The sequence below is a fragment of the Spinacia oleracea genome, chromosome 3, assembly GCF_020520425.1.
Source record: "Spinacia oleracea cultivar Varoflay chromosome 3, BTI_SOV_V1, whole genome shotgun sequence".
NCBI lineage: Eukaryota > Viridiplantae > Streptophyta > Magnoliopsida > Caryophyllales > Amaranthaceae > Spinacia > Spinacia oleracea.
In genome coordinates, this window is record NC_079489.1 from 112,548,935 (window position 1) to 112,621,023 (window position 72,089).

The following is a 72,089-nucleotide window of genomic DNA, read 5'->3' on the forward strand; positions in this document are numbered from 1 at the left end:
ACTTGATTGTCTGAACAAATAAAGTTATTTATCAAATGAGAATTTAAAGGTAGATTGTCACATAAAACATTAATTAAAACAAGAGAAGGAAGAAACAAGAAGTAAAGAAAATATACCTTCACTGGTACATTGTGATGTGTGGTATCAACATCGAATACATGAAATCTGATAGTGACAAAGAAGAAGAAAATATATGAATCAAACTAAATTTGTGTGAGGTCCTTGTGGTGAATGATCATAGAAGCTTGTATAAAGTGTAAAAGAAGGTGCTTACACCAGTGACTGAACAGTCTCAAAATGGTAAGCAACAGATATTTTCCCAATCCAGACAGGGTTCAAATCGTTTAAGATAACCTCTGTACGACCAATTTCCTCAAGAGTCCCATTTCGCTTCTTCATGTAAACTACAGCCATCGGATCACTCTGCATTGAACCAAAGTAACAAGTTCTTCCAAAGAGAGCAGCTTGTGCTATCAGTTTTTGGAAAATCTCATTAGTGACACAAGATCAGACTATTGCCAATTAATGTGGGAAACTGTACCTTTGACATGACATCGAGATTAATTAGCTTCGAAGCAGAAAGGGATAACTGCATAACAGAATTGCAATGCGTTTAGTACGTCCTCACAGAAAATAATAACAAGAGTTAGAACACCAAGTCAATAAATTGCTAAAATAATTGCCAGTTGTGGTACGTTGTCAATGTACATAACATCTATCTAGTAACATTTCCATTGTTTTACTATTCCCCTGTTTACAACAAAACATTTGAAGAAAATAACAAGTTCAGATGTCATGGTTTGCAACTTAAGGTTGCTCACATTTTCTGCAAACACCAAGAAGACTAGTTTAGAGCTCTTGCATATTCCGAGCTAGCACTAGCTCGAATTTGTGTAACCATGATGCAAGGAAGTTATACTCTCTGACTCAAGTGTTATAGTGTTGAGAAATCCTTCTTCTATTTAGGAATAGGCCTAATTAACCAAGCCTGAAAGTTCCTTCATACATCCAAGTAACCAACACTGATTCACAGCCCCAACATAAAACAATAAAAACTATTTAACTGACCTGTCAATACTACTAACTACTAAGGAAGTGGAAATTCGAGTGCATTGTCCTTCTATAAGCTAGGACTAAATAATATGTACAAGATAACTATCAAAACAAGAAAAATCAAAGTATCATCTACCTTTTGTAAATTAAGGTATCTTACTAAGTAAATTGCACATACAAAACTAAAGTAGACTAGTTCACAGTTCTGGTAGAATGAAATAATTAACCAACTGTAAAACCTCCACTCAATCCTAAACCAGACAAACACAACTTCAAGAAAATATTGACATAGATCAAATGAAAGCACCTGGAATTAATTCGAAAAGCGGAAGGTAACAGTTTCCGAAGAAACTCCATGTGAAATTCTCTCTCGTAATATTTTCTACCTAATCAACTACCCTAATCCAGGCAATAGCTAATCAATACTAATTATTGACTCAATTAGGTTGAACCATTAAAAAATCAAGCCCTACAGAAATCAACACATTTCATAGCCAGCAACAATGAAAACGAAAATAATCAAAACTGAGTCAATTTAAAAAAAAATGCAAACATTATGCTCTTCTAAACCAGCAAAATCAGACAATAAGAACTCAACAAAAGATAAACGAATTGAAAATCTTGCAACACACAAACAAAAAAAAAAAAATTGAACAAACCCTAATTCTGAAAACGCAAATCAAGAGGGACAGGGAAGAAAGTTACTTGCCGCGGCGAGGATTGACGGAGAACAGATTTCGCAAACCGGCCGAGCAAAGTAGCTAAGTTTTTCGAGCAGGGAATGACTTCACCTGTGGCTTTCGGAGCAGGAATAACTTCTACGGTGGTTTTTCGAGCAGGAACTACCGGTGAGGAGGCAAGGAAATAGACCCTTGCTTGAGTACCACCGACTACGGGCGACGACGACGGGTCGACGGCGACTGGGAGAACCACCGGCGACGGGCAAGACGCGGGGAAATATTAGGGAAGAAGAAGGGAGTACTGAGCGCCCGCGGGATATGAATTTTTTTGGGTCTTCAAGTTTGAGATAGAAATGTATGGTATGAATTAATTAAGTTGCAGCGAAAAAGATTACAATAGGCTATTGCAGGGGGCTTTTACCATGTACGCTGCAAAATAAAAGGGCTATTGCAGGGGGCTTTTATTATGTACGCTGCAAAAAACTCTTTTGAAGGGGGCAATTAATTTGTACGCTGCAATAACCCTTTAAAGAGTTTGACCCGCGTTGACTTACTAGTTATTGAAGCGTATTAATACATGTACGCTGCGACAAGGGGGCTGCGACAAGGGTTTTTTCTACTAGTGACCCTAGTTTTCTGAACCCCAGATTATTTTCATACAGATTCAAACTCAAATTCAGATTCATCAATCAATTAAACAAAGAAATTAACTACATGAACCATATGCATAAGTAAATCAACTAATTTAATTTATTACAAACCACATTTACCATAATATTTAAACAACAAATCCAACAAGGTTTTCAATAATTGCATAAATTTAACAAATCAAACAAGATTATACCTCATTTGCGCTTGTTCTTTCCTCAAAATCAATCAATGTATTTTTTTTGCAGCAGATGGGAACCCCAACTCCAATCTTCTGAAACCTCCTTGACCTGCTAACTTTAGAACGAACAGAATATTGAGCAATTGAAACACGGGAACAGCCCCATGACTTCTAGGGTTTTTTTCCGGTATAGGTGAGAGGAGAGAGAAAAAGAAGTGTGTGTGGTCGTCTGGGTATGCCCTCACGTCCACCACTGAGTGTGGTGTTTGCCGGTCCGTAGAGGAGATCTGAGGGAAGAAGAAGAAGGGGGAAGGTCAATTTGAACAGGCTTTGAAAATTTTCAGATTGAAAATATTCTAAGTTCAGCCCTAGGGCGACTGACGAGGAGGCGAGAAAAGAGGACCCACTGGCGACTGGCGAGAACCACCGACGAGGAAGCTACATTGATTGCGACGCAGGAAAGCTGAGGGAAGAAGAAGGGAGTTGAGCTCGGGAGGCGGGAGTATGAAATTTTTGGTCTAGAGTTTTGAGATTATTTTGGTCTAAATTGAACTAACCTGCTAAACCTGGTTGGGTTGCAGCGAAAAACTTTTACAATGTGTTATTGCAGGGGGCTTTTACAATGTACGCTGCAACAGTAACGGGCTATTGCAGGGGGCTTTTATAACGTACGCTGCAACAAACCTTTTTGCAGGGAACAATTAATTTGTACGCTGCAACAACCCTTTAAAGGGTTTGACCCGCGTTGACCGACTGCTTGTTGAAGCGTATTAATACATGTACGCTGCAACAAGGGGGCTGCAACAGGGGTTTTTTCTACTAGTGTCTACCCAAGTAAACGAAGGAAAAGAATTGAGTCAACCAATATAAATCATAAAATTCTACGATGTCTACCCTTTCCAATCCTTATGCTCTTAGACGCCTTCGCTCTGGGGCCCCTGTTCAGCTCATTTAACCCATCCATGTTCTCATTGCCATAACCCAAGAAACCATTACCTCGACTCTTGTTCTTGAACTTGTTGTCAACCGCAAACCACGCACGGCCTTAACTCGTGCGTCATACCCATTATTTCCAAAACCTTCTCTTACACCACCATTAGTATAATGGCCATAAAACTTATTTGGATACATCCTTGAGTCGTCCCCATACTACTCATTGGCCTTGATTGATGTAAACTCATGACACTAGCTTGAGGCTGCAAATTGTGAGTCCTAGCAGATATAATCCTCGTGCTTACCTATACGAATTATCCTATCTCATTCAACCCATCTATCAAACCGTCTTGAGTCACGAATAAAAAAGAAGACAAATGAAAAGTACAAAAAATAAATAAATAATAAAAAGCAAACTTTGCAAAGCGCGTTTAAAAGTTCGTCTAAAAAGAAAAAGAAGCATTTAGCGCACCAAAAAAGATCCTCCCAGAAGTCATTTTCAGCGCCCATAGCTGGGCGCCGAAATCTTTAGCGCCCCAGCCTGGGCGCTGAATCTCTCTGCTTGCTAAAATTTTGTCCAGAAGTGCTCGTCATTTTATCCGCACATGCACGGAAAATAACAAACACTTGGAGGGGTACAACACGTATTCAGGCATACGTACCACCAAAGAAATACATGTACTCAATCAAAAAAAATCTAAAACAAATTTTTGGCTTACGGCAAGGCAGCAGATTAAAATAATAATGAACTTCACTTATCTCATCCTATTTCAAACATTACGGTTCCACCTCAGAACATACTTGTTTAAAATCGGCATTCTATGAAACCATTTTCTAGGCTAAGAACTGCGCAAGACCTGATTCCAAATTAAATCTATTTAAGGCGGATACGTAGGCAATCCATGATTCGGTCCAACCAATTTGCAAAAATGTTAAAGCCTATAGAAAAACAAGAATAAAAAATAGAAGTCCCTTATTGAAATTTAATTACTTGCAACCCAAGTCGAAAGAAAAATTTAAGTCAAAGGAAGAATCCAAGTCACCAAGATGCCAAAATTAATGAGCACACATCGAAAAATAATAAAGGCACGTACCCTTGCCAGAAGGAGCACTCACACTCCTAGACACTTAGCCAAGACTCAAAAGATCGCTCTGCCTCAATTGAATGGGGGCTAGCGCAAGCGTCCATGACCTTTAAAGTACTCGACTTGACCCTCCCTAAAGCGAACTAACTCACTTAAAGACTTTCTTTCACCACTTGACATAGTCGTTCGCTTAAAGACCTTCTTTCACCACTAGACACAGTCATGATCGCCAACAAGTAGTAAGGGCAGTAAGCTTGCAATAAAGAGGATTGTTCTACGGCATCGCCCCATCGTTCCTTCGAACTCAGGGCACCCGTTCATGGTAATTCAAATGTTTGCTAACCCCCTTTGAAAAAAATAAAAAATGGTACATTGTCAATAGGACTTGGCACTTAACCAAGGCTCACCCTACTCAGGAATATGACATGGGCATCTAAAATCGAAATCTGAAAGCATCATTAATGGGAAGACATAACAGCAACTGGGGGCTAAAAAGTGAAATGAAAGAGCTAGGGAAAGAACTAAGTATACCTTGACCTTTTGTGCAGACATACACCAAGTAAATCTAAGTCAATTTGAAAACGGTTTATATTCCCGCAATTCTGGAAAAGATGGCCCTAAAACCCTAAAGCACATGCCAAACGGGCACAAGTATATCTTGACGCCTGCACCCTGGCTTCCAGCAAATCCTTAGACAGCATTCCAAAAATCGTAACAGTATTTTGATTCACTCATGTAATCCTGTACGAACCCTTCTATAAGTCAACCTACTTAGGACACCTCGGATTGTACACAGTAGGACTCGGATTTTAAATAATTTTCAAATGATTTTTAAAGACTTCTTCGGACAAATAAAGTGTCGTTGGTTTAAGCTTAGTATGCGTCCATCTCAACGTTGCAAGTGAGTCAAAAAGATTTTTAAATATGATTATGGGTAAAGAAAGGCACCTAGCTTTTAGTCAAGGCACACTTCAACATGTGACTACCTTGACCATGGCAATGTCACACAATACGACATTTACAAGAGAAGTAGCAAATCACTACTCGAACATACCCCGCACTAAACGAGTCATGTTCAAACTATTCATGATCCGTGTCACCATGAATGCATAAAAACGTATGCAAAGCATTATAGCACCAAGCCAATCCCGTAGCTACAATTGGGGGCTTGAGAAAAACACTCTAAAAATGCTCGAAATGACGATTTTATCGCAAATTCTCGACGCTAATGCTATACATATGTCATAGGGGCTCAATCCTAAGCTTTAATCGTGCAAAACGAACCTTAGAATGGCTAAAACCCCTCCCAAATTCTAAAGCAATACTTAGAATATATAAAGTCACCCCACTAACAAGGGTAACTGAAAATCGCAAGTCACCAAAACTCCGATCAAACCACTGCACATAACGCTCGCCCTATAAAGCGCCCGTTACACAGTCTACATCGTTCCAAAGCAAAAGAGAAAGAAAAAAATAAAAAAAAAAACTGTCAAAGTTCTGCCCAGAAATCATTTTCAACGCCCAGAGCTGGGCGCCGATATCTTTAACGCCCCAGCCTGGGCGCTGAATATCTCTGCTTGCTAAATCTTGCCCTGATATAAAAACAAGAAAGAAACACCTATGAATCCTCGCATCGAACGAAGTAATAAGCCGTGCAAACCCACGCAGAAGGTGCTACACTTATTCGAGCACCTGAACAAGGCATGATGAAATACTCCAATGCAAATGATATCCCCACACCTAGAAGAATGTTCTAAGACACGCCGTTAGGCCACACAAGCCTACGTCGCACCATAAGTTCAACCGTCCCACGGTACAAGTCTAAAAGAAGAGTAAGGCATGTTGCACTAATGTAGGCACGACCAAGAGCACGTGTAAAAGAGGCAAAGACTACTTATCGCCCAAATTCAAAATGCAAGCCACACGACTTCTACATTAAGGATTAAAGGTAGCAAAATATTACCTACCACGGAAGGGATAGCTCGCACCTACACGAGCGGAACCCCAAGGCATCTTTCTCGAAAGAACCTACAAAAATCGTACGCCAAAAGGAAGCATCCCAACATGCATACTTGGGAGCTCCAAGCTACGAAACAACGATAGCAAAATAAAAAAAATCTCGAAGCAAATGTTTGAACAATCGAAACGGCACGATGTTTGAGCCCACTTCATGAATGGGCCTGAACCCTATCAAGCTTCTAAGCAAACTATTCAAAATCAGTCGTTGCTAAAAAAAATGAAACAATTAAAGCAATCTGATTAATGGACCGCACACAACGGCCATTCTATGAACGCTCGTTCGCACATACAAATCATCATTCACGAACACGTTCAAAAAAATATAAGAGCGATCAAAGTCTTACACCTCAAGGTATGTTCCTTGGGCCATATAGACTCGCCCAACTATCGCAATCACTGTACGCCTTAAGAGCAACAGTTCCTTAAAATAATTGCCCCAAAGCAACAAGCACCGTAGTCCACCAATCGGCTACGGCTTCTCAAGAAAATCATCACGTTCTAAAAACAAAGAAAAAAACAAAAGAAGAGAGAATACATAGAACTTCCAAGTGAAATAAGCGAATGAACAAGAGGCCAACTATGTCATCAAGAAACCTCGCCAGAAATTATTTTCAGCGCCCAGCGCTGGGCGCCGAAATCTTTAACGCCCAGGCTTGGGCGCCGAAAATGTTCACAGACCCAAAAAAAACAGCTCTGACTTCTATAGGGCCCTGCCATATTCATTCGACTTTAAAATTGCCGAAAATCGCACCTCACGGCTTTTTTAAAAGTAGCACGCCACTACAAAGATCGCTCGCACTTACGAGCGCAATCCCAAACACGATCAAGGACATTACGAAATGCGTATCCCTAAGGAACCTCTTCAACAAGAAATGACCGTCAAGCACGAATTCTTGGGGGCTCGAAAGAAAATATAGAGTATACAAAGTTAAAAACAATATTCCCAGACTTCGCTATACGAAGTCCCGTGTTTGGATGTCTCAAAAAATAAAAAATATACCGGTTTACGACCTCAAGACAAAGGTCGCCGTTGATACCTATACATAGTCCCCTAATCAAGGACCCAGGTAGTGGCAAAATTGAGCCGTAAGGACTAACTCAAAACCATAAAGGATGATGACCACAAGACAATGGTCCATCTAAGCATGTTGTCAACCCACATTCAGGTTGCAACTAAATCCGAGCATCCCTCGAAAGAATTCGCTCCTGCAAGAATAAATGAAAAGAAATTCTCAAAAGAAATCACAAGAAAAGAAATGAAATAGGGACTTGCCCACCTCAATCGGGCAAGATCGCGGCACACGAATCCCAAATCGAAAAGACGAATTCAGGTTCGCTCACCTCCAGCGAGCGGGGCGTCCACCCTTAGCGGACAGGGCTCGCCCACCTTCAGCGGGCGGGGTCTGCGTCACTAGCCGCGCAGGTCCTCAGCTTTCGAAAAATAAAGTCTTCAAATTTAAAATAGGCTCGCCCTCTTCAGCCGGCGGGGTCTACGTCACAAACCACGTAGGTCCTTATTTTCAAAAAGCACAAACAAATTTCAAAACAAATTCGTCCACTTCTATCGGACGGGGTGTCCACCCTTAGCGGACGGGCTCGCCATCTTTAGCCGGCGGGGTCTACGCCACAAACCGCGTAGGTCCTTATTTTCAAATTTCAAAAACAGATTCGTCCACTTCTATCGGACGGGGTGTCCACCCTTAGCGGACAAGGTTCGCCATCTTTAGCCGGCGGGGTCTACGTCACAAACCGCGTAGGTCCTTATTTTCAAATTTCTAAAACAGATTCGTCCACTTCTATCGGACGGGGTGTCCACCCTTAGCGGACAGGCTCGCCATCTTTAGCCGGCGGGGTCTGCGCCATTAAACCGCGCAGATCCTTAGTCGCTGCAGCGATAACTTTTGCTGGATTTTCCTTCGTTTTACGTCCTATAAAAACAAGGGTGCTGGATTTTCCTTCGTTTTACGTCCTATAAAAACAAGGGTGCTGAATTTTCCTTCGTTTTACGTCGTATAAAAACAAGGGGGTTTTCTCGTTTAGCTAGGCCTGAAAATGAGAATCTTTAAAAAACATTTTTTACCTCGTGATTGGGCTTGGCCAGGCCCAATTACACTTTATAGCTTTGATTTTGAAAACATCTGTAGCTACTCCCAATGACAAAGTGAGGGAGTTTCTACGCACCTTTAGATCCTTCCAATGACAAAGTGAGGAAGTTTCTATGCTATCAGTTGACAAGTCCCAATGACACGTGAGGGATATGTCGACACTACAAGTGATGACCCTTAAGTCAAATGTTATCACTCGGGGGCTCGTGAGACCCTCGCAAAACAGGCCACAATACACCACGACTTGTGTGACGCACTCCGTCTAATACTTTGACCATCGTCTTACTCCAAGACTCAGTCAAAGTGGGGGCTAACTGTAGACACCTACTTTTGTCCCCATTCCCGCAAGGGAAAGGTTCGCTGATGAAAGCGTAAATCTCCACTTGACAACGCATCTCCTATGAAATAAACGAATCTCAAATCCCCTTTTTATTTCACCCGAAACCTGCTATTTATGGAAACCTGCTAAAAATAGTAGCTGCCGTAAAAGGTAGCTTCCAAAAGTGGCAAATCATAAAAGATAGAAACATGTCAGAATTATGAGTTGCATTCCAACATAAATCCTAAATGAGATAGAAAACTGCGAGAATCCTATTCCTAATATGATTCGGAAATAAGAGTTACGTATTAATTGAAATCCTAACGAGCCTAGAGTTCGTAACGGGCCCAGACGCATTCCGTCACAAAATTGATACGCGCTAAAAGACTCGAATTAATCTCAAACTCTACGGATTTCAGGAATCCGAATCTGACTAAAGAAAACAGCCCAGACCCTATTTTCAACGCCTGGCTCTGGGCGCCGAAATCTTCGGCGCCCAGGCCTGGGCGCTGAAAATACCTGGGTACGTGTTTTTTCCTAATTCTTTGTGGATTAGAACTCTGCAATTCTATCTTTCCACGAACTCTTCCCTATAAATAGGCCCCTAAATTCGACGTGAAAAGACACACAACAACACACAATTATATTCTGAGTATTGACTCCAACCCTTAGCCTAAGCCTCTCGCTGCGAAACTGTTCACGCGTTCTGTCGCAATCGATCCATAAATCGAACAGAACGTATCCTATCCCATAATTGAGATTCGTTAAATAAAAAGGAGAAATAGCAAAGTCAAAGTGGTTAGTTTTCTGAGAACCGTGGCGCACCTCTCAAGGGTGTGTCGTAATGTGTCCCTTTTCGATGATTTAACTGCTTTCCTCGCCCTTTTTATGAACTGTTAAACTAACCTAATCTGCTTGTTCTATCACGCCTAACAAATATAATATATTTGGGAAATCGGATTATCATGCTAGGTCCCTTAATGCTATTTAAATCAGATAATCACGATCGATTTAGTATTATATGTTGCATATTGCTAAAATCAATTCAGATTAGTTTAATAGTTAACGCATGTCCCTTCGATTATTTATGCTGAGCTAGTAAGGATATCCTGCCTCTGGAGTTATCGACGAGCGAAGTGAAGGAAATAATGCCCTTGGTCCAAGTATGCATTCTATGATAAGTCTAATAAATGCGGTTCAGTATTAATTAAACAAGTTAATAAATTCAGTGAGATCAAGTGAGCTGAATGCCTAGCTAGAGGCCGCTTCAGTTCAAGTGGAATTAATGATATTAATCCACAGCTTACTCTTGACTGAACCCGTAGGGTCACACAAATAGTACGTAAACGGATCAAGTATTTAATGGCATTAAATACTCTATCTATGGATATTCGGAATCGACGGATCTTGGTTTCAGTGGGAGCTGAGATCGTCACAGGCAAGAAATGAATACTCCGGAAACGATGATATTACCGGAAACGGAAATATGGATCGTATCGGAAATATAAATATTATCCAAGTCGTAGATGTTGCCGGAAACGGAAACATGGTACGTATCGGAAAATATTATCGGAAATGGAAATATTACCAGAATCGGAAATATTGCCGGAAACGGAAATATTGTCAGAATCGGAAATATTACCGGAATCGGAAAATAATTCCGGAAACGGAAATATTAAATATTTGTTCGAAACGGAAATTAATTCCGGAATCGGAAATGTTAAATATTGTTCGTATCGGAAATGAATTCCGGAATCGGAAATTTAATCGGAAGCGTATCGTACGAATAAGCATCGGACGAGGCCTGCCAGACGAGGGCCCAGCACGAAGCCAGGCCATCGCCCAGCAAGCCAAGCGCGCCACACAAACAGCCACGCCAGGCCCAGCGCAAGGCCAGGCCCAGCGCAAGGCCAGGCCCAGCAGGCCGTGGCAGCGCGCGCGGGTGCTTGCGTGGGCTTGTGGCTCGCGCAGGCCTCGCTGCGTGGGCTGTTGCTCGCACGCACGCATGGGCGGCCCATCGAGGCTGCCGTGTGTGTTTGCGTAAGTGTTTGTGTTCGTGCACGTTTCCTAAAACGTGCAGAGTTCGGTTAATGATTAAATTCCTAATTCTATTTGATAAATTAATTAAATTAGAGTTCTTGTAGGATTCTAGGTTTAATTAATTTGTATCTGAATAGGATTCCAATTCCCTTTCCATAACCCTATAAATATGTGGCCTGGGTTCACAATTTATAACGAGTTTTTCAAAGTATTCAAAGTGAGTTTTTGAGAGAAAAATTCAGCCACACATCTTGCTCAAAAGTGCCGAAAATTCTAGTACCTTAAGGGCGATTCTAGTTGGTCAATCTTAAGGCGGATCCGGACGTGCTGTGGACTATCTACGGAGGGACGACACTTGGAGTCCTAAAGACTTGTTCTTGTTCGGTTCGGGCGCAGCTAGGGAGGGCACGCAACAAAGAGTATGCATCTAAATTATGCTAGATGATTATGTGTAAATAATATGTAATCCTGGGTTAATGGTTGTTTCCGCATGATTTATGTAATATCATATGTATCATAACCTAACAGTGGTATCAGAGCCCCTTATTATTTTCATAATCTAAATTGCATGAACATGGTTAAATATTACAAATTTGCAACAATTAAAAGGGGTGATTAATTTTCGTAATTGTTAATTAATTGCAAATTGCGTTTATTTAATTATACGTACGCAGTTTTTCGGCTGTTTCTACGTTACTCATCCAAATCGAGTGATTTTTGTGTCAATTCCGCATGTAAAAGGCATTCTAAAATTTTGACAAAAATATTCTTTTTCTGCCGAACCCAGAATTCTCAAATTCGAAGCTTAACTATGACTTTTCGAAGGTTTTAGTTTTTCGAATGCAAAATTTAGTAAATTTAAGATGTTAAATTAAATATTTGCGATTCTTGTTGATAAATCTTGAATTTTTGATTGACCTACTGCATATGTTTAACAAGTTTGAATGCCTAGTCTTGTTAATTATGCAATCTAATTTGTAATTATGATTAATTTGTTGAAAATTAGAATAATTTAGAATTAATTTGATTTTCATAATTAATTGTAATTTAATTAGAAACCTATGATTAAAAACCACCATAAAAATTGTAAATTTATGATAAATTTTAAATTTTTATGACCTAGACTTGAATCCATAACAATCGGAAATCAATTGGATAATAAATTTTCGATTTTTCGCCCTAAAATTATGAAATTAATAATATTTGTTAATTTGTCATTAATTTTATAAATTTTAAATTTTTATGCGATTCGTTCATATAACTTGCACGCACAAAGCAATGGACGCTTCGTGTTACCCTTAAGGGGTGTTGTATAATGCGGGCATGCGACGACGAGCAAGGGAGCTCGTCGCCCGTGCGGCACGAATGCAATGAGCAAGGGCGTAGTGCACGAGCACAAGGCAGCAGCCCTGCCTTGTGTCGTGGGCCACGAGCAATGGACGAATGGGCATGGGCGAAGGGCGAGCCAAGGCAGTCGCGTGTGGGCAGCAAGCGAGCTGCGCCACAACGCGCACTGCCTCGCGCAAGAGCGCGCAGCCTCGCGCTCGAGCGCTGCGCCCAGCGTTGCTCGCGCGCACGGCGAGCGATGGCTCGCGCGCACAGCAAGCGATGTCGCGCGCACAGCGAGCGATGTCGCGCGCCCAGCGAGCGATGTCGCGCGCCCAGCGAGCGATGGCGCGCGCCCAGCGAGCGATGGCTCGCGCGCACAGCGAGCGATGTCGCGCGCCCAGCGAGCGATGTCGCGCGCCCAGCGAGCGATGTCGCGCGCCCAGCGAGCGATGTCGCGCGCCCAGCGAGCGATGGCTCGCGCGCACTGCGAGCGATGGCTCGCGTGCGACGAGCGCTGGCGCGCGCGCAGCAAGCACCACAGCGTGCGATGGCTTGCGATGGAGATGCAGCAGCTATGCGACGAGCGCATGGGCTGCGCGCATATGGCCAGCAATGGCTGTATGCGTGCGGCCCATGGGCGTGCAATGCGTAGGGTGTTTGCGTTACGATTAGATCGTTTTGAATGTTTAATTTGAAAATTTCAGTTCACGTAATTTTAATTAATTTTAAAATTAATAATTTAAATTATTTTCTTGGATTTTAATTTTGAATATTGTAATTATAATAAATGTTATTTATTCTAATTATTTTACTAAAATTAAAATCATGAATTAATTTAAATAACGACTGAAATTAAATTAAACTTTTTGGATTCAATTATAAATTCATATGAGCTTTAAATTTTAATTAAATTTGTATGTTTCCGGTTAGACTAGAAATACATTTTTATGTTTAAAATTAGTAAAGCATATGAATTTATTGGTTTGAGTGGGAGCGCTTTTTAGTCATAAACTCTTGATTAGGTCTACAAATCCTTAAGGTTAAAACAACTTGATTAGAATTAATAAGGACTGAATAATTGGTAGATTATTGGTGCCCTTGATTAATTGCTGCAAATATTTACGTGATGCATAATGTGTTTTACTAACCAGCTAAGTGGGCCATTCATGATAATGAATGGGTGAATGGTATATATTGTATATGTACTGTTTTGCAGGTTATGAAGTGACTAGTATGGCCCAAATAGGATAGAAAATATGGTCTGCGTACCATTAATTTGAATGTAATTGGTCTAAAGTACCAAAGTTTTTTTTTCAATTCAAATATGGTCTGCGTACCATCAAATAGTTGTAATTAGTTATAGCTTATCCTATTTGAAGAAAATGGTGCCTCCCACGGAGATTTTCAAGACGGACTTTGAAGTTAAAGCTTCAAGATGAAGTCGGGCCATACTAGATCACATTTATCTTATGCATGTTTTAAGTTATTTATTGCTTTAAATATGTCTTAAAATGCATGAGATTACGGCTTGATTATGTTGCATGATTAAGGATTTTAGTTCACTTAAAATCTAACCAACATAGTAAGAGCCTTAAGTTCCAAACTTAAAAATTGAGTTATAAGGTGCCATGCCAAAATATACACTTGCTTGGATATCCTTTACATCAATCTAGTAATAGTTTTCGCTCAGCGAGGTGTTACTTATTGGTCCTTAAGGGGCAAGGTACACAAATAATTGTGAGTACATGTTAGTTTTGGTGAAACTCAACGATATAAGTAAGGAGTCCTTTTATGTCGTGGCAAAATCGATAGGTTTACCTAATAAGTTCTTAGACGTACCTATCAACCAAGAGTAGTTTCTAGACTATTAGCAAAAGGCTTTTGCTTACCTAAAATGTTTTAGGATTAAGTCGACAAACTGTGCTTAGTTCTTCAATGATTTTAGGATCTTGGAATCATTTTATTCACACCTGCCGGAACAATAAAATCGAATAAAATGCTAATAACTTGTTTGAATTGCATGGTTGCTTTAATTTCAAGTTATTATTCATGATAAATGTTTAGACTTTGCATGCTTCAATGTATGTTTTAATTATTGTTTATAATTAAATATCTTACACTGCAATAAATCCTTTTAGAAAGGTAACAGTAAATTTCCTCGATTGGTAGTGAATCCAAGAACGATTCACGGAAATGAGAGAAAGTGAGCAATTTAAAATGTACGTTTCTTATAGCGACTTTTATGGTTGTTTTCGAATATCAAAATCGAATGGCAAACCAATTGGTGCTTGTGAATTCAAAATACAATGTAGTTTTGAGATCATAAAGCATTGAGCTTAAACGCTCAGCTTTACCAATGGTTAACAACCTAATATCTTTGTCCATTTAATTCTCGAATGAGTCTAGTCCCTAGACATTCGAATAGATCGATGCTTAGAGAACTTTAGAAGCTTCTGGTAAGATCATCTAGTTGAAACAGAATGTTCAACATAAATTAAATGGAAAGAACCTTGTTGGTGACATTGGACATGTCTAACAAAGTATAAAAGTCAACACTGAAGAATTCAATTCTTAAGACTATAAGAAAGGGTACAAGAAATAGGAAAACGAGGAACAAATGAAAGGAATTTACGATTTCGTTTCTACCTATAAGTTTATGTTTAAAGAGAAGTGACCTAGCAATCAAACTTCCTTGGTATCATATACCGCTTGAGGTTCTTACTTCGGTAATAACTCAAACAATGGAAGCTAGGATACACTAATGACCTACAAGTGGGAAATGAAGAATGGCAATGCTACATTAGTTGTAGGGTCATCTAGTTTGTTTTAAGTCCTTTCAAAGGCTGGAACTAAATGGCTATTTTGTTCCATAATCAGCATACCTAAATTTCTGCTTCAAACACAGAAAGACTCACATTCAGAAGAACAAAAACAATGCTTGTTTGTTTGTTTATTTGAATGAAATGGTCAATTACAGGTTGAGTCAATATGCTTGATTAAAACAAACAACTCTTTAAAGAACTTTACTAGGTTCAAATCAAACCCTTGATTTCAGTTCCACTAATCTTTGGCATTGTTGCTTAGACCATATCAACAAATTAACATTCAAAAGCTCTATTTTGATGGACTTTTGAAAATTGATTGATTTCTAGATCAATTTAAGACAACTAGTCTTACTTGTTGAAAGTAACAAAAGATATGAACTATTGTTAGAACGCCTAGACGATAGAGTTCAAAGCTAAAGAAAGATTTTATGACTTTATTATTTCACATGGATTTGAGTGAATATAGGTTTATTTACTCAAATGTGATATAAGTTGAATCTGTTTGGCTAGTTCAAAGATTCAGAAGTATAAAATCCACTTGGCAAGAAATCATAAAGATCTAGGTTAGATCATGTTGATGATTACTTGAGACCAAATATGATCATCAATGATTGTGTGTTGTAATTTCACAATCTAGCTCCATAAGATATGGCATATCTACGTTGGAATGATCGAAGTCAATTAGTACTTGATTCGATCAATGATGAATCATAAAGACTTTTCCTATAATTTCTAAAACAAAATGCTCAACTACCACCAAACTAAACCAAATTCCTAAACTCAGTGGGAGCTTAGTGTTTGTTATTCAACAAACTAAGGCCCAAGTATAGATATATGTTTCATTGTGATTTATTCAAATGAGACACAAGGGTATTGTTTCTACCACGAATTTTTGAGAACATAATGTTTGTTTGCTCGAAATAATGTCCTTTTGGAGATTCGTTTCCAAAATGACAAGTGGGAGAAAATAGACCTCGAAAGTTTTCGAGGCGAACAACAAACATAAACGGACATTCCGGAGGCTTTTCGAAGTGCTTCAGAAAATCCGAACTTATTCTTTAAGACTTTAGAAGTGGCTTTAAAGAATAGACATCTCTTAGAAGACTTTACAAGTGCTTCAAGGAGAACAGAATATTCAAAGGACTTTAAGTGGCTATTGATATTCTAATGTTTGATGTTCTATACCCAAGTAGGCATAGAATTCAAGTCACTGAAACTATGAGATTCTTCTATTAGATAGTAAAGAAACATAGAGATCAGGTCAATGAAACTATGAGATTCTTCTATTAAATAGTGAAGAAACCTACAACTTGCAGTCAAACTATTATCATGTAGATTAATGAGTTTGTGACTTGTAAGAAAGCTATGACGAAACCTAGATTCCCTAAAATGGTTAGAGGCCATATATAGACTCAAATGTTTTAAATGGTTAGAGGCCATAAAACATACTCAATGTTTTGATGACAAAATTGAAATTTTGTTGATTTGCAAGAATAGGTTCACACCTATTGGTTGCAAGTTTGTTTTAAGGATAAAAACCATCAAACATGGAATTGTGTTCACACACAAAGCTAGATTAGTTGCTAAAGGTTACAAGCAAATTCATGGTGTAAATTGTGTTGATACCTTATGCATAATCGTAATGCTCAAGTCTATAATTCAAGCAATGATTGCATATTGGTACATATAGCAATTGGATGACAAAATGTATTCCTCAATCAAATGTTGGAATAAACTATGTACATGGTATGTCATAGGATTTGTGGATCCAAATAAATGCTTGAAAGAGAAAGCTAGCTTATAAAATCTAAGTACAGATTTAAGCAAGCAATTGGGAATTGGAACTGTATTTTAAGTGAAGCTAATAAGCATTTTAGTTTCATAAAATATACATGATTCTTATACATATATAAGAAGTTTAGTGGGAGTACATAAAAAACTTAATTGGTCCTATGTGTATCACACACATATCTCTCTATTGTAAAATAACATTCAAATGCTAATGACTTAGATTTGAGATTATTCATCAATGATGGACCATGGCGAAACTTAGTACATACTGGGTATTAAGATCTATTTACAAAGATCTTATGATATTGTTTTGGATTAAGTAATGGCATTTACTAAATCAAACACGAAAGTCTCCATTGGAGATATTCGACCCATGTGAATAAATCTAAGTAAAGGATGTTTTAACTATGTATAAGCATTTACTAAGTTAAACATCAAAGAGTCTAAATGAGATTCTTAACCTATATTATATGTCAAAGAATTTAGCTGAATTTAGTATCTACTGAAACTAGATAAGCTAAAGTTACATGAATAGAATTCAATTGGGAAATATTCTGCAAAAGAATTTATCATGTATGATATAATATGAGGATCGCCAAAAACGTATCGTATGACTTTAGGCATGACGAACATATACCAATCTCTATTGATCTAAGTGAAGATCAACTAGATTGAGATCAAGAATACTTATGGTACTTGAAATGGTACATAGGAATAGTTCTTGATTCAAGGAAATAAAGATATGCTAAATATTGATGCTACACGCATAAACACTGGCAAAGGATCAAGCAAGACCCTTTGGAGTTAACCATTGATAAGGACGAGCTATAGAGCATCGTGTTTTGAAATGGCAACATGGATTGGAGACCATGAGTTGTTGCGTGGGAAATTAAAATATTAATTTCTATGTTCTAAGATACAGCTGGAAAGTATTCCACATATCTGTGAACTGCTTGGATAAGTAATTCCAAACAAAGCATCACTAGCAACCTATAAAGTTGAAGTAAAAGTAATTATTGCCTACAAAGCAATAAAACAGAGTTGTTTAAAGTTCTTCACTGAACTTGGGTAGATCACCTATCTGCTGGCTTGATGGTTCTTCATTGAAAAATGCGCAGAACCACTCTTGAAAGCAAGAAAAACGTCTGCTAACTTGATGGTCCTTCATTGCAAAATGCGTAGAACCACTAATGTAGCAAGAAAGACTAGATCACAAAATAAACATACTCAAAAGATCTTATCATCATATCTCGAAGAACATTCGATGAAAAAGGATATTAAGATTGGCAAAGCATAATAACTAAACCTATGCAACAAATGAGAAGCAACACTCACATTGTCGCACTGGAAATCAAGCATAGCTTTGAATTCCATGAATTGTTTTAGAAGATGGGTTTGAGGCCCATGGTTATAAAACATTGGGGTTGAACATTTATCATATATGAAATGTATTTTCATATTCCATTTAATCTTGGTTTAGTATTAAATGATGAGTCCCTTCAAATTTGACGATATATTCAAGATAGACTGTCAGGACCAGTCCTGTGACTAAGAAATGTCTATCAAGTGAACTTGAATGTCAAAAGTTGAAAATGGTCCCTAGTCGGAGTTTTCTATAAAATTGGACGCATAGAAAACGTTAGACGATTAGAATGCAAGATGACTAGTAGTTCTTTTTCTTGAACTAGGTGGACATGGCAATGTCATAATCATTTGCATAGATACTTACTTTGGGAAGACTAGTATCGGACAAGACCTATGAAACTTTACTGTAAGAGATGAAAATCTGTCATAAGTAAATTTCATTAAAATTATTAGACACTAAATCCTCAATACCTGAGTGATTTGAGATTACTTGTTTGAGAACTGGTTGCTTTGACGTTGACCAACCGTCGCACCGTAAAAGGAGGCTATAAAGGCAACGCTCAGGTAATCACCTATCAAACGAAGTCTAATCTCAAGATCGCAAGATTGGGATTGTCCTCCCATAAATCGGGATGAGATGCTTAAAAGTTGTACAAGGCCACTCGGAGAGCTAGAAACTGTGAAATGCATGGCCGTGCTCGGATGAATCATAGGCTATGATTATCTGTTTATTTGATCAGTTGAACTCTGAAACCGAGGAACACCTCTGTACATAATAAGGATGACAACTCTTACCTTATGTTCAAGAGCAAGCATCGAGCGACAAAGGAATTAGGAAATGCACACTTGTCCCTAAGGACAAGTGGGAGACTGAAGGAAATAATGCCCTTGGTCCAAGTATGCATTCTATGATAAGTCTAATAAATGCGGTTCAGTATTAATTAAACAAGTTAATAAATTCAGAGAGATCAAGTGAGCTGAATGCCTAGCTAGAGACCGCTTCAGTTCAAGTGGAATTAATGATATTAATCCACAGCTTACTCTTGACTGAACCCGTAGGGTCACACAAATAGTACGTAAACGGATCAAGTATTTAATGGCATTAAATACTCTATCTATGGATATTCGGAATCGACGGATCTTGGTTTCAGTGGGAGCTGAGATCGTCACAGGCAAGAAATGAATACTCCGGAAACGATGATATTACCGGAAACGGAAATATGGATCGTATCGGAAATATAAATATTATCCAAGTCGTAGATGTTGCCGGAAACGGAAACATGGTACGTATCGGAAAATATTATCGGAAATGGAAATATTACCAGAATCGGAAATATTGCCGGAAACGGAAATATTGTCAGAATCGGAAATATTACCGGAATCGGAAAATAATTCCGGAAACGGAAATATTAAATATTTGTTCGAAACGGAAATTAATTCCGGAATCGGAAATGTTAAATATTGTTCGTATCGGAAATGAATTCCGGAATCGGAAATTTAATCGGAAGCGTATCGTACGAATAAGCATCGGACGAGGCCTGCCAGACGAGGGCCCAGCACGAAGCCAGGCCATCGCCCAGCAAGCCAAGCGCGCCACACAAACAGCCACGCCAGGCCCAGCGCAAGGCCAGGCCCAGCAGGCCGTGGCAGCGCGCGCGGGTGCTTGCGTGGGCTTGTGGCTCGCGCAGGCCTCGCTGCGTGGGCTGTTGCTCGCACGCACGCATGGGCGGCCCATCGAGGCTGCCGTGTGTGTTTGCGTAAGTGTTTGTGTTCGTGCACGTTTCCTAAAACGTGCAGAGTTCGGTTAATGATTAAATTCCTAATTCTATTTGATAAATTAATTAAATTAGAGTTCTTGTAGGATTCTAGGTTTAATTAATTTGTATCTGAATAGGATTCCAATTCCCTTTCCATAACCCTATAAATATGTGGCCTGGGTTCACAATTTATAACGAGTTTTTCAAAGTATTCAAAGTGAGTTTTTGAGAGAAAAATTCAGCCACACATCTTGCTCAAAAGTGCCGAAAATTCTAGTACCTTAAGGGCGATTCTAGTTGGTCAATCTTAAGGCGGATCCGGACGTGCTGTGGACTATCTACGGAGGGACGACACTTGGAGTCCTAAAGACTTGTTCTTGTTCGGTTCGGGCGCAGCTAGGGAGGGCACGCAACAAAGAGTATGCATCTAAATTATGCTAGATGATTATGTGTAAATAATATGTAATCCTGGGTTAATGGTTGTTTCCGCATGATTTATGTAATATCATATGTATCATAACCTAACACGAAGTACTCCTCTCGGTAGTTACAGTCTCCCGAACCCTCAATCTCTACCTTGCGGGTGTATGTTGAGAGATCCCCACACCAGGGATCACAAGGGAACCTACGGCCGTCGTGGTCAAACATAATTGCACCCCCTTTATGTCACGATAACCGGGTTTTGTCAGTTTTTCTCATTGTCGTTAAAAACTGAATGGCGACTCCTATATTACTAGTCAATTGGGTGTATACTCACAGGAAATCCAATTACACTTGATTGAATAAAAGAATCGTCACACCCACGAGGGACGAGGTCACGCATTAGCCTCGTGCTTTTTCGACCCCCTCACACCCACATAGTCTAAACTAGGGTATTTTTCGAAAATGTTGTGTCACGCACTTGAATTATTTCTAAAGCTCGCGGAATAAGCATCTCGTTCCCTTGCCCGAATCTCACCCATCCGTTTCGAAGATTCAAAGCCTTATCCTAATAGAGTCATCTTCTTGGTCTTTCCAAATGAGACCCTAAACAATGTTTAGTGGCGACTCCTTCAAAGTACAAAAATACAAAGGTCCTAACACCGCCGCGTAGGAAGGGAAAAGCAAGAACGAAAAATACCCGCCTACAATTCTGGCGACTCCACTGGGGGGTTCCTGATTTCAACTTCGAAAATACGAGCAGACTTTGAGCATCAAGCCACTGATCTGCTTAAGTACTGGATGCCAGCACTGGCGCCAGGCGCAGCCACCTGCGCCAAACGCCACTGCCTGCATCCAGATCAGTGGCTCACAGTGGCTTGTTGCCCATGTTGCTCGAGTTTTCAAGTGGGAGTCAGTCTATTTCTGTATTTTGAAGGACGCTCCCAAACCTTGAGAACGAATGTCGAAAAACGAGCTTTTCAAATACAATATTCAAGTGCGATTTCAATTTTCAATTTCTAGGCATTTCATGCATTTTTCGAAAACCATATTTGTGCAAAACGAATTTCTACCTTGCCCAAACGGATGTGTTCTACATTCGGGCTAGCCCCGGGGGCAACGAAATGGTGACTCTCCATACGGTTCCCGACCAAAGTGTGTGACCATTTCCGCGCCTACCGAAACTTGGCATTTTCTTGACATTCCCGATGTCAAGTTTGGAGGTCGTCTACCGACACACGTCCCTTAGGTGGATGTGCAAGTTGTCGCCGGATCCGCCTCTTAGTCGAGTACCTTTTGACACCCAAAGCCGACCACTTGCATCATACAAAACTTAGACCGACCTTAGGTTGAGAACTTTGCATGTCGCATTCATATTCGTGTTAGTGTGACAACGTGCTACTTGTGCATTGTGTGGGTGTCTTTGCACGCGTGAATGGCTAACCTCGAGTTCTAGCTTGCCAAAACCCATTAGCCTCCAACTAGGAAACCAACCCCCTAGGAGCGTCATTCAAGCCTCATGCATCTAAAATCGCCGATTTAAGGTCTTTTAGGAGTGCCACTCCATTTGATTCAAAACCCTTAAACACGCACAAATGCCAAATTTCAAATTCAATCTAACGGCGTCATAATGCCGGATTTTCTAGTCCAAATTCCAAGTTCTAAATCCAAATCCAACGTCGACATAATGCCGGATTTTCCGATTCAAATTTCAAATTCTAATTCAATCCAACGGCGTCATAATGCCGGATTTTCTAGTCCAAATTCCGAGTTTCAAATTCAATCCAACAGCGTCATAATGCCGGATTTTCTAGTCCAAATTCCAAATTCAAATCCACCGACGACATAATGCCGGATTTTCCAATTCAAATTTCGAATTTCAAATTCAAGTTCAAATCCAACGGCGTCATAATGCCGGATTTTCCAATTCAAACTTCAAATTTCAAGTTCAAAACTCAAATCCAACGGTATCATGCCGGATTTTCAAGCCTTCAAACCTCAAATTCAAATCACCAATTTCAATCTCAAAACCTCAAATTCAAATGTTCAAATTCATGTCATCGTAATGCCGACTCTTGCATTCCGTATTCCAAACCTCAAGTTCAAAATTTCTAATCTCAAGTCCCATATTCGAAACTTTCCAATTCCAAATCCATGATGGTGTAATGCCGAATTTTCCTCATTCAATTTCAAATTCAAAATTCCATGATGGCGCGATGCCGGAATATTCAAATTCAAACATCTCATGTTCTATACAAAAGTGCCTCTTTCCCATCTCAATGCTCAAACTTCGAATCAAATTCAAACTTCGAATCAAATTCAAACTTCGAATTCATCTTCAAGCTACAAAAAATCCTTGCTTTCCGTCGCTTCCAATTTCAAATTCTAAATTCCTATTCAATGGGTTGAAACTCCTTTGAAATAATACAAATTCGATCCCTCAAAACACTTCCAATGGGTTGAAAATCCCTTGAAATAGTACAAATTCAAATTCCTCATTCTATCATGCATGGGTTGAAACTCCCCAGAAATAATACAAGTTCAAAATTCCTATTCGATGGGTTGAAACTGCCCAGAAATAATACAAGTTCAAAATTCCTATTCGATGGGTTGAAACTCCCCAGAAATAATACAAGTTCAAAATTCCTATTCGATGGGTTGAAACTCCCCAGAAATAATACAAGTTCAAAATTCTATTCGATGGGTTGAAATCCCCCTAAAATATTCCAAGATCCAATGGGTTGAAAATCCCCTAAAATACTTCGAATTCTACTATGGGTTGAAATTCCCCTAAAATATTCCAAGATCCAATGGGTTGAAATTCCCCTAAAATATTGACGGGTTGAAATTCCCTTGAAACAATATAAAATCAATTCCCTTTCAATCGGGTTGAAACTCCCCTGAAATACTACAATATCCAATCTCCTAAAATATTTCCCATGGGTTGAAAGTCCCTTGAAATAATACAAGTCCAATTTCCAACGAGTTGAAATTCCCCTAAAAAAGTCCAAGTTCCAATAGATCGAAATCCCCTTTTCGATATTCCAAGTTCTAGTACAAGGAGAAAGCCTCCACAAAAGAATGAAGCCCCTTTCAAATATTTCCAACGGGTTGCAAATCCCGAATACAAAATAGAAAATCCAAAATCCCGAATCTTCGGAGTGGCACTTAGAGTCAAGTCTAGGTCGCATTCATTGCATGCATATCATATCATGTGTCTGGAAGTTCAAGTTCTAAATCATGTCATGTGTCCTCAATAGGAGTCCAAAGATCCCGTGGGTTCGCCGAAGAGGAGAAAGGTTAAAGAGAACTCCATCAGCCCTAGCCTCACTCATAGCCGGTATCGAGCAAGCAGTCAGCTCACCTTCTACAAATCAAACTTCAAGTCCCTTTCAAGAATCAGTCCAAATGTCTGCCCCCGATCAACTCACCAAGCTCATAGCCGATGTCGCCAGCCTCAGCACCAATGTGGAAAACATAAGCAACTGACTGGGTATTGTGGAACAGGCCGCACCCACTGATGACCTAACCAAAAAGATCGAGAGCCTGGTCAATAAGGTCACCAATGAAGAGAACTACTTTGACACTTCAATGGAGGACAACCTCAAGGGGAAGTGTAGACACCTAAATCGTGTCTCCCCTCTGGGATGATGAGGATACCATTATCCTTACTAGGCGGTTGGAGCAACTCCGTGCGGAAAGCCCAATTGCTAAGAATATATCCAAGATACAAGATCCAAAATCCAATCCCCGAGGCCGTTCCCCTTCCGGAACTCCGTACAAAATACAACTTTCAAAAACCAATTTTCCTAGTGCTGCGCTGGCAATGGCTGGCGTTTAGCAGCCATTTTTCCTATAAATACCCCCTAATTCCAAGCATTAAGGGAGGCAGATTCAATATACAACGTCGTAATACAAAAATTACGCCTCAAATCCAAATCAAAAAATCCTTCAAAAACACATACAATCTTCAAGTTCTAAGCAATTGGGAGCTCTAAAAGGAATTCTTGCCTAAACCTAAATAGGTAATTCCGAATCCCACCATATTCAATCATGTTTCTTTGATTTTCCTATTTCATAAATGATTAGCAAGTTGGCATTTTTACTACTAAAAATGTCACTTGCAACAATCATACATCTTTTCAAAATCCAAACTTTTCAAAATACAAAAATGCATACTTTCAAGATTCAAGGATGTTCAAAGTTGTTTGTAATCACTTCTTTGAACTAGAATCACTTTCAAGTATGGAGTAATCAAATATGATACCTTTCTAACTTTTAAAGGTTTATTCTTTTGAGATTCAAGACTCCATTTTTCAATATACAAGTCCAAGTTTTCAAATTTCAAGATCCAATAATGTTTAGGGTTGCTCATGACTACTTCCCTAAACTAGGATCCTTTCAAAGTAAGAGCAGATCAAAGATCTAACCTTTTCAACATTAAAAGGCCCGATCTTTGAGATTCAAGTCTCTTAAGCTTCAATATTTCAAGTACAAGTTTAATATTTCAAGTTCAAGTTCAAGTATTTCAAGTTCAATATTTCAAGATTCAAACTTTCAAGTTCAAGTTCTATATGCAAAATCTAGGATACTTTGGGATGAGCAACTTCTCCCAAGTTGAGATTTTTGGCTTTGAATTCGTGTCGAGCGCACTTATTTTTAAGGAGCCGTTTGGCGTTCGGATCTCATGTTCCCAAGTACAAATTTCAATATCGCAATTTCAATTATGCACCTTTCACTTCCGCAATTTCAATATCGCGCTTTCAATTCCGAAATTTCAATATCGCATTTCAATTCCGCATTTCAATTCCGCACTTTCAATTCCGCATCTTTACTTGCCTAGTCCTTCTAGGCAATGTGGACCTACTCCATAGTCCATCTCCAGGGGGTCTTGTATTTACTAAATCCGCACTTATTTACTATTGTGATGTTGCTTTATTTGTCTTATTGCTTTCATCACCGCACATGCTAAATACAACAAAATACAAGGTTACATCATGCTTAACAAAGATAATTTCTTGGAAAAACCGGTCTTAGGTTCCCTTAAATTAGCTTTAAAGCAAAGTGACCACCATTCAAAATAGAGATTCTATTTGCTCTAAATTCAAACCCACATAGTCTAAAATAGGGTATTTTCGAAAATATTGTGCCACGTACTTGAATATATAATTTCTAAAGCTCGCGGAATAAGCATCTCATTCCCGTGCCCGGATCTCACCCATCCGTTTCGAAGATTCAAGTCTTATCCTAATAGAGTCATTTACGGTCTTTCCAAACAAGACCCTAAACAATGTTTGGTGGCGACTCCTTCAAGATACAAAAATACGATGGTTTCTAAAAACCGCCCCTTGTAGGGAAAGAGAAATATCTTTTAAAAAAAAATACCCCTACAGGAAGGCAAATCTGCCAGACAAATTCTCCGCCAATGACATTCCGAAATTCAAGTCAACCGACAATCCTAAGTATCATCTCAAGAACTTTAGAGCAACAATGTCCATTAAGGGGGTCGAACTCGAGCTATACCCCGTGGTATTCCCTATGTCTCTGGAACCTGTCTGCCAGAAATGGTATTACTCACTCAAGGAGCATCAAACCGGTACATGGGAAGCAGTCGTTCGAGCATTCATGGAGCAGTATCAGCCCAATATTCAACTTCAAACTACTCTAAGGGAGCTAGAGGTTCTCAGGCAAGGGCCTCAAGAGGGTTTCACTAATTACCTCAACCGGTGGAGAGAAATCGCGTCCTAAATGGTGACTCGACCCTCCGAGAGAGAGTTGATCAAGATCTTTATTGCTGGACTTCTTCCAAAATACAATACTCACATGAAGTACCTAGGCTTGGAAAGCTTCAAGAGAACATATGACATCGGGGTCGATATAGAGGAAGACCTGATGAAAGCACCATTAGCACCAACTCCACAAGCTGAAAAGTGGAAGGGTAAGAAAACTGAGGCAACACACAAGGTCCACGAGGTCAACGCCCTAGAGGCTCCTTAAGTTCTAAAGCCGAACAATTTCAAGAATATCACCAATCAGCGCAACTTTCAAGGCAGATCACAAAGGGTCTTTACTAACCTCGGAATGTCTTACAGCGAGGCATTTGACCGACTGGTCGAAAAGCAAGTCATCACCCCAATCGGTCCTACACCCGATCCTCCAGTCGACAAGAGATCCAAGAGCTGGGATCCTGCAGCACATTGGAAATACCATCAAGAGAAGGGTCATGACATCGAAGACTGCTACAAGCTTAAGCATTTGATCCAGAACATGGTCGACAACAAGACCCTACCCCTACCTCCGGGAGCCAAACAAACTCCCTCGGTGCAAGCCATCTCCTCTGATTGTGAAGGCGAAGGAGAGGATTTTCCATGCAACTAATCTCTACAATATACAAGCCAGGTTACGAGCTAATGGTTCCAAGCTCCTGCAATCTCCTTCCAAGTGCTCAAAACTGGGTGATCCCCGAACCTAGGGTAACCACCGACATTCAAGAAAACATATGTCCCCTCGCCACCCTGAAGGCTTTGGGCTTTTCGATTACGATCTCATGCTAACTGCCCAGCAGACCGTCAAACTCCAAAGTGTCACATACAAAGTCCTGGGAGTCCTGAATTTGATCTTTTCCTTTGACACCTACTACAACAGTGCTGAATTTCTAGTCATCGATGTGCCTGCCAACTTCGGTCTACTATTTGGAGAGCCTTGGTTCGAGGAGATATTGGACGGCCCTGCCTGCCTCACCCTCAAAGGCTCGAGCTTCCGTGACACTTCCATCAAGAAAAAACCGGCTTTACGCCGGGAAAAGGATGAGTGCATTCAAGAATACTACCACAGGTGGGCAATCTCTGCTCGTACAATCAAGCCTGAGCTTCCAGAGGGAAAAATGGTGAGAATGTTCCTCTTAGGGCTCAATACCTCATGCAAAGGGTGCTTCGCTGCATTCCCCTAGAGCACGTGGGATCAAGTCAGGGATCAAGTCTTCCATATCTGTGCATGTAGCCCCGTCTAAGTTGATGATGACGATGGCGTGGACGTTTAGGAATACCCCGAGAACTATCTTTACGATTATTATTTTGTTCAAGTCCAGAGTCTGTCTTTAAATTTTCGAGTCTAGTAACGAGTCTAAGAGTCTAGGGCTAGAGTCTTGCATCAATCAAGAGCCTCTAAAGGCCGAGCTTCAAGTCAAAAATGTCGATGTAATGATTGCTGATTTCAATAACACTTCAATTTCCTCTTACTCTTCAAGTCCAAATTCAAAACACACTTCTAATCCAAACAACTTTGCTTCACAAGAAACTGACCTTGAAATACTAAAAGCTATTGAAAATCATGAAAACAGGACGCCCATAATTGAGGAAACAGAAAAAGTTAACCTTTCTAACATCAGTGATTCAAAACTAGTTCAGATTGGCTTAACTCTATCTCAAGCAGAGCGAGATGATCTTATCAAGCTACTTTCAGAGTACATAGACGTCTTCGCATGGTCCTATAATGATATGCCAGGGGTTGATCCAAGCATCGGTCAACATACAATTCCCCTCATCCCAGGTTCAAAACCCATCAAGCAGAAACTTCGTCGCATGAAACTGGACGTTTCCCTCAAAATTCAAGAAGAAGTCTCTAAGTAGCTAGAGGTCAGGTTTATTCGAGAAACCAAATATCCATAATGGATTGCAAATTTCGTCCCAGTTCCAAAGAAAGACGGCAAAGTACGAATGTGTGTGGACTACAGAGATCTTAACAGGGCCAGCCCTAAAGACGGTTATCCATTGCCTCACATTGACATTTTGGTCGACAACACCGCAAATCATGCCTTACTCTCTTTTATGGACGGGTATGCAGGCTACAATCAGATACCCATGGAAGAGGAGGACATGGACAAAAACAACTTTCATCACTCAGTGGGGTACATATTTCTATACAGTTATGCCGTTCGGACTGAAGAACGCAGGGGCAACTTATCTTTAACGCCCAGGCTTGGGCGCCGAAAATGATCACAGACCCAAAAAAAAAACAGCTCTGACTTCTATAGGGCCCTGCCATATTCATTCGACTTTAAAATTGCCGAAAGTCGCACCTCACGGCTTTGTTAAAAGTAGCACGCCACTACAAAGATCGCTCGCACTTACGAGCGCAATCCAAAACACGATCAAGGACATTACGAAATGCGTATCCCCAAGGAACCTCTTCAACAAGAAATGACCGTCAAGCACGAATTCTTGGGGGCTCGAAAGAAAATATAGAGTATACAAAGTTAAAAACAATATTCCCAGACTACGCTATACGAAGTCCCGTGTTTGGATGTCTCAAAAAATAAAAAATAAACCGGTTTACGACCTCAAGACAAAGGTCGCCGTTGATACCTATACATAGTCCCCTAATCAAGGACCCAGGTAGTGGCAAAATTGAGCCGTAAGGACTAACTCAAAACCATAAAGGATGATGACCACAAGACAATGGTCCGTCTAAGCATGTTGTCAACCCACATTCAGGTTGCAACTAAATCCGAGCATCCCTCGAAAGAATTCGCTCCTGCAAGAATAAATGAAAAGAAATTCTCAAAAGAAATCACAAGAAAAGAAATGAAATAGGGACTTGCCCACCTCAAACGGGCAAGATCGCGGCACACGAATCCCAAATCGAAAAGACGAATTCAGGTTCGCTCACCTCCAGCGAGCGGGGCGTCCACCCTTAGCGGACAGGGCTCGCCCACCTTCAGCGGGCGGGGTCTGCGTCACTAGCCGCGCAGGTCCTCAGCTTTCGAAAAATAAAGTCTTCAAATTTAAAATAGGCTCGCCCTCTTCAGCCGGCGGGGTCTACGTCACAAACCACGTAGGTCCTTATTTTCAAAAAGCACAAACAAATTTCAAAACAAATTCGTCCACTTCTATCGGACGGGGTGTCCACCCTTAGCGGACGGGCTCGCCATCTTTAGCCGACGGGGTCTACGCCACAAACCGCGTAGGTCCTTATTTTCAAATTTCAAAAACAGATTCGTCCACTTCTATCGGACGGGGTGTCCACCCTTAGCGGACAAGGTTCGCCATCTTTAGCCGGCGGGGTCTACGTCACAAACCGCGTAGGTCCTTATTTTCAAATTTCCAAAACAGATTCGTCCACTTCTATCGGACGGGGTGTCCACCCTTAGCGGACAGGCTCGCCATCTTTAGCCGACGGGGTCTGCGCCATTAAACCGCGCAGGTCCTTAGTCGCTGCAGCGATAACTTTTGTTGGATTTTCCTTCGTTTTACGTCCTATAAAAACAAGGATGCTGGATTTTCCTTCGTTTTACGTCCTATAAAAATAAGGGTGCTGGATTTTCCTTCGTTTTACGTCCTATAAAAACAAGGGGGTTTTCTCGTTTAGCTAGCCCTGAAAATGAGAATCTCTAAAAAACATTTTTTACCTCGTGATTGGGCTTGGCCAGGCCCAATTACACTTTATAGCTTTGATTTTGAAAACATCTGTAGCTACTCCCAATGACAAAATGAGGGAGTTTCTACGCACCTTTAGATCCTTCCAATGACAAAGTGAAAAAGTTTCTATGCTATCAGTTGACAAGTCCCAATGACACGTGAGGGATATGTCGACACTACAAGTGATGACCCTTAAGTCAAATGTTATCACTCGGGGGCTCGTGAGACCCTCGCAAAACAGGTCACAATACACCACGGCTTGTGTGACGCACTCCGTCTAATACTTTGACCATCGTCTTACTCCAAGACTCAGTCAAAGTGGGGGCTAACTGTAGACACCTACTTTTTTCCCCATTCCCGCAAGGGAAAGGTTCGCTGATGAAAGCGTAAATCTCCACTTGACAACGCATCTCCTATGAAATAAACGAATCTCAAATCCCCTTTTCATTTCACCCGAAACCTGCTATTTATGGAAACCTGCTAAAAATAGTAGCTGCCGTAAAAGGTAGCTTCCAAAAGTGGCAAATCATAAAAGATAGAAACCTGTCAGAATTAGGTGTTGCATTCCAACATAAATCCTAAATGAGATAGAAAACTGCGAGAATCCTATTCCTAATATGATTCGGAAATAAGAGTTACGTATTAATTGAAATCCTAACGAGCCTAGAGTTCGTAACGGGCCCAGACGCATTCCGTCACAAAATTGATACGCGCTAAAAGACTCGAATTAATCTCAAACTCTACGGATTTCAGGAATCCGAATCTGACTAAAGAAAACAGCCCAGACCCTATTTTCAACGCCTGGCTCTGGGCGCCGAAATCTTCGGCGCCCAGGCCTGGGCGCTGAAATTACCTGGGTACGTGTTTTTTCCTAATTCTTTGTGGATTAGAACTCTGCAATTCTATCTTTCCACGAACTCTTCCCTGTAAATAGGCCCCTAAATTCGACGTGAAAAGACACACAACAACACACAATTATATTCTGAGTATTGACTCCAACCCTTAGCCTATGCCTCTCGCTGCGAAACTGTTCACGCGTTCTCTCGCAACCGATCCATAAATCGAACAGAACGTATCCTATCCCATAATTGAGATTCGTTAAATAAAAAGGAGAAATAGCAAAGTCAAAGTGGTTAGTTTTCTGAGAACCGTGGCGCACCTCTCAAGGGTGCGTCGTAATGTGTCCCTTTTCGATGATTTAACTGCTTTCCTCGCCCTTTTTATGAACTGTTAAACTAACCTAATCTGCTTGTTCTATCACGCCTAACAAATATAATATTTTTGGGAAATCGGATTATTATGCTAGGTCCCTTAATGCTATTTAAATCAGATAATCACGATCGAATTAGTATTATATGTTGCATATTGCTAAAATCAATTCAGATTAGTTTAATAGTTAACGCATGTCCCTTCGATTATTTATGCTGAGCTAGTAAGGATATCCTGCCTCTGGAGTTATCGACGAGCGAAGTACTCCTCTCGGTAGTTACAGTCCCCCGAACCCTCAATCTCTACCTTGCGGGTGTATGTTGAGAGATCCCCACACCAGGGATCACAAGGGAACCTACGGCCGTCGTGGTCAAACATAATTGCACTCCCTTTATGTCACGATAACCGGGTTTTTTCAGTTTTTCTCATTGTCGTTAAAAACTGAATGGCGACTCCTATATTACTAGTCAATTGGGTGTATACTCACAGGAAATCCAATTACACTTGATTGAATAAAAGAATCGTCACACCCACGAGGGACGAGGTCACGCATTAGCCTCGTGCTTTTTCGACCCCCTCACACCCACATAGTCTAAACTAGGGTATTTTTCGAAAATATTGTGTCACGCACTTGAATTATTTCTAAAGCTCGCGGAATAAGCATCTCGTTCCCTTGCCCGAATCTCACCCATCCGTTTCGAAGATTCAAAGCCTTATCCTAATAGAGTCATCTTCATGGTCTTTCCAAATGAGACCCTAAACAATGTTTGGTGGCGACTCCTTCAAAGTACAAAAATACAAAGGTCCTAACACCGCCGCGTAGGAAGGGAAAAGCAAGCACGAAAAATACCCGCCTACAATTCTGGCGACTCCGCTGGGGGGTTCCTGATTTCAACTTCGAAAATACGAGCAGACTTTGAGCATCAAGCCATTGATCTGCTTAAGTACTGGATGCCAGCACTGGCGCCAGGCGCAGCCACCTGCGCCAAACGCCACTGCCTGCATCCAGATCAGTGGCTCACAGTAGCTTATTGCCCATGTTGCTCGAGTTTTCAAGTGGGAGTCAGTCTATTTCTGTATATTGAAGGACGCTCCCAAACCTTGAGAACGAATGTCGAAAAACGAGCTTTTCAAATACAATATTCAAGTGCGATTTCAATTTTCAATTTCTAGGCATTTCATGCATTTTTCGAAAACCATATTTGTGCAAAACGAATTTCTACCTTGCCCAAACGGATGTGTTCTACATTCGGGCTAGCCCCGGGGGCAACGAAATGGTGACTCTCCATACGGTTCCCGACCAAAGTGTGTGACCATTTCCGCGCCTACCGAAACTTGGCATTTTCTTCACATTCCCGATTTCAAGTATGGAGGTCGTCTACCGACACACGTCCCTTAGGTGGATGTGCAAGTTGTCGCCGGATCCGCCTCATAGTCGAGTACCTTTTGACACCCAAAGCCGACCACTTGCATCATACAAAACTTAGACCGACCTTAGGTTGAGAACTTTGCATGTCGCATTCATATTCGTGTTAGTGTGACAACGTGCTACTTGTGCATTGTGTGGGTGTCTTTGCACGCGTGAATGGCTAACCTCGAGTTCTAGCTTGCCAAAACCCATTAGCCTCCAACTAGGAAACCAACCCCCTAGGAGCGTCATTCAAGCCTCATGCATCTAAAATCGTCGATTTAAGGTCTTTTAGGAGTGCCACTCCATTTGATTCAAAACCCTTAAACACGCACAAATGCCAAATTTCAAATTCAATCTAACGGCGTCATAATGCCGGATTTTCTAGTCCAAATTCCAAGTTCTAAATCCAAATCCAATGTCGACATAATGCCGGATTTTTCGATTCAAATTTCAAATTCTAATTCAATCCAATGGCGTCATAATGCCGGATTTTCTAGTCCAAATTCCGAGTTTCAAATTTCAAATTCAATCCAACAGCGTCATAATGCCGGATTTTTTAGTCCAAATTCCAAATTCAAATCCAACGGCGACATAATGCCGGATTTTCCAATTCAAATTTCGAATTTCAAATTCAAGTTCAAATCCAACGGCGTCATAATGCCGGATTTTCCAATTCAAACTTCAAATTTCAAGTTCAAAACTCAAATCCAACGGTATCATGCCGGATTTTCAAGCCTTCAAACCTCAAATTCAAATCACCAATTTCAATCTCAAAACCTCAAATTCAAATGTTCAAATTCATGTCGTCGTAATGCCGACTCTTACATTCCATATTCCAAACCTCAAGTTCAAAATTTCTAATCTCAAGTCCCATATTCGAAACTTTCCGATTCCAAATCCATGATGGTGTAATGCCGAATTTTCCTCATTCAATTTCAAATTCAAAATTCCATGATGGCGCGATGCCGGAATATTCAAATTCAAACATCTCATGTTCTATACAAAAGTGCCTCTTTCCCATCTCAATGCTCAAACTTTGAATCAAATTCAAACTTCGAATCAAATTCAAATTTCGAATTCATCTTCAAGCTACAAAAAATCCTTGCTTTCCGTCGCTTCCAATTTCAAATTCTAAATTCCTATTCAATGGGTTGAAACTCCTTTGAAATAATACAAATTCGATCCCTCAAAACACTTCCAATGGGTTGAAAATCCCTTGAAATAGGACAAATTCAAATTCCTCATTCTATCATGCATGGGTTGAAACTCCCCAGAAATAATACAAGTTCAAAATTCCTATTCGATGGGTTGAAACTTCCCAGAAATAATACAAGTTCAAAATTCCTATTCGATGGGTTGAAACTCCCCAGAAATAATACAAGTTCAAAATTCCTATTCGATGGGTTGAAACTCCCCAGAAATAATACAAGTTCAAAATTCTATTCGATGGGTTGAAATCCCCCTAAAATATTCCAAGATCCAATGGGTTGAAACTCCCCTAAAATACTTCGAATTCTACTACGGGTTGAAATTCCCCTAAAATATTCTAAGATCCAATGGGTTGAAATTCCCTAAAATATTGACGGGTTGAAATTCCCTTGAAACAATATAAAATCAATTCCCTTTCAATCGGGCTGAAACTCCCCTGAAATACTACAATATCCAATCTCCTAAAATATTTCCCATGGGTTGAAAGTCCCTTGAAATAATACAAGTCCAATTTCCAACGAGTTGAAATTCCCCTAAAAAAGTCCAAGTTCCAATAGATCGAAATCCCCTTTTCGATATTCCAAGTTCTAGTACAAGGAGAAAGCCTCCACAAAAGAATGAAGCCCCTTTCAAATATTTTCAACAGGTTGTAAATCCCGAATACAAAATATAAAATCCAAAATCCCGAATCTTCGGAGTGGCACTTAGAGTCAAGTCTAGGTCGCATTCATTGCATGCATATCATATCATGTGTCCGGAAGTTCAAGTTCTAAATCATGTCATGTGTCCTCAATAGGAGTCATGTGGGTTCGCCGAAGAGGAGAAAGGTTGAAGAGAACTCCATCAGCCCTAGCCTCACTCATAGCTGGTATCGAGCAAGCAGTCAGCTCACCTTCTACAAATCAAACTTCAAGTCCCTTTCAAGAATCAGTCCAAATGTCTGCCCCCGATCAACTCACCAAGCTCATAGCCGCTGTCGCCAGCCTCAGCACCAATGTGGAAAACATAAGCAACTGACTGGGTATTGTGGAACAGGCCGCACCCACCGATGACCTAACCAAAAAGATCGAGAGCCTGGTCAATAAGGTCACCAATGAAGAGAACTACTTTGACACTTCAATGGAGGACAACCTCAAGGGGAAGTGTGGACACCTAAATCGTGTCACCCCTCTGGGATGATGAGGATACCATTATCCTTACTAGGCGGTTGGAGCAACTCCGTGCGGAAAGCCCAATTGCTAAGAATATATCCAAGATACAAGATCCAAAATCCAATCCCCGAGGTTGTTCCCCTTCCGGAACTCCGTACAAAATACAACTTTCAAAAACTAATTTTCCTAGTGCTGCGCTGGCAATGGCTGGCGTTTAGCAGCCATTTTTCCTATAAATACCCCCTAATTCCAAGCATTAAGGGAGGAAGATTCAATATACAACGTCGTAATACAAAAATTACGCCTCAAATCCAAATCAAAAAATCTTTCAAAAACACATACAATCTTCAAGTTCTAAGCAATTGGGAGCTCTAAAAGGAATTCTTGCCTAAACCTAAATAGGTAATTCCGAATCCCACCATATTCAATCATGTTTCTTTGATTTTCCTATTTCAAAAATGATTAGCAAGTTGGCATTTTTACTACTAGAAATGTCACTTGCAACAATCATACATCTTTTCAAAATCCAAACTTTTCAAAATACAAAAATGCATACTTTCAAGATTCAAGGATGTTCAAAGTTGTTTGTAATCACTTCTTTGAACTAGAATCACTTTCAAGTATGGAGTAATCAAATATGATACCTTTCTAACTTTTAAAGGTTTATTCTTTTGAGATTCAAGACTCCATTTTTCAATATACAAGTCCAAGTTTTCAAATTTCAAGATCCAATAATGTTTAGGGTTGCTCGTGACTACTTCCCTAAACTAGGATCCTTTCAAAGTAAGAGCAGATCAAAGATCTAACCTTTTCAACATTAAAAGGCCCGATCTTTGAGATTCAAGTCTCTTAAGCTTCAATGTTTCAAGTACAAGTTTAATATTTCAAGTTCAATATTTCAAGATTCAAACTTTCAAGTTCAAGTTCTACATGCAAAATCTAGGATACTTTGGGATGAGCAACTTCTCCCAAGTTGAGATTTTTGGCTTTGAATTCGTGACGAGTGCACTTATTTTTAAGGAGCCGTTTGGCGTTCGGATCTCATGTGCCCAAGTACAAATTTCAATATCGCAATTTCAATTATGCACCTTTCACTTCCGCAATTTCAATATCGCGCTTTCAATTCCGAAATTTCAATATCGTATTTCAATTCCGCATTTCAATTCCGCACTTTCAATTCCGCATCTTTACTTGCCTAGTCCTTCTAGGCAATGTGGACCTACTCCATAGTCCATCTCCAGGGGGTCTTGTATTTACTAATTCCGCACTTATTTACTATTGTGATGTTGCTTTATTTGTCTTATTGCTTTCATCACCGCACATGCTAAATACAACAAAATACAAGGTTACATCATGCTTAACAAAGATAATTTCTTGGACAAACCGGTCTTAGGTTCCCTTAAATTAGCTTTAAAGCAAAGTGACCACCATACAAAATAGAGATTCTATTTGCTCTAAATTCAAACCCACATAGTCTAAAATAGGGTATTTTCGAAAATATTGTGCCACGTACTTGAATATATAATTTCTAAAGCTCGCGGAATAAGCATCTCATTCCCGTGCCCGGATCTCACCCATCCGTTTCGAAGATTCAAGTCTTATCCTAATAGAGTCATTTACGGTCTTTCCAAACAAGACCCTAAACAATGTTTGGTGGCGACTCCTTCAAGATACAAAACTACGATGGTTTCTAAAAACCGCCCCTTGTAGGGAAAGAGCAATATCTTTTACAAAAAAATACCCCTACAGGAAGGCAAATCTGCTAGACAAATTATCCGCCAATGGCATTCCGAAATTCAAGTCAACCGACAATCCTAAGTATCATTTCAAGAACTTTAGAGCAACAATGGCCATTAAGGGGGTCGAACTCGAGCTATACCCCGAGGTATTCCCTATGTCTTTGGAACCTGTCTGCCAGAAATGGTATTACTCACTCAAGGAGCATCAAACCGGTACATGGGAAGCGGTCGTTCGAGCATTCATGGAGCAGTATCAGCCCAATATTCAACTTCAAACTACTCTAAGGGAGCTAGAGGTTCTCAAGCAAGGGCCTCAAGAGGGTTTCACTAATTACCTCAACCGGTGGAGAGAAATCGCGTCCCAAATGGTGACTCGACCCTCCGAGAGAGAGTTGATCAAGATCTTTATTGCTGGACTTCTTCCAAAATACAATACTTAGATGAAGTACCTAGGCTTGGAAAGCTTCAAGAGAACATATGACATCGGGGTCGATATAGAGGACGACCTGATGAAAGCACCATTAGCACCAACTCCACAAGCTGAAAAGTGGAAGGGTAAGAAAACTGAAGCAACACACAAGGTCCACGAGGTCAACGCCCTAGAGGCTCCTCAAGTTCTAAAGCCGAACAATTTCAAGAATATCACCAATCAGCGCAACTTTCAAGGCAGATCACAAAGGGTCTTTACTAACCTCGGAATGTCTTACAGCGAGGCATTTGACCGACTGGTCGAAAAGCAAGTCATCACCCCAATCGGTCCTACACCCGATCCTCCAGTCGACAAGAGATCCAAGAGCTGGGATCCTGCAGCACATTGGAAATACCATCAAGAGAAGGGTCATGACATCGAAGACTGCTACAAGCTTAAGCATTTGATCCAGAACATGGTCGACAACAAGACCCTACCCCTACCTCCGGGAGCCAAACAAACTCCCTCGGTGCAAGCCATCTCCTCTGATTGTGAAGACGAAGGAGAGGATTTTCCATGCAACCTAATCTCTACAATATACAAGGCAGGTTACGAGCTAATGGTTCCATGCTCCTGCAATCTCCTTCCAAGTGCTCAAAACTGGGTGATCCCCGAACCTAGGGTAACCACCGACATTCAAGAAAACATCTGTTCCCTCGCCACCCTGAAGGCTTTGGGCTTTTCGATTACGATCTCATGCTAACTGCCCAGCAGACCGTCAAACTCCAAGGTGTCACATACAAAGTCCTAGGAGTCTTGGATTTGATCTTTTCCTTTGACACCTACTACAACAGTGCTGAATTTCTAGTCATCGATGTGCCTGCCAACTTCGATCTACTATTTGGAGAGCCTTGGTTCGAGGAGATATTGGACGGACCTGCCTGCCTCACCCTCAAAGGCTCGAGCTTCCGTGACACTTCCATCAAGAAAAAACCGGCTTTACACCGGGAAAAGGATGAGTGCATTCAAGAATACTACCAGAGGTGGGCAATCTCTGCTCGTACAATCAAGCCTGAGCTGCCAGAGGGAAAAATGGTGAGAATGTTCCTCTTAGGGCTCAATACCTCATGCAAAGGATGCTTCGCTGCATTCCCCTAGAGCACGTGGGATCAAGTCTAGGATCAAGTCTTGCATATCTATGCATATAGCCCCGTCTACGTTGATGATGACGATGGCGTGGACGTTTAGGAATACCCCGAGAACTATCTTTACGATTGTTATTTTGTTCAAGTCCAGAGTCTTTCTTTAAATTTTCGAGTCTAGTAACGAGTCTAAGAGTTTAGGGCTAGAGTCTTGCATCAATCAAGAGCCTCTAAAGGCCGAGCTTCAAGTCAAAAATTTCGATGTAATGATTGCTGATTTCAATAACACTTCAATTTCCTCTTACTCTTCAAGTCCAAATTCAAAACACACTTTTAATCCAAACAACTTTGCTTCACAAGAAACTGACCTTGAAATACTAAAAGCTATTGAAAATCATGAAAACAGGACGCCCATAATTGAGGAAACAGAAAAAGTTAATCTTTCTAACATCAGTGATTCAAAACTAGTTCAGATTGGCTTAACTCTATCTCAAGCAGAGCGAGATGATCTTATCAAGCTACTTTCAGAGTACATAGACGTCTTCGCATGGTCCTATAATGATATGCCAGGGGTTGATCTAAGCATCGGTCAGCATACAATTCCCCTCATCCCAGGTTCAAAACCCATCAAGCAGAAACTTCGTCGCATGAAACCGGACGTTTCCCTCAAAATTCAAGAAGAAGTCTCTAAGTAGCTAGAGGTCGGGTTTATTCGAGAAACCAAATATCCATAATGGATTGCAAATGTCGTCCCAGTTCCAAAGAACGACGAAAAAGTAAAAATGTGTGTGGACTACAGAGATCTTAACAGGGCCAGCCCTAAAGACGGTTATCCATTGCCTCACATTGACATTTTGGTCGACAACACCGCAAATCATGCCTTACTCTCTTTTATGGACGGGTATGCAGGCTACAATCAGATACCCATGGAAGAGGAGGACATGGACAAAAACAACCTTCATCACTCAGTGGGGTACATATTTCTATACAGTTATGCCGTTCGGACTGAAGAACGCAGGGGCAACTTATCAAAGAACAGCCACAGCTATCATGAGCGATATGATTCATAGGGAAATTGAAGTATATGTCGACGACATGATCGTCAAGTCCAAAGAGAGACATGAGCATACCTCAGTACTCCGAAAGTTCTTCGACAAGCTCAGGCAATACAACATGAGGCTCAATCCTCAAAAATGTGCATTCGGGGTAACGTTAGGCAAGTTACTCGGATATGTCATCAGCTCTCGTGGCATTGAGGCTGATCCTTCGAAAATCAAGGCCATTCAGGAGATGAAGCCACCAACAAATGAAAAGGAGATTCAGGGGTTTCTCGGCAAGCTGCAATATATCAGTAGGTTCATTTCAAAGCTCACTATGAGTTGCGAACCGGTATTTCGAAAGCTCCGCAAAAGCGAACCCAAAGTCTGGGACGAGAACTGCCAGCAAGCATTCAATACTATCAAAGACTACCTTTGCAATCCGCCAGTGCTAAAGCCAGCCATGCCAAGGACTCCCCTCAGGCTTTAGCTTACGACAACAGAATCAGCAGTCGGGGCCATGCTCGCCCAGGAAATTGAAGGCAAAGAAAACACCGTATACTACATCAGCAAAAAGTTAATCGAGTACGAGACGAGATACACTCAGCTCGAGAAACTCAGCATCGCCTTGGTTTGGGCCACAAAGAAACTACGGCACTACATGCTCTCCGATACAGTGCATGTAATTAGCAAAGCAGTACCTATCAAGTACTTGTTCGAAAAACCAGCTCTCAACGGACGATTATCCAGATGGTTGGTCATGCTAGCAGAATTTGATCTAAAATACACCCCGCAAAAGTCTATCAAGGGTTCAGCAGTCTCGGACTTCCTAGTCGACTGCCCTGTCGAGGCAGAAGAGGAGGATTATGACTTACCCGACGAGCAAATCTTAATGACTAGTGATGACAGTTGATCGATGCATTTTAACGGTGCTTCATATCAGAACGAATGTGGAGTTGGAGTAATTCTAGTAGCCCCGGACGCCACCCACATTTCGATATCAGCAAAACTGCAATTCAACGTCACAAACAATGCGGCAGAATATGAAGCATGCATTAGCATTAGGTGTCCAGAAACTTCGAGTCTACGGGGATTCCTCCCTAATCATCAATCAAATTCCGGCAAATGGAAAGTAAGGAGCGAGAGCTTGGCCCCATACCAATCCTATCTCGAGAAGCTATCTGAGCAGGTAGAAGAGCTTCTCTATACATACCTCCCGAGAGAGGAGAATCAATTCGGCGATGCACTGGCAAAGCTGGCCTCAATGATCAACATTCCAAACGGCAAGGCTGAAATGCCACTTACAATTGAAACGCGTCAAGAAGCAGCATATGTCCAAGCTATTGAGGACATCGAGCCTGACAGAGACGAACCTTGGTTTACAGACATTCAAAGGTATCTACAACACTCCGAATATCCCCCACACTTTTCAAACAAGAGCTAGAAGGCTTTACGACTACAATCAGCCAATTTCGTCATAGAAGGCGGCGTTCTATACAAGAGGACCCCTAACGACCTTAATCTCCGATGTGTTGACAAACACGAAGCTCAAAGATTCATGGACACCGTACATGCTGGAGTCTGTCATACCCACATGAATGGGAAGATGTTGGCCCTCAAAGTCATCAGGGCTCGATACTACTGGACTACCCTAGAACGAGATTGCTACTTCTATGTCAAGAAATGTCCTACTTGCCAAAAATGTGCGAATCTAAAGCACATTCCCCCGTCCTTGCTATATTCTCAGTCATCACCATGGCCATTCTCAGCTTGGGGTATCGACGTTATCGGCAAAGTCACTCCAACAGGCACCGGGGGTCATGAGTTCATCTGGTTGCCATCGACTATTTCACTAAGTGGGTCGAAGCCAGATCATTCAAAGTGTTGGGTTCTAAGCAACTGGCCCAGTTTATACAAGAAAACATCATATGCAGATACGGAGTTCCTCACGAGTTCATCAGTGACCAGGGAACCCACTTTCAAGGAGAGTGTGAAGATCTATTCACCGAGTACGAAATTCAATATCATCGTTCTTCGCCTTATCGCCCGCAAACTAATGGGGCAGTCGAAGCAGCCAACAATAATGTTAAGACCATCATCATGAAAATGACAACTAATTACAAAGACTGGTCCCAGAAGCTGCACTTCGCATTGTGGGGGTATCGAACTTCAATTCGCACTTCAACTGGTGCAACCCCGTTCTCATTGGTCTATGGAATGGAGGCAGTACAACCTATCGAGCTAGAGATACCTTCTCTAAGGATAGTCCTCGAAAGAAAAATCCCAGAAGCTGCCTGAGTACAAGCAAGGTATGATGAACTAATAATGCTTGATGAGCATCGGCTTCAAGCCGCTCACCACGTACAAGTCTATCAGCGCCGAGTGGCCAGACATTTCAACAAGAGGGTCAGAACCCGAAACATCAAGGAAGGCGAGCTTGTCATGAAAACCCTTCGCAAAAGCGTCATGGACCCAATGGGAAAATTCAAACCCAACTGGGCAGGACCATACATTGTCAAGAAAATCCTCTCCGGGGGAGCAGTCGAATTAACAGATGTCGACCGAACAGAATTCCGATCTCTGACAAACCTCGATCAACTCAAGAAGTTCTATGTCTAAGTTCAATGTTCAAATTCAATTATCCAATTCAAAAGTCCTGTAAGGGTTAGAACTACGTCCGGCTTGATTCCTTAACGGGACACGTAGGCAACCTCATTCCGAGGCCCGGCCACTTTAATACAAAAAAAATTCAAAATTTCCTCAATTAAGGGCATCCTAAAAATCAAATTCAAAATTCAATTGTTGTTGTTGTCTTTATTCCAAATGTGCCAATTCAAAGCAAAGCATGTTCAAGCAAAATTTAACACAATAACTCATTATTTGGCTCTAAGGCCTTCAACGCTAATTCAAATACAAGGTTGGAATCAAGTGAAGCAAAGTTCAAAGCCTTTTCACTTCCACTAAACACACTTCCTAAACACATTTTATAAACACATTCTTAAACACAATTCCTTCCAATACAACTTCAAACACATTAGCCTACAAAGATCTAGGGTCGGGCGACTATGCTCTTGAGTCTTGGCACCTTGAGTACTATCCCTTGGCTCTTCCCGCAATCAATCATCAATCTTCCCCTTGCCCAGGCGGCGGGAGAAGGAACTTGCTAGTCTTCCAAGACGGGAGGATGGCGAACCTCCTGTGGACTCCAATCGGTCAAGCACCGGACGGGCCACACTCCCGTCACCTTCTTCATAATCAGTTGATGCAGGGCGTCTAGCTCTAGAACCTCGGACTCTAGCTGGTCCGGAGAAAGAAATGTCCCTCTGGCTTGGGCCGTTCATTCATACAACATAACCCGCAGACAGAGTGACTGGCTCAGGTGGGTATTGAACACTCAAGAATGGTTTGGCGACCCAATACCGCCTCCAAACTTCAAGTCGATTTGCATTCAGAGCAACAGGTTTTGGATTCTCTTCAGCACAGTTCGGGATTTCTTGTTTCAAGTCATACTGTCTCATCACTCTAGCAGGCGAGTAGAAGACCAGCATTGTGAGGATTGGCACCCTCAAAGCAGTAGAACCTGGGGCATGTCTCATAGCAGCAATTCCCCACCAAGGAACTACCCACCTTATGCAAGACTCAATTCCAGAGAGTGTGCATCGCTACTCATGCAATGAAAGCCGGCCATACACCATGCGCCGCACAGTGAATCCCTTTCTATTATAACTTTCCATGTTCTCCGGTGGTGCCACCAGCATGAGCCTCTCCATAAGCCAGACCTTGGGGAATATACAAGAAAAGCATTTCAACATTCAAAATACAAGTACAAATTCAACATACAAGAAAGCTCCAGATCCTTACTTGGAGTAATACCGGGCTTCCCGACGGCAAAGAAGAGGGGCCCCACTTCAACATATCAAGGACCATCAATGTTTCGCCAATCACGAGCGGCATTGGGTCCCGGCCACTAGCAAACTGCTCTATAATCTCTATTAGGGAGGCATCACCATTGCCAAACCCCTGTTTCGAAAAGAGGAAGCGAGCAAAGATACAAAAACTCAAGGCCCTCAAGCGGAAAGCCTTGGGGACATCAAGCCCAGCAAAATAGGTAACAAGGAGGGACAAATCCACCCCTCTGCCATATACAACAACACTCACAAGTGGGGGGTTCAAGCCCAAATATCTTTTAAAACCCAAGAAAAAGTGTTCTTCAACACTAGGTATGCATGGTTCCGGCATAATGGGCCACCCTAATATGGCACTAAACTCTTCAGGGAGGGGACATACCTTATTATTTCCAAAGCGGAAGGCATGATGATTCGGATCCCAAGCCTCCAAAGCAGCAAGAATGAAGTGCACATCAAGCTTTACAAACCGGAAGGAGGCGAGCACCCCAAGATGCATTCCATCGAGCTCCCTTTTCTCCATCTTGCCTAACGAACCAAGCCAAGAGTTCAAGGCATTTTCAAAAGACATGGCCATTTTCTTTCTTTTCGTGAGGAACCAGTATACAAGGCAGAGCAGGGAAGGATTGATGCAAAGAATGATCCAAAAAGCTCCCTATTTATACAAGAATCGGCACTTAAGACAGTACCCTGGCGCGCTCATTTTAAGGGGTTTAGTGCGGGCTTTTACATGTGCAGCACATGGCCTGCCCGCACTTGATATTTCTCAAGTGCTGCCAAAATAGTGGCAGCACTTAATATCTCAAGTGCTGCCAATTTGGAAAATGAGCCCGCACTTGACATTTTTTGTGCTGCCAATTTTAGAATATGAGCCCGCACTTGATATATTTGGTGCTGCCAATTTTGAAAATGAGCCCGCACTTGACATATTTGGCGCTGCCAATATTGAAAATAAGCCCGCACTTGACATATTTGGTGCTGCCAAATTTGAAAATGAGCCCGCACTTGACATAGAAATGGGCAACACAAACATAAAAATGAGCCGCACTTGGCCTATAAATGAGCCGCACTTGATCTAGATTTGTTGCATAACCGATTTCCCTGCTACATATTACAATTGGACCACGCCACTGATTAACCTCCATACGTCATACAAAAAGTATCCAATTCTATAGATAATTAAATTAAATAGTATATAATTGAAAATATAAAAGTCGATTACATTACAATCATATGAAAAACTAGCTAGCATCCATCATTTAAGATTCAGTACAAGAAAATATCATAGACAATCACTGGTAATGAAATTTGCCAACATTTCTCGAACTTCATCTATCTCCTCAAAGGTGAAAAGCCGCTCCCTCGGATGATTGAATACCTTAAAAAGATCAACCATCAAAAAATATATATACACTTTAGTTATATTATAAATATTGAATCGTACAATAAATTAAGACTTAATTTGTTCATAATAAAGAAATAATGAACCATATAATAATAAAATTGGTTAATTTCGGTCCCAACTTTCATCTAATGAACTTAAATAAATATCTTAAAGTCCTTCCATGTTTAATAAACTTATTTTTATGTTTCAAAGGCTCATTCTCACCCATTTTAGTGAAGTTATGCACATTTAAGCCTCGTTAGTTCATTATCGGCCACATTTTGACTAAAATGGCTAATTTCTGTCCCAACTTTCAACTAATGAACTTAAATGAGTCTTTTAAAGTCTTTCCATGTTTAATACACTTAGTTTTATGTTTCAAAGACTCATTCTCACAATTTTGGTGAAGTTATGCACATTTAAGCTTCGTTAGTTCATTATCGGTCAGGTTTTGACTAAAATGGCTAATTTTCGATCCCAACTTTCATCTAATGAACTTAAATGAGTCTTTTAAAGTCTTTCCATGTTTAATACACTTAGTTTTATGTTTCAAAGACTCATTCTCACCATTTTGGTGCATTTATGCACATTTAAGCCTCGTTAGTTCATTATCGGTCACATTTTGACTAAAATGGCTGATTTCGGTCCCAACTTTCAACTAATGAAATTAAATAAGTATTTTAAAGTCTTTACATGTTTGATACACTTAGTTTTATATTTCAAATACTAATTATCACCTATTTTGGTGAAGTTATGCACATTTAAGACCCATTTAATCATTATCGGCCACATTTTGACTAAAATGGCTAATTTCGGAACCAACTTTCATCTAATGAACTTAAATGAGTATTTTAAAGTCTTTCCATGTTTAATACACTTATTTTCATGTTTTACCTACTCATTCTCACCCATTTGGTGAAGTTATGCACATTTAAGCATCGTTAGTTCATTATCGGTCACGTTTTGACTAAAATGGCTAATTTCGGTCCTAACTTTCAACTAATGAACTTAAGTGAGTATTTTAAAGTCTTTCCATGTTTTATACACTTAGTTTTATGTTTTAAAGACTCATTCTCACCATTTTGGTGAAGTTATGCACATTTAAGCTTCGTTAGTTCATTATCGGGTAGGTTTTGACTAAAATGGCTAATTTTCGGTCCCAACTTTCATCTAATGAACTTAAATGAGTATTTTAAAGTCATTCCATGTTTAATACACTTAGTTTTATGTTTCAAATACTCATTCTCACCCATTTGGTGAAGTTATGCACATTTAAGCATCGTTAGTTCATTATCGGTCACATTTTGACTAAAATGGCTAATTTCGGTCCCAACTTTCAACTAATGAAATTAAATGAGTATTTTAAAGTTTTTCCATGTTTAATACACTTGTTTTTATGTTTCAAAGACTCAATCTCACCATTTTGGTGAAGTTATGCACATTAAAGCTTCGTTAGTTCATTATCGATCACGTTTTGACTAAAATGGCTAATTTCGATCCCAACTTTCAACTAATGAACTTCAATGAGTATTTTAAAGTCTTTCTATGTTTAACATACTTAATTTTATGTTTCAGATACTCATTCTCACATACTTTGGTCAAATTATGCACATTTAAGACTCGTTTGATCATTATAGGCCACATTTTGACTAAAATAGCTTATTTCGGTTCTAACTTTCAACCAATGAACCTATAAAAGTATTTAAAACCCTTTAGATCTTTAATATACTTAGATATATGTTTCAAATACTCATTCTCACCTACTTTAGTCAAGTTATGCATATATGAAACTTGTTTGATAAGTATAGGTTACATTTTGACTCAAATGACTTATTTCGGTCCAAACTTTCAACTAATGAACCTAAATGGTTATTTTAAACCCTTTACATGTTTATTAGATTTATTTAATGTTTCTAAAACTCATTTGTACCTACTTTAGTTAAGTTAGGCACATATATATATCAGGCTCGTTGATCATTATAGGCCATACCCTAGGGGGTGGGTTAACTGTTAAGGTGTCGCGTGTTACATCTATAAGTTGGGTTAACACGGTTTTCAACCAAATTCTGAATTTTTAGTTCAAATCCTAGTTGAAATTTCGTTCACAAGCCACAATGAATATAGCCAAGACTGTCAAAACAAACAGAAACATCTTTCAGCGTATTCTTTCATTTTTTTTAACCTCCCCCCCCCCCCCCCCCCCAAACCCAACACAATGACTAACTATTGCCAAAATATTTGGATAAGATAACACTTGAAGAAACATCATCGGTGAAAACACAACTCACCAGTGCTGAATTTGAACGCCGAGTCTTTGATGCCTTTGCCAGATGGGTCGCCTACTTGAGCGTTCTCAACATTGGTTCCAATATCATATATGCAAGAGAATCATTATATTAAGTATTGCCACAAATATTTTTTTCTACTAGTGAATATCAAGCAATAATCTATACAAAGTACAACCAAGCAATAATCTATGGAGCATGGACACCATATATAACTAACTAGGTTTGTACTGACACCATAGAAGGCAAGACGTTCACTTACATGGTCATTACATGTACATAGAAGAAGAAAGGGGGGCAGGGGAGGATTAAAAGGTTAATACTAAAGACTATAGTCTTCAAAATCTGCAAGGAACTACATAGTCTAAACAGTAGACGTTTCCTATTCGATACTGGTACTTCTTATTCGAGTAGCAAAGTTGATATTTAAATAAATCTCAGCTGCAACTATCAGTGGACAACAGGTATAAACAACTATTATGAATAACTCTTGATTAAGCTACTAGTAATATTACAATTCAGTAGTTGGGCCATCTGCAAGACCGGAACTTTCCAAAGGACATTTAACTTGAGACTTTGACTACATTATAGGATTCGATAATTATAAGCAGTCATTATTTGATTAAGAGATATCAAAAAGTAAAGTATCTGGATTAAACATGGTTACATATAGTATACATAAACTTAAAGTACTCAGATACATATATAAACTACATAATCATATTAAACAATCAAGTTGCATTGCTGAAAAAACATATTAGATCAGTACCATATTTTACTTTGAACAACCAAGATTACAAATTTTTGTTTCTAAGTAATGCCCAAATTTGAGAATTCTTCTAAGCATTTTAAAAACATTTATCACAAATTCACAATTATAGAAAGAGGAATTAACAACCAAGATACAAGAATGTCCACCTGTAAATGGATATGGCACAACAGAAGGTTAACTTGACAATGATGCAAGCTGGTTAATTCCTCTTTCTATAATTGGAGGAGGCAATCAACATGTTCAATAATAAAGGAAGATAGAAATATTAATCTTACATAAACTTACGCAAAAGCATACTTCCAAGGATGAGAAGATTCCTGGTGACTCACCCAGCAATAAATATAAGGCCTTTCAAAGAGTTATGCACAGTTGTACACTAACAGTGGCCTGCAAGGAATGTTGTTGGATTTCAGAGACCAGGAGATAATCTCTCAGCTGCGTGAATGAACAATCAGTGAAGTTTCTGCAATTCTAAACAAACTGCACATGAAACAACATATAGAGAAATAACACTAGCCTAAGTTGAAAAAGAAAGATCATATTTTTCAACAGAAAATAATTCAGTAAAGACAAAAACTAACAAACTCCCAATTAACTTGAAAATTAAAATTCAATCGAAGCAGATCAAATAATCAAATAAATTACTCATGATCAACAAAATAGAATATAGAAACATTGAAGATTAACAAAAAAAATCAGAGCTAAATGTCAAAAATTGAAACAAAAAAAGACTCCCTTAATCACATACAAGCTTAAATAAGCCAGACAGGCGAAATTTAGAAAATAAATATGAACCACTTAATACAAAATCTACAGTTTTGATGCTTCAAGTATTACGTCAAAAAAGAATTTTAAATATAGTATAAAATCATAGAAATCAAACCCAAAATCAAAAATTTCCAAAACAACCCTAAATTATATATGTACAGAATGAGAGAAACTAAAGGGACTGGAACTTTAAAATTGGGCGATATGAGAACTAAAATAGATCAAAAAATTAACCGGCGCAGCAGCAAGAAGACCAGGGTGGTAAAGAGACTGCCGTTGATTAGAGCTTGCGGCATCAAAGATTGCTACTGTTGCTTCATTCTTTGGTTCTGCATTCTTAATTAACCCAGGAATTGAAATTAATTTGGGGAAAATTGAATAAATGGGGGATAAATTAGGGTGAGGTCTCTGGGTATTTTATTTAGGGTTAGAGAGGGTTTTGACGTCAGAGAAGAACACCCTTGGAGAAATTTTGACTCCATGGTGGTGGCGGGTTACCGACAAAAAACACCAGAGGGAAGAGAGGGGGGGGGGGGGGGGGGGTTTGAGGTGAAGAGAGAGACTGAGAAAGGAGCATGTCATTATATCCCTTTATTTTGTTTTGTGCGGCTAGTTTGTGAAATGAGCCCGCACTTGAACTCAAGTGCTGCCAATTTTCTAAAATGTGTCCGCACTTGTGAAAATGTTTTTTTTTTGCTCTCAAGTGCTGCCAATTTATTAAATGGCCCGCACTTGAAGAGAAGCACATGACGATTTTTCCTCTAGTGGCGCCAGGCGTCGAGGCCTGCGCCAAGCGTAGGGGCCTGCAACAAAGGACGAGGCCACCATCCCCTTTATGATTCTGAGTACGCACTCTTTAATGCTTCGGACAGCAGAGTACAACCTCAATTATTCAAGATTCCAAAGCCGCAAGCCGCGCAATTTCAAGCAATTCGAGTCAGCACTTCAGGCCGATCTTGGGTCAATCTGTTCAAAATTCAAGCATTCTAGTCCTAGATAGGCGTCCTACGCCGAATCTGCATATGCATTAGCAAAAGTAGAATATATACTTTGACTTGCTCTTTTCCTAACCAAAAAACCTCTGTCAAAGTGGAGGCTTATAGTGGGTATATACACCCGAAAAAATGGGCAAATTTTTTCAATTTTGCATGCATACATATAGCTAACACACACAACACATACAAAATTCAATTTTCAACCATACAAAAACCAATATTCATCCATACAAGAATAAAAAATTCCAAACCATACAAAAAATTCCAAATTTCCAATACAAACCATACAAAAATCCAATTTCCAACCATATAAAACCCATACAAATACAATCTATACAAAATCCAACCAAGGCAAGCTGGAACTCGCTACCATGCAGGGTCAGTCCAAGTCATCACCAGCCGTAATATCAACCACAGGCTCCTTGCCTCTGTTTCGGCTCCTATAACGCTCCAGATCTCGATCCAGCTCTGTCCTAGGGGTACCAGGCTCCTGCTCCGAGATACAAAGAGTACAGGGAGAAGGATAAACTCCCTGCTGAGGGGAAGGGTACTGATAAGGCGGCGGCATCGCCATGAACTGGTGCGGTGCCCCAAACATCTGGGCCTGACGCATCCTCTCCATCTCCTGCCAGTAAGTCCAAGCATCCACACCCCAAGGCTGAGGACCGCTCCCTCCGAAGTAGTAACCAGGAGGAGGAACAAAAGGCATCGAACTGCTCGCACCCCCAAAAGAATACCTGGTGGGATCAGCATATACAAAAGGGGGAGCTCCCCTATCAGCATCAGAATGCCTCTGATAAGTACCAGCACCGGACCCCTGTCCCAGATCCAAGCTCGGTCCTTCCTGCCTCAACGAAGTCTCCACCTGGGGCTCCTTGTCAACAGGACCTCTGCGACCTCGACGATGCTCCTGTAATACAAAATTCAAGAATCAGACATCCAAATTCGAATTTCTAGAGTACAAAATCTCACAGTCAATGAAAGCACCTCTCTGTCCCGGCCAGAAAGCTTTTGGGTCAACTTGGCACAATGCCTCTTCAGAGAATCAATCAGAAGCATCCAGCGACGCACTCTCACCTGAGGCGCCTGCATACAAAATTCAAGATCAATTTCCAGATACAAGATTACAATCAGTTTCAAGCAAATACAACAGTACTCACTGCTGCATAATGCACCGGTACAGCATCATACGACCTCCAGTGCGGAGGAGAAGCTACAGGGACAGTCACCTCCACCTGCTCCCCATCCGAGTTCTCATAGCGGATGACCCTATCAACATAGAGAATGTCCTCGGGGTCGACCTCCTCCTCCTACAAACATTCATACAATGATTCAAGAATACAAGAATACAAGAATTCAAGAATACAAGATACAAAATTTAAAAGCTCACCGGCAGTACGAAGCGTACTGGTGGAGCAAGCCTCTTCAAGAAGTCCTCATAGCGACCCCTCCTATCTACAAAGTTACTCCAGAGGAGACCAATAGCATCACCCCTAGCACTCAAATAGAGTCGGGCGAGTTCTTCATCTGGCGCCAACATGGACTCCGGTGGGTCCTTAGGGACAAGTCTGTCCCCCGTGATGTGCTGAAGGGACACTCGCTCCCCCAAGTACCACATATGGCGATACACCCAAGGGAGCAAGACCCGCCGCCCAGACAAGAAGAGGGCACGAGTAGCCGAAACAGGTATAGGCGCACCAGCAAAGGGACGCCAAATCACCTACAGAGCAGACAACTCAGGCAGTTATACAAGTACAAATACAAAAAGACAAAACAGTACAAGAGTTTACTTCATCAACAGGTAACACCCTCAAAGCTCTGCGGGAGGCCGCCAGAGGCACCCTCCTGCGCACCGCTCCTATCCAAGAGGCAGCATACAGGTAAGCCGCATCCCTAGTACGAACCGACGCCAAAATCGGGAAGTGCTCGTACATCCAAATCTTTCAAAAAGCAAACAAAGCATCAGTCAAATTCAAGATACAAACATACAAGTACAAAATACAAAATACAAAGTACAAGGAGTCTCAAATACCTCCAGCACACTCCACAAGGCAGCAATACTAGGCTCGCTCTCCGGCGCAGTCCGGGAGGCCCACTTCATCTCATACAAAAGGTGGATATATGCCAGACCACCCCAGTTGTAGCTCAAAACGGCCCTCAAATCCTGCAAAGCTGTCAGGAAGCCAATATGCACCCGACTGTTCCTGCTCGGTGCCATCACTCTACTCATCAGAGCCAAGAGGAAGAGCCGAACCCTCTGCTCCGCAGATACATCCACGCTACGGATCGCAGCCATGACCACCGTCACAGAAGTGTGGGTATCATCATCCGCCAAGTCAACAACAGGGCCGAGCAAGTCCCTGGTGATAGTCGAGCGCCATGTCAGCTCCGAATCAAAAGTCACGTTCTTCTCAGAGAAGGGAAGCCCCGTGATCATAGCAAATTCAAGAGGGGTGATAGTGATCTCCCATCATGACATGTTAAAGGTGTTGGTGGTATCCCACCACCGCTCCAGCAAAGCCTGTAACTGGGGCTTGATCCTCATTCTCCTCCGAGTATCTCTTATGGCACGCCAGAAATCGACCAGGCCCGTCTGCAACCAGATCTCCATGGCCTCCTCGTTAGCACAGATGGCCGGAAGAACATCATGAAGGTCTCTCAGGGACCAAAAAGTGCGCAACGAATCTCCATCAGCCTATGGATGAGACGGTCAGTTCAAAACCTATACAAGTTCAAAACACAGTACAAGACTCACCAAACCAGCGCGAGGCCGCTGAGACAAATGAAACTCCGGTCGAAACACTAGATCGGAAGGACTCCAGCCAGTGCCAACGAAGGTGGGTACTCTCCTAGGAACCATGCCCCCCTCCGGCATGTTAGTCGCGGCTGCTTCATCATCCGAAGCATCTTCCTCAACAGCTCTAACCACCGAACGCTCGGCAAGCTTTCTCCGAGTGTGACGAGTCATACTAAATCATGCAAAATACGCAATATCAAGATTCTAAACTGGGGGCTATCCTATACTAGCTCGTACAAAAGTTAAAATTCAAAAAATCCCCAGTGGCAACACAGACTCAGCCAGGGACCTTTACACCAACGCCTAGGCTATCCATGCCGAAGCAGGAATACAAGTTCTACACCAACGCCTAGGCTATCCATGCCGAAGCAGGAATACGAGTTCTATACCAACGCCTAGGCTATCTATGCCGAAGCAGGTATACAAGTTCAAGAAAAAATTTAAAATTCAAAAATTCAAATCTACAAGTTCAAACCGTTCAAGTTCAAGTGGCTATCAAACAATTTTCTACAAGGTTCAAGAAGCCTAGTATCATACAAGTATCATTCCAAGTACAAGAAAAATCAAAGCTACATGCAATCCTAGAGATTATTTCATAAGCAAAACATGAAATACTTACATGGACAAGGCAAGAACAAGACCAAGGGGAGAGATTATTCGACCTTTTAGAGAATGAAGCAAGAGAATGCAAGAGAGTGTTCTTCAAAATGGCACAGCAAGGGGTGCTTTTATAGCACAACCCCGTGCCGAACGCGGAGCACAGCGCCCAGCGCTTCCTGCTGCATGCGCAGGAATCTTCAGCGCGCGGTATCCCGTGCTGATTGCACGTCATTTGCTGCTACAGTTTTCTGCACCAGGCATCAAACGTCAAATCATGCTATCCTCCGAAAATAAGGGTATATACACTTATCTCCAAGCACAAAGAGATGAGAATTTCAAGAATACAAAGTCCAAAAAATACAACGACTCAGGCGTTCGATTCCCAACGGACACAATCTCCAGGAAAGTCGGCCGAAATTTCAAAATCAAGAGAGCCAAAAAGCTCTCATGCCCTGTGAAGCGCATCCCCAGCGGATCAATTCCGGGTATTCAAAATTCAAAATTCAAGATTCAAAAATTCAAGATTCATAATTTCCGTTGCCAAGCTCCGTCCTAGACCAAAGACAGAAGAGCAGTACAAGTACAAATCGGAGTCGTCATAACCGAACGGAGGTAGACTCTATCCTTTTTTCTAAAGCCTGTTTTGTGCAGGTACCGGCGTACAAAGAATGGTCTTGATTGCAGAACATCTTGATCATTCTCCGTCCCTTTCGAAGTACTTTGACTTGCGCTTTCCTAACCGAACGCTCAGTCAAAGTGGGGGCTTCTGTAGACACCTAATTTGTGTCTCCCCACTGGGATGATGACGATACCATTATCCTTATTAGGCGGTTGGAGCAACTCCGTGCGGAAATTCCAATTGCTAAGAATATGTCCGAAATCCAAGAGCCAAAATCCAATCCCCGAGGTCGTTCCCCCTCCGGAACTCGATACAAAATACAATTTCCAAAAATCAATTTCAAAATCCAAGTACAATATCACCAAATGGACTATCCCAATGGTTTTACAAGGCCTTTTCAAGTCAAAATGACATTAAGCACTCCAAATTCGGGCGCCGACCCACAAAACCGAGCAAGCCGGGCCTCGTCCCGTAAAACCGAAATTCAAAAACCAGAAACGGCTTATTTTTAGACGCAAACTAAGCCTTAATTCCCAAGCAATCAATACGTGCCAACTTCATACAAATAGTACGAAGGTAGATCAATACAAGACAAAGCAAAGACGTTGCCCGCGTCCTTGTTTTGGCAGCATCTGCGCCACGTCAGCAGCGCCTAGCGCTGGTGCTGCGCTGGACGCTGGCGTTGGCTGGCGTTTAGAAGCAAATCCTCCTATAAAAATTTTAGGTTATGATATATATGACAAAACATAAATCATGCGGAAAACCTTAATGCCAGGAAACATATTATTTACACATAATCATTTAGCATAATTCAGATGCATACATTTTGTAGCGTGCCCTCTCTAGCTGCACCCGAACCGAACAAGAACAAGTCTTTAGGACTCCAAGTGTCTTCCCTCCGTAGATAGTCCACAGCACGTCCGGATCCGCCTTAAGCTTGACCAGCTAGAATCGCCCTTAAGGTTCTAATAATATTCGGCTAATAGGCTACAAGTGTTTGGCTGATTTTGTTCCAAAATCTTACCTTTGAATACTTGAATTCTCGATGTAAATATGTGACCCTAGGCACCTATTTATAGATTTTATGGAAAGATTATAATCCTATTAGAATACAAATCTATTTAATTATAATCCTACTAGGACTCTAATTAAACAAACTTTATCTATTAGGATTAGATTTAATCATATTACGAATCCCGGTAGCCTTAAGATTCCGAGTAACACACACGAGTGGCACCATGCACCGCACGAAGGCCTTACGGCCCACGCACAGCGCACGGCCCAGCTCGCCGCTGCCTTTGATGCGCGCGCGCCCTAGGCCTTGGCTGGGCCTGGCCTTTGCGCTGGGCCTAGCCTTGGCTTTGGCGTGTGTTTTGCGTTTTGGCTTGCTGGGCGATGGCCCGGCTTCGTGCTGGGCCTTCGTCTGGCAGGCCTCGTCCGATGCTAATTCGTATGATACACTTCCGATTAAATTCTAGATTCCGGAATTCATTTCCGATACGAACAATATTTAATATTTCCGATTCCGGAATTTCCGTTTCGAACAAATATTTAATATTTCCGTTCCCGGAATTATTTTCCGATTTCGATAATATTTTCGATTCTGACAATATTTCCGTTTCCGGCAATATTTCCGATTCCGACAATATTTCCATTTCCAATAATATTTTCCGATACGTACCATGTTTCCGTTTCCGGCAACATCTACGACTTGGATAATATTTATATTTCTGATACGATCCATATTTCCGTTTCCGGCAATATCATCGTTTCCGGAGTATTCACTTGCTTGCCTTTGACGATCTCAGCTCCCACTGAAACCAAGATCCGTCGATTCCAAATATCCATAGATGGAGTATTTAATGCCATTAAATACTTGATCCGTTTACGTACTTTTTTGTGACCCTACGGGTTCAGTCAAGAGTAAGCTGTGGATTAATGTCATTAACTCCACTTGAACTGAAGCGGCCTCTAGCTAGGCATTCAGCTCACTTGATCTCACTGAATTATTAACTTGTCAATTAATACTGAACCGCATTTATTAGACTTATCATTATATGCATACTTGGACCAAGGGCATTATTTCCTTCAGTCTCCCACTTGTCCTTAGGGACAATTGTGCATTTCCTAATTCCTTTGTCGCTCGATGCTTTCTCTTGAACATAAGGTAAGAGTTGTCATCCTTATTACGTCCAGAGGTGTTTCTCGGTTTCAGAGTTCAACTGATCAAATAAACAGATAATCATAGCCTATGATTCATCCGAGCACGGCCATGCATTTTACAGTTTCTAGCTCTCCGAGTGGCCTTGTACAACTTTTAAGCATCTCATCCCGATTTATGGGAGGACAATCCCAATCTTGCGATCTTGAGATTAGACTTCGTTTGATAGGTGATTACCTGAGCGTTGCCTTTATAGCCTCCTTTTACGGTGCGACGGTTGGTCAACGTCAAAGTGAGCAGTTCTCAAACAACTAATCTCAAATCACTCAGGTATTGAGGATTTAGTGTCTAATAATTTTAATGAAATTTACTTATGACAGATTTTCATCTCTTACAGTAAAGTTTCATAGGTCTGTCCGATACTAGTCTTCCCAAAGTCAGTATCTATGCAAATGATTACGACATTGCCATGTCCACATAGTTCAAGAAACAGAACTACTAGTCATCTTGCATTCTAGTCGTCTAACGTTTTCTATGCGTCCATCTTTATAGAAAACTCTGACCAAGGACCATTTTCAACTTTTGACATTCAAGTTCAGTTGATAGACATTTCTTAGTCACAGGACTGGTCCTGACAGTCTATCTTGAATATATCGTCAAATTTGAAGGGAATCATCATTTAATACTAAACCAAGATTAAATGGAATATGAAAATACATTTCATATATGATAAATGTTCGACCCCAATGTTTTACAACCATGGGCCTCAAACCCATCTTTAAAACATTTCATGGAATTCAAAGCTATGCTTGATTTCCAGTGCTACAATGTGAGTGTTGCTTCTCACTTGTTGCATAGGTTTAGTTATCATGCTTTGCCAATCTTAATATCCTTTTTATCGAATTTTCTTCGAGATATGATGATAAGATCTTTTGAGTATGTTTATTTTGTGATCTAGTCTTTCTTGCTACAATAGTGGTTCTACGCATTTCTCAATGAAGAACCATCAAGTCAGCAGACGTCTTTCTTGCTTCAAGAGTGGTTCTACGCATTTTGCAATGAAGAACCATCAATCCAGCAGACAGGTGATCTACCCAAGTTCAGTGAAGAACTTTAAACAGCCCTATTTTATTACTTCTTAGGAAGTAAGTACTTTTACTTCAACTGTTTAGGTTGCTAGTGATGCTTTGTTTGGATTTTACTTATCCAAGCAGTTCACAGATATGTGGAAGACTTTCCAGCTGTATCTTTGAACATAGAAATTAATATTTAATTTCCCACGCAACAACTCATGGTCTCCGATCCATGTTGCCATTTCAAAACACGATGCTCTATAGCTCGTCCTTGCCAATGGTTAACTCCAAAGGGATCTTGCTTGATCCTTTACCAGTGTTTATGCGTGTAGCCTCAATATTTAGCATATCTTTATTTCCTTGAATCAAGAATTATTCCTATGTACCTTTTCAAGTACCATAAGTATTCTTGATCTCAATCTAGTTGATCTTCACTTAGATCAATAGAGATTGGTATATGTTCGTCATGCCTAAAGTCATACGATACATTTTTGGCGATCCTCATATTATATCATACATGATAAATTCTTTTGCAGAATAATTCCCAATTGAATTCTATTCATGTAACTTTAGCTCATTCAATTTCAGTTAGATACTGAATCCAGCTAAATTCTTTGACATATAATACAGGTTAAGAATCTCACTTAGACCCTTTGATGTTTAACTTAGTAAATGCTTATACATAGTTCAAACATTCATTACTTATATTTATTCATATGGATCGAATATCTCCAATGGAGTCTTTCGTGATTGATTTAGTAAATGCCATTACTTAATCCAAAACAATATCATAAGATCTTTGTAAATAGATCTTAATACCTAGTATGTACTAAGTTTCGCCTTGGTCCGTCAGTGATGAATAGTTTCAAATCTAAGTTATTAGAATTTGAATGTTATTTCACAATACATAGATATGTGTGTGATACACATAGGACCAATTAAGTTTTTACGTACTCCCACTAAACTTCTTATATATCTATAAGAGTCATGTACATTTTATGAAACTAAAATACTTATTAGCTTCACTAAAATACATTTCTAGTTCCCAATTGCTTGCTTAAATCTGTACTTAGATTTCATAAGCTAGCTTTCCTTTTCAAGCATTTATTTGGATCCCAAATCCTATGACATACCATGTACATAGTTTATTCCAACATTTGATTGAGGAATTTTTTTGTCATCCAATTGCCATATGGACCAATATGCAATCATTGCTTGATTTATAGACTTGAGCATTACGATTATGCATGAGGTTTCAACACAATCCACGCCGTGAATTTGCTTGTAACTTTTAGCAACTAATCTAGCTTTGTGTGTTAACACAATTTCATGTTTGATGGTTTTTATCCTTAACACAAACTTGCAGCCAATAGGTGTGAAACTATTCTTGCAAATCAACAAAATTTCAATTTTGTCATCAAAACATTGAGTATGTTTTCTAACCATTTAAAATATTTGAGTCTATATATGGCCTCTAACCATTTTAGGGAATCTGGGTTTCGTCATAGCTTTCTTACAAGTCACAAACTCATTAATCTATGTGATAATAGTTTGACTGCAAGTTGTAGGTTTCTTCACTATCTAATAGAAGAATCTCATAGTTTCATTGACCTGAACTCCATGTTTCTTCACTATCTAATAGAAGAATCTCATAGTTTCAGTGACTTGAACTCTATGCCTACTTGGGTATAGAACATCAAACAATAGAATATCAACAGCCACTTGAAAGTCCTTTGAATATTCTGTTCTCCTTGAAGCACTTGTAAAGTCTTCTAAGAGATGTCTATTCTTTAAAAGCCACTTCTAAAGTCCTTAAAGAATACGTGTTCAGATTTTCTAAAGAACTTCGAAAAGCATCTGGAATGTCCGTTTATGTTTGTTGTTCGCCTTAAAGACTTTCGAAGTCTATTTTCTCCCACTTGTCATTTTGGAAACGAATCTCCAAAAGGACATTATTTCGAGCAAACAAACATTATGTTTTCAAAAATTCGTGGTAGAAACAATACCCTTGTGCCTCATTTGAATAAATCACAATGAAACATATATCTATACTTGGGCCTTAGTTTGTTGAATAACAAACACTAAGCTCCCACTGAGTTTAGCAACTCTTTAGATATATTATGAAAAGATATTCTGAAATTACTTTTCAATAGCTTTGAAGAATTTGGTTTAGTTTGGTGGTAGTTGAGCATTTTGTTTTAGAAATTATAGGAAAAGTCTTTATGATTCATCATTGATCGAATCAAGTACTGATTGACTTCGATCATTCCAACGTAGATATGCAATATCTTATGGAGTTAGATCCTGAAATTACAACACACAATCATTGATGATCTTCTTGGTCTTAAGTAATCATCAACATGATCTAACCTAGATCTTTATGATTTCTTGCCAAGTGGATTTTATACTTCTGAATCTTTGAACTAGCCAAACAGATTCAAACTTATATCACATTGAGTAAATAAACCAATATTAACTCAAATCTAGGTGAAATAATAAAGTCATAAAATCTTTCTTTAGCTTTGAACTCTATTGTCTAGGCGTTCTAACAATAGTTCATATCTTTTGTTACTTTTAACAAGTAAGACTAGCTTGTATTGTATTGATCTAGAAGTCAATCAACTTTCAAAAAGTCCATCGAAATAGAGCTTATGAATGTTAACTTGTTGATATGGTCTAAGCAACAATGCCAAAGATTAGTGGAACTCAAATCAAGGGGTTGATTTGAACCTATTTAAAGTTCTTATTATTGTTAAAGAGTTGTTTGTTTTAATCAAGCATATTGACTCAACCCGTAATTGACCATTTCATTCAAATAAACAAACAAACATTGTTTTTTTTGTTTTCCTTGAAAGTGAGTCTTTCTATGTTTGAAAACAGAAATTTAGGTATTCTGATTATGGAACGAAATAGCCATTAAGTTCCAGCCTTTGAAAGGACTTAAAACTAGATGACCCTACAACTAATGTAGCATTGCCATGCTTCATTTCCCACTTGTAGGCCATTAGTGTAGCCTAGCTTCCATTATTTGAGTTATTACCGAAGTAAGAACCTCAAGCGGTATATGATACCAAGGAAGTTTAATTGCTAGGACACTTTTCTTTAAACATAAACTTATAGGTAAAAACGGAATCGTAAATTCCTTTCATTTGTTCCTTGTTTTCCTATTTCTTGTACCCTTTCTTATAGTCTTAAGAATTGAATTCTTTAGTGTTGACTTTTATACTTTGTTAGACATGTCCAATGTCACTCCAACAAAGTTCTTAACAATTAATGTTGAATATTTTGTTTCAACTAGATGATCTTACCAGAAGCTTCTAAAGTTCTCTAAGCATTGATCTATTCGAATGTCTAGGGTCTAGACTCATTCGAGAATTAAATGGAAAAAGATATTAGGTTGTTAACCATTGGTAAAGTTGAGCGTTCAAACTCAATGCTTTATGATCTCAAAACTACAGTGTATTTTGAATTCACAAGCACCAATCGGTTTGCCATTCGATTTTGATATCAAAAACAACCATAAAAGTCGCTAAAAGAAACGTACATTTTAAGTTGCTCATTTTCTCTCATTTCCGTGAATCGTTCTTGGATTCACTACCAATCGAGGAAATTTACTGTTACCTTTCTAAAAGGATTTACTGCAGTGCAAGATATTTAATTATAAACAATAATTAAAACATACATTGAAGCATGCAAAGTCTAAACATTTATCATGAATAATAAATCAATCATGCAATTTAAACAAGTTATTGGCATTTTATTCGAATTTATTGTTCCGGCAAGTGTGAATAAAATGATTCCAAGACCCTAAAATCATTGAAGAATTAAGCACATTATGTATTTTGACTCAATTCTAAAATATTTTAGGTAAGCAAAAGCCTTTTCCTAATAGTCTAGAAACTACTCTTGGTTGATAGGTACGTCTAAGAACTTATTAGGAAAACCTATCGAATTTTCCACGACATAAAAGGACTCCTTACTTATATCGTTGAGTTTCACCAAAACTAACATGTACTCACAATTATTTGTGTACCCTACCCCTTTAGGATCAATAAGTAACACCTCGCTGAGCGTAAAACTATTACTAGATTGATGTAAAGGTTATCCAAGTAAGTGTTATTTTGGTATGGCACCTTTTAACTCAATTTTTATGGAACTTAAGGCTCTTACTATTTTGGTTAGATTTTAAGTGAACTAAAATCCTTAATCATGCAACATAATCAAGCTTCAATCTCATGCATATTTAAGACATATTTAAAAGCAATAAATAACTTAAAGCATGCATAAGATAAATGTGATCTAGTATGGCCCGACTTCATCTTGAAGCTTCAACTTCAAAGTCCGTCTTGAAAATGGTTGGAAACTTCGTCTTGAATTTCACCGTGGGAGGCGCCATTTTCTTCAAACAGGATCAGCTATAATTAAACTAATTACAACTATTTGATGGTACGCAGACCATATTTGAATTGAAAAACAAATTTTTGGTGCATTAGACCAATTACATTCAAATTAATGGTACACAGACCATATTTTCTATCCTATTTGGGCCATACTAGTCACTTCATAACCTGCAAAACAGTACATATACAATATATACCATTCACCCATTCATTATCATGAATGGCCCACATAGCTGGTTAGTAAAACACGTTATGCATCACATAAATATTTGTAGCAATTAATCAAGGGCACCAATAATCTACCCATTATTCAGTCCTTATTAATTCTAATCAAGTTGTTTAACCTTAAAGGATTTGTAGACCTAATCAAGAGTTTATGACTAAAATTGCTCCCACTTAAACCAATAAATTCATATGCTTTACTAATTTTAAACATAAAAATGTATTTCTAGTCTAACCGGAAACATACAAATTTAATTAAAATTTAAAGCTCATATAAATTTATAATTGAATCCATTTTATTTAATTTATTTTTCAGTTGAATTAAATGAATTTAAATTAATTCAAGGTTTAATTTTAGTAAAATAATTAGTATAAATAAAAATTTATAATAATTATAATATTCAAAATTAAAATCCGAGAAAACAATTTAAATTATTAATTTTAAAATTAATTAAAATTATTTCCGAACTGAAAATCTCAAACTAAATTCAAAACGCGTCAATCGTAACACGACGAGGCACTTGGGCTTGCACCCAAGCCCCATCGAGTCATGAGGCAGCTGCGCTCCATCGACTGATCGCTAGGCCCGCACGAGCAGGCCACACGCATCGCAGGCATGCCAGGCCACGCTGCGCGCAGCCCGCATAGCACGACGCTCTTGATTTGCTCGCTGGGTGAGGCAGCGCGCGTTGTGGCGCAGCTCGCTTGCTGCCCACACGCGACTGCTCGCCTGGCACACGCCACGCCCTCCGCCCATCGCCCATTTAGTCGCACACGCCCAGCTCCCGTGCTTCGCGTGCGCGCCTCTTGTTTGTTGCTCGTTGCATTCGTACCGCATGGGCGACGAGCTCCCTTGCTCGTCGTCGCATGCCCGCACTATACAACACCCCTTAAGGGTAACACGTAGCTTCCTTTGCTTTGTGCGTGCAACATTTATGAGCGTTTTCATAAAAATTTAAAATTTTTAATTTAAAATTAACGACAAATTAATAAATCATATTAATTTCATAATTTAGGGCGAAAAATTGAAAATTAATTAATTTTCGATTAACATGGATTCAAATCTAGGTCATAAAAATTGAAAATTTAACATAAATTAACAATTTTTATGGTGTATTTTAATCATGAATACCTAATTAAATTATTAATTAATTATGAAAAACAAATCAATTCTAAATCATTCGAATTTCAACAAATTAATCATAATTACAAATTAGGTTGTATAATTAACAAGTCTAGGCATTCATAATTGTTAAACATGCACTTTAGGTCAATCAAAAACTCAAGATTTATCAACAAGAATCGCAAATATTCAATTTAACATCTTAAATTTACAAACTTTTGCGTTCGAAAAACTTAAACCTCCGAAAAGTCATAGTTATGCTTCGAATTAGGGAATTCTGGGTTCGGCCGAAAAGTACTGTTTTGTTAAAAATTTTAGATGCCTTTTACATGCGAAATTGACACAAAAATCACTCGATTTGGTTGAGTAACGAATATTCTGCCGAAAAACTGCGTACATATAATTAAATAAACGCAATTTGCAATTAATTACGAAAACTAATCACCCCTTTAATTCCTTGCAAATTTGTAAAATTTAACCATGTTCATGCAATTTAGATTATGAAAATAATAAGAGTCTCGTGATACCACTGTTAGGTTATGATACATAACATAAATCATGCGAAAAACCTTAATTCCAGGAAACATATTATTTATACATAATCATTTAGCATAATTCAGATGCATACACTTTGTAGCGTGCCCTCCCTAGCTGCGCCCGAACCGAACAAGAACAAGTCTTTAGGACTCCAAGTGTCGTCCCTCCGTAGATAGTCCACAGCACGTCCGGATCCGCCTTAAGCTTGACCAACTAGAATCGCCCTTAAGGTTCTAACAATTTTCGGGTAATAGGCTCTAAGTGTTTGGCTGATTTTGTTCCAAAATCTTACCTTTGAATACTTCAATTCTCGATGTAAATATGTGACCCTAGGTACCTATTTATAGAGTTTATGGAAAGGAATTATAATCCTATTAGAATACAAATCTATTTAATTATAATCCTACTAGGACTCTAATTAAACAAACATTATCTATTAGGATTAGATTTAATCATATTACGAATCCCCGTAGCCTTAGGATTCCGAGTAACACACACGAGTGGCACCATGCACCGCACGCAGGCCTTACGGCCCACGCACAGCGCACAGCCCAGCTCGCCGCTGCCTATGATGCGCGCGCGCCCAAGGCCTTGGCTGGGCCTGGCCTTTGCGCTGGGCCTGGCCTTGGCTTTGGCGTGTGTTTTGCGTTTTGGCTTGCTGGACGATGGCCCGACTTCGTGCTGGGCCTTCGTCTGGCAGGCCTCGTCCGATGCTAATTCGTACGATACGCTTCCGATTAAATTCTCGATTCCGGAATTCATTTCCGATACGAACAATATTTAATATTTCCGATTCCGGAATTAATTTTCGTTTCGAACAAATATTTAATATTTCCGTTTCCAGAATTATTTTCCGATTTCGATAATATTTCCGATTCTGACAATATTTCCGTTTCCGGCAATATTTCCGATTCTGGCAATATTTCCATTTCCAATAATATTTTCCGATACGTACCATGTTTTCGTTTCCGGCAACATCTACAACTTGGATAATATTTATATTTTCGATACGATCCATATTTCCGTTTTCGGCAATATCATCGTTTTCGGAGTATTCACTTGCTTGCCTTTGACGATCTCAGCTCCCACTGAAACCAAGATCCGTCGATTCCGAATATCCATAGATGGAGTATTTAATGCCATTAAATACTTGATCCGTTTAAGTACTATTTGTGTGACCCTACGGGTTCAGTCAAGAGTAAGCTGTGGATTAATGTCATTAATTCCACTTGAACTGAAGCGGCCTCTAGCTAGGCATTCAGCTCACTTGATCTCACTGAATTATTAACTTGTCAATTAATACTGAACCGCATTTATTAGACTTATCATTATATGCATACTTGGACCAAGGGCATTATTTCCTTCAAAAAACACCTAATTCTGAGCATTATGGGGAGGCAAAAAACAAATCAAAACACAACGTCGTAATACAAAAACTGCCACTCAAATCAAAATCCAAAAAACCTTCAAAATCTCATACAATATTTCAAGTTCTAAGCAATTGGGAGCTCTAAACGGAAATCTTACCTAAGCCTCAATAGGTAATTCCGAATCCCACCATAATCAATCATGTTTCGTTGATTTTTCTCTTTCAAAAATGATTAGTAAGTTGGAATTTTTAATCCTAAAACGGTCACTTACAACAATCATACATTTCTTTCAAAATCCAAACTTTATGTGACACAAAATGCTAACTTTCAAGATTCAATGATGTTCATGGTTGTTTGTAATCACATCCTTGAACTAGAATCATCTTCAAAATATGGAGTAATCAAAGATGATGCCTTTCTAATGTTTAAAGGTTTAGTCTTTGAGATTCAAGACTCCACTTTTCAAATTTCAAGTTCAAGTTTCAAGATCCAATAATGTTTAGGGTTGTTCATAATCACTTCCCTAAACTTGGATTATTCCAAAGTAAGAGCACATCAAAGATTAAGCCTTTTCAACATTAAAAGGTCTGATCTTTGAGATTCAAAACTCTTAAGTTTAAAGTTTCAAGTTCAAATTCAAAGTTTCAAGTTCAAGTTCAATATTTTAAAGTTCAACATTTCAAGTTCAATATTTCAAGTTTCAAACCTTTCAAGTTCAAGTTCTATGTGCAAAATCTAGGATACTTTGGGTGAACAATCCATCCTTAAGTTGAGATTTTTTTTAGCTTTGAATCCGTGTCGGACGCACTTATTTTTAAGTAGCCGTTTGGCGTTCGGATCTCATGTGCTTAAGTTCAATTTCAATATTGCAATTTCGATTCCGCAATTTCAATTATGCACCTTTCAATTTCGCACCTTTCAATTACGCAATTTCAATTCCGCATTTCAATTCCGCACTTTCAATTATGCAACTTTACTTGCCTAGTCCTTCTAGGCAATGTGGTTCTACTTCCTAGTCCATTTCTAGGGGGTCTTGTATTTTACTAATTCCGCACTTATTTTCAATTGTGATGTTGCTTTACTTGCTTATCGCTTTCATCACCTCAACTGCTAAATTCAACAAAATACAAGGCTACACCACGCTCAAAGATAATTTCTTGGACAAACCGATCTTAGGTTCCCTTAAATTAACTTTAAAGAAAAGTGGCCACAATACAAAGTAGAAATTCTGTTTGTTCTAAATTCAAACCCACATAGTCTAAACTAGGGTATTTTTCGAAAATGTTGTGTCACGCACTTGAAATATTTCTAAAGCTCGCGGAATAAGCATCTCGTTCCCTTGCCCAGATCTCACCCATCCGTTTCGAAGATTCAAAGCTTTATCCTAATAGAGTCATCTTCTTGGTCTTTCCAAACGAGACCCTAAACAATGTTTGGTGGCGACTCCTTCAAAGTACAAAAATACAAAGGTCCTAACACCGCCCCGTAGGAAGGGAAAGCAAGCACGAAAAATAACCGCCTACAGTGAGATTCGGCTTCTTTTTTTGCTGCACACTCATGGATCGAACCGCTTGTGATGACATAGGCTTTAGCACAATCTTCTTGCCTTTGTCTCTCAATTCATACTCGTTGCTTCTCCCCTTGTGAACCACGTCCCTATCAAAATGCCAAGGACGACCCAACAAAATATGACAAGCATCCATAGGAATAACATCACAAAGAATCTCATCCACATACGAACCCATAGTCAAACCAACCCTTACTTGTTTTGACACCTTCACACTATTACCATCATCTAGCCAATGGAGTGCGTATAGCCTAGGATGGGCTGTAGTGATTAAGCCTAATTTCGAAACCATTGTACTAGAAGAAACATTGGTACAAATCCCCCCATCAACAATCACACTACACCACTTATCTTTCACTAGACATTTATTATGAAACAACTGATCTCGTTGGTCCGAATCAGTAGATGCAATTTAGGTTTGTAGAGCTCTAAGAACCAGATTTGTGTCATAAACTGGAGCCTCATACCCCTCCTCCTCCTCTTCATCTCCACTCTCATCAAACACAAATACGTCCCCCAACCTCTTATCCTCTTCAAACAACTCCTCACGGCATTCAACAGCTTCTCTCAAGGTCACTACCCATTTATTTGGACATGCATTTTGATAATGCCAAAACCCTTGACACTTAAAACAACGCACCTTGGACAGACTTGTTTCTTTGGTTGAGTTAACTAATTTTGGGGCCGCCGTAGAATTACTTGAACCTACGGTACTAGGTGATGTGTTTGGTTTCAAGATAGGTTCGGATTTAGACCAAGACTTGGCCTTACTATCCATACATGACCCTCCCCCATATTTTGCTTTCCCTTGGTTTTCCAATTTTAAACAAAGTCCACAAAGAGTATCAAAATCAGATTATGGATAAAGGTCTATGGTATTGGCAATATTGTAGTTTAAACCCCTTAAAAATCTAGACAGTTTTTGTTCCTCAATCTCCTCAATTTCCCCCATTAGGGACAACTTTTCAAACTCGTCAATATATTCATCCACACTCATTTTCCCTTGCCTCAATTCAGCAATTTTTCGATAAGTCGTTATTCTATGAGTTATTGGCACATACCTTTTACGTAGCTTACGTTTCAAAGACTCCCAAGAGGTGATTTTCTCCTTCCCATCACGAATTCTCTTGGATTTCAGTCCTTCGAACCACAATGAAGCTCCTCGTCCTAGCTTCAATATGGCATACTTACAACACTTCTCATCATCAATGTCCTTGAAATCGAACATTTACTATATCTTGCGCTCCAATTCCAAATAAGCTTCCGGATCTGTTCCACCAACAAATTCAGGAAGTTCCGTGACTTTAAATTCATCCACAACCCGTAGTGGATCACATCTAGGATGCCTTCAAAATCCCCCATCTCGAACATTCTTCAAGGCTTCTTGGAGATGTTGTAGAAAGTCAGGATCGCCAAAATTCATTTTAGCTCGTAAGAATCACGAACAGCAGCTCTGATACCACAAATGATACGAGTTTAAAAACCCGTTGTATGAGTAAGGATAGTTGATTAACAAGCTAGACCTATAGCTCGTCAAATGTGATTGAAAGGCAAGACCTATTGACTCACAATCGGCTCTTTGAGTAGGAAACACGGCCAAAACAAAGAAAAGGTTGAATTATAATCAATAATTCAAAGTAAATTGAAAATAAGTGTTTATCCTTCAAAATTGGTTGTCTTATTCCATTCAACAAGCTGGCTATAAATAGCCTCAAAACTCAGCTAAAAACCGGTGGTTACAAGAGCTTTAAACAGCCATTTAAAAGCCATTTAAGAGCCTTTAAAACCGGTGGTTACAAAGCTCTAAAAGCCTCCTAATTCAGTTACCCATTTGGAGGTTACAAAGGCTTAAAACCCTCCTTACAAACATCAATATTTAAAGCTAAGTACAAGACTGAATTTAAATGTGGATTAAAACAATTGTCCCCTTATTAAACTGAATTAAACGAAAACAAATAAACATAAGCTTAAACGGACCATCAAACGCACTTGATTAAATGGACCATCAAATGCACTTGATTAAACGGACCATCAAAAGAACTTGATTAAACGGACCATCAAACGCACTTGATTAAACGGACCATCAAAAGACTCACTCAATCCAAGTCACCACGCACACAAAATGAGCCATCGAACCTAAATCAGCTTTGGTTCCAATTGTGAGCATAAGACCATCACCTTGACCATTACCTTCATCCATGACCGTATCATTCTTGTTTTCACGTGAAGTGAAAGAGAGGGTTGAGATGTGTTTCACGTGAAGTTGAAACAAGGGTAGGAAAATTATGGGCTTATTTATTTTGGGCTTTACAAATTTGGGCTAGGATTAGGATTGAGTTGTAATGTTTGAATCCAAAACCGATTAGGATTGTTTTCCAAATTCAAACGTGTTTTTGTAATTCGAATTCTTTTCAAAATAAAATTCTGGGTGAGAAATCGATCCGAAGGGGTATGGAGCTTGCATGGAATGCTGAATTTGCAAGCGAACGTCCCTTCAGCTGGTTTGAGAAGTTTCTCACCTATCAGATTGAGGTGGAGAAGGCTCAAAGGGAAGGACGCACCCCTCCTGAGTTCGTGCCCAGCGAGGATGAGGAATGAGTTCCTACGCGTCTTTGTTTTTATTAATGTGTTTTTTTTTTTTTTTTGCACATGTTCTTTTGACACCATGCTTGGTGGCTTTTGTGCATAATTCTTGTAATTATGACTAACTTTTTGGGAATGACATGATGCCCTTTTGAACGTCTTATTGCTTTTTAGCTTTCATCATATTTTTTATGATTACGTCCGACGCCCCTAATTTGAGACGTCAGATGTCTGCCCTGGTCTTTTTGCCAAGGTCTTTTGCTACTTTATATAGCTGTGTTATGAATGTGTAACCCCTGTGTTCTAGGTGATCAGCCTAGTGAGGGTGCTAGTCTGGGCCACTTCTTAGGCCTTTAAACAACTAGTCTTTTTGGGAGAGCATTAGTTTGCATTTCTCCGAGAGTTTTGATGTCATTCTTTTCACAAGGATTTCCCAGCAAGACCGGCTTGCAGTGAATTTTTCATTTAAAGTTTAAAACATGCTACACGGTGCGTCTAGGCTCTAGACGTCTTAACAATGCATATAGTCTAGACAAATGTCAATCTAGAAAAAGTACTTCTTGAGGTTATCCGCATTCCAAGTACGCAAAATCGGACGTCCCTGCATGTCTTGGATCCGGTATGTTCCGTCTCGAACCTCCTCGTAAATCTCATACGGACCTTTTCAAGTAGGGGTGAGTTTCCCTTGTTCATTGGCGCGTCCGACGGCTTCCATTTTCCTAAGCACCAAATCTCCAACTTTAAGTATTCTTCTAGAAACCCTTTTGTTGTATTCCCTTGTCATGCGGAGTTTGTATAGTTGCTGTCGTAGAGCCGCATTCCCTCTGGTTTCTGGTAAGAAATCCAAAGCCGCCTTCATCATTTCCCAATTGGCTTCTTCATTAAACAACATGACGCGCAGGGTGGGTTCGCACATTTCAATGGGTAGAACGGCTTCAGCCCCATAGGCTAACAAGAATGGTGTTTCTCCTGTGGAATTTTTTGCCGTGGTCCGTATAGACCATAAAACATTGGGTAACTCGTCGGCCCATAAACCCTTTGCCTCATCAAGCTTCTTCTTCATCCCTTCAGAGATAATCTTGTTGAATGCCTCTACTAGTCCGTTAGCTTGGGGGCGTCCTACTGATGCAAAACATGATGTGATACCATGGTCGGCCAACCAATCTTCTAATTTGGGCGTCTTGAATTGTGGCCCAATGTCGAAGACGATAGATTGAGGCACGCCAAATCTTGTGATTATGTTTTTCCAGATGAATGCTCTCACATCCTGTGCTTTAGTGTTCTTCAAAGCCTCAGCTTCTACCCATTCAGTGAAGTAATCGACAGCTACTATTACATAACGCAGTCCTCCTGGTGCCGTCGTATAGGGGCCTAATAAGTCCATCCCCCATTTGGCAAAAGGTATAGGGCTAGTGATTGGCGTCAGTTTCTGTGCTGGTCGTCGAATTAGGTGAGCAAATCGTTGGCATTTATCACAACGCTTGACCATATTGAGGGCGTCTTCTTTGAGAGTGGGCCAATAGTATCCAGTTCTTAAAGGTTTTTCGGCCAGGGCCCTCCCTCCTATGTGGGAGCTGCATAATCCCTGATGAAGATCTTCCAGTACCTCTTGCCCCTTCTCGGGGGTTACGCAGCGGAGAAGTGGCCGTGAGAAGGCTTTTTTGTATAGTGTTCCATTCCATATCTCAAACCATGTACATTTCTTTTGTAATATTTCTGCCTGCTTGGGGTCATCAGGGAGTACTCCATTCATTTTGAAGTTGACAATGTCATACATCCAGGTGGCTGTTCGATCCAAGATGTCTATTCTCAAGGCGTCAATGCTTTTGGACTGTTTTACCTCCCAGAATATATGACGTGGCGTGTCGCAGGATGTTGAGCTTGCCAGTTTAGATAAAGCGTCTGCCTTGTTATTTTCAACCGGGGGATGTGTTTTACTTCAAAGTTGGACAGCTGGTGGGCTTCTTGGCGGACTTTTTCCAAATATCTTATCATGGCCTCTTCCTTAGCCTCATACTCTCCTTTGACCTGACTGACAATTAATTGCGAGTCAGACAAAACTAGGACGGCTGCTGCCCCTGCGGCTCTGCTCATCTGAATTCCACATATCAGGGCTTCGTATTCGGCTTCGTTGTTTGACGCCTGAAAGTTGAATCGCATTGCATATTCATAGATATCTCCTTCTGGTGACTCACAGATAATGCCGGCTCCTGACCCGTTCTGAGTAGTAGAGCCGTCCACATGCACTATCCACTGAGTTTTTTCATTCTTCAAGTAGGGTGGCTTGGTCAGTTCCGCGATGAAGTCAGTAAATGCCTGTCCCTTTATCGCCTTCCTTGGTTCATACGAGATATCAAACGCGTGAAGCTCAATTGCCCAATTGAGCATTCTTCCTGACGCTTCAAGGTTGGTGAAAGGTCGCTTAAGCGGTTGATCCGTGTATACTACCAATCGATGGGCCAGGAAATATGGACGAAGCTTCTTACTAGCCAAGAACAGAGCAAAACCAAATTTTTCAACCGTTGGATATTTGAGTTCAGCATTCTGCAACATGTGACTGACAAAGTACACAGGTAGTTGCGTTCCCTCCCTCTCTGTAAGCAAGACGGCGCTTAACGCGTATTCTGAGATGGCAAGGTATAGATACAAAACTTCCCCTAAGAGAGGGCTGGCCAGCCGTGGCAAGGTGTGCAGATGTTCTTTTAGGCGGAGGAAGGCAGCCTCAGCTTGCATCGTCCACTCAAACTGGGTGCCCTTTTTGATGGTACTGAAAAAGTAGTGACACTTGTCTCCAGCTCTAGATAAGAATCGTCCCAAGGCGGCGAGACACCCAGTGAGGCGTTGCACGTCTTTAACCGTCTTTGGCGACGTCATATCAATGACCGCTTGTCCGGATTTGCTTCAATGCCCCTTTCGTCAATCAAGAAGCCAAGGAACTTGCCAGAAGATACCCCAAATATGCACTTCTTGGGATTGAGTATCATCTGGTATGTCCTGATGGTTTCAAAGGTTTCTCTCAAGTCGTCAAGGTGATCCTTCTTCTGCTTGCTTTTTACAATCATGTCGTCAATATAGGCTTCTATATTCCTCCCCAGCTGCTTTACGAAAACTGTGTTTACCAACCGTTGAAAGGTAGCAGGGGCATTTTTTAAACCGAACGGCATTACTTTGTAGCAGTACAATCCTTGTTCCGTGACGAAAGACGTCTTCTCCTGATCTTCGGACCATAATGGAATTTGGTGGAATCCGGAGTAGGCGTCCATGAAGCTCATCATGGCATGTCCAGCGGTGGAGTCGACGAGTCGGTCTATCTTCGGCAGTGGGAAGCTATCTTTAGGGCATGCTTTATTGAGATCAGTGTAATCAACACACATTCTCCACGTCTTATTGGGCTTGGGTACCAGGACTACGTTGGCTACCCAGTCTGGGTACTGGCATGGGCGTATGAAGTCTGCATCCATTAGTTTCTTAACCTCGGCAGCGGCGGCCAAATTTCTTGCTTCTCCATGATTCCTTTTCTTTTGTCGTACTGGCTTCACAGTACTTTCCACATTCAACTTATGCACGGCCACCGCCGGGTCTATACCGGGCATCTCCTCTACCGTGAAGGCAAATATCTCCTTATATTCTTGGAGTAGTTGCACTAATGCTGCTG

General features: G+C 40.2%; 1 protein-coding gene and 1 long non-coding RNA gene across 4 annotated transcripts in view; both read right to left on the minus strand.

Moving 5' to 3' along the window:
* Window positions 1–555, minus strand: part of LOC130469282 (protein BONZAI 3-like) — a 1,195-nt gene extending 640 nt beyond the window's left edge. The window contains exons 1-4 of the mRNA XM_056838362.1: window positions 542–555; window positions 275–423; window positions 117–165; window positions 1–10 (exon numbers count right to left, since the gene is read on the minus strand). The exon at window positions 1–10 is cut by the window's left edge and continues 47 nt beyond it. Coding sequence (XP_056694340.1) covers window positions 1–10; window positions 117–165; window positions 275–423; window positions 542–550 — 217 coding nt within the window. The 5' untranslated portion in view covers window positions 551–555. The remainder of the gene's footprint in view (window positions 11–116; window positions 166–274; window positions 424–541) is intronic.
* A 43,799-nt stretch (window positions 556–44,354) lies between these two features.
* On the minus strand, window positions 44,355–48,916 carry LOC110799685 (uncharacterized). Of its 3 annotated transcripts, none has more exons than XR_008930889.1 (3): window positions 48,622–48,916; window positions 46,851–48,006; window positions 44,355–44,556 (listed from the first exon to the last, which is right to left on the minus strand). It is a non-coding gene; the product is annotated as an uncharacterized lncRNA (long non-coding RNA). The 3 variants fall into 3 exon arrangements; XR_008930888.1 differs by having other exon boundaries at window positions 46,851–48,054; XR_008930890.1 differs by having other exon boundaries at window positions 46,851–48,099.
* Between the last annotated feature and the right edge of the window lie 23,173 nt (window positions 48,917–72,089).